The sequence below is a fragment of the Phasianus colchicus genome, unplaced genomic scaffold, assembly GCF_987193195.1.
Source record: "Phasianus colchicus unplaced genomic scaffold, bPhaCol1.hap1.1 HAP1_SCAFFOLD_90, whole genome shotgun sequence".
Taxonomy (NCBI): domain Eukaryota; kingdom Metazoa; phylum Chordata; class Aves; order Galliformes; family Phasianidae; genus Phasianus; species Phasianus colchicus.
In genome coordinates this window covers 2415-70639 of record NW_028325261.1, presented here as the reverse complement: position 1 = coordinate 70639, position 68225 = coordinate 2415, and the positions used below count along the sequence as shown (strand labels likewise).

Below are 68225 nucleotides of genomic sequence, written 5' to 3'. Positions count from 1 at the left end.
GGGTGTGAAGGCAGGCACCAGGATACTCCCCTGCCTCTCTCCCAAGCTTATCTTTGTAGAAAGGAGGACAAGCAGGTATCCACAAAATAACGATCAGATGTGGAATAAGTTAATTAACTACAGATTGATGCTTATGCAGCAAAAATTTGTTTGTCCAGTGTTTCCATGTTTAGAGAAGTGTCGAGAAGATTGTGAACCTGAAGTACTCAGCCGATGAGGAGCCAGGGGGTAAGAGAGAAGCGTCGGGGAATAGGGAATAAAAGAGGTAACTCTGTTTTCTGTGTGCTCTCCTGCTTGCAGGAGGCCCGCCATTGCAATTGCAAATAAAATCTGCTTTATCAGAGTTACCGTCCTAGAAAAGTATTTGGATATTTCCTACAGACTGGAGCAGCAATGTCTGCTATGCTTGTTCTTATTTTTCTTTTCAATTCTTTTCTTAAGGGAGTGAAGGGGTTATCTCCCTTTCTCCGAACTGGTAACGGAGGGGCTGACATACATTCCTTTCTTTTGCTCTTGTCTCATTTCTGGAATGCTTCAGTCAGTCCCAAGGTAATGCTGGTTGGCTGACTGAGCATTGCAACTCTGGAAATGCCTGGAGCTAATGCGCTTTTCCGTAAAGGGATCCTGTGTTCTCCAGGTTTCCTCTGTAACTCTTCTTAAGTTCAGTACCTTCTTGTGAAGTCTCTGTTCCCTCTTTCATGATTCTCATTGCCTAATCTCCAACCTGAGACTCCAAACTTGGTTTGTCTGCTATCACGTTGTCCCAATCCATTTCATGATGCGTTCCCTCTGTGTCCTCGTGTCCCGCCTGTGTCTTTGTGTCCTCCCTGTGTCCTCTGCCCATGTCCCCTCTGTGTCTCCTGTGCCACGTATTAATTCCGCCCATGCTGAGTATTTAAATCATGTTCCTTGTGTCTTTGGATCCATTCCGTTTTGCAGCTCGATGGGGTTTAAGGGTTCCTGGGGCTCCTCTAGTTAGTGGTTTAAGCACTGTGAAATCTGTGGAGCGGATAATGGAACGCCACAAATCCCTTGTTCATGCATCGCTTGTATGCAGGTGGGTTTTGTGATGGCTGTGGGATGCTCACTAAAAGATGGAATGGGTGTCACAAGGGGCTCGCCTTGCTCCCTGGGGTTTATTGTTCTGGCCCAATAAGCTATGTGGCTAGTAATAGGGTGAGGTGCATGTATCGGGCTGGGACCTGAGCTTAAGAAAACCCCCAGCCCCAGTGGCCATTTTCTTCATCCTAGCTTAGTGTAATACAGTCTCCACTACTTGAGCATACTGAACACGAGTATTCTGTTCCTGTCTTGTCTGGTTCTCTCCTAGACCTCCCTTACAAATTTGTCAGTAGTAACAGATGTCAGGGCATAGTTCTCAGAGCATGTTACTTTCCTAGTCTGTACGATAGCCAATCTCCCCACCCCTCTTCCTTCCATCTCCTGACCACCATTAAATAGCTAGTTCTGCAGCTGTGGGACCCACCAGTGTGATGAAGCAGTACCTCTGGTGTGCTGAATACTGGCACTGGCACAGAGAGGCTCTATGGCTGATGTGAATCTTCCTGACTGGACTACTTGGTGAGCTTCCCCAGAGCTGTTGAGCACACAGGCTTCCCCACCTACCCTGATTGCTCACCAGGCCATCGATGTCTTTTGTGGACATGGCTTCAGGTATCATACCAGAGACTCCTTAGATTCGGAAGTGACCATTTATGATGGTCTAGTCCAACTCGCCCACAATGAACAGGGATATTCACAGCTAGATCAGGTTGCCCTGTGTGTCACCTTGGAAGGGACAGGGCATCCACCGCATCTCTGGGCAACCTGGTCCACTGCACAGAATCACAGAATGTCTTGGGTTGGAAGGGACCTCAAGGATCGTGAATCTCCAACCCCCCTGCTACATGCAGGACCATCAACCTCCCCATTTCATACTAGACCAGGCTGCCCAGGGCCCCATCCAACCTGGATTGAACACCTCCAGGGATGGACGGGGCATCCACAGCCTCTCTGGGCAGCTGTTCCAGCACCTCACCGCTCTCTCTGTAAAGAACTTCCCCCTGACGTCCAACCTAAATCTTCCCTCCCTCAACTTAAAACGTTTCCCCTTGTCCCTTGCTGTGAAAGATATTTTCCTTATATCTAACCTAAATTTTCCCTTCTTCTTTCCTTTAGGCTCCCCTTTGGGTATCGAAAGGCTGTTACCAGGTCACCTCGGAGCCTTCACTTCTCCGGGCTGAACAGCCCCAGCTCTCTCAGCCTGTCCTCACAGGTGAGGTGTTTGATCCTTTGGTTCTTTTTTTTTTTTTTTTTGTGGCCGTCCTCTGTATGTGCTCCAACGGGTCCATGTCTCTTCTGCACTGAGGACTCTTCATATGGACACAGTACTCCAGGTGAGGCCTCTTCAGCACAGAGCAGAGGGGCAGGATCGCCCCTTTTCACCTGCTGACCGCACATCTTTTGGTGCAGCCCAGGATGTGGCTGGTTTTCTGGGCTGGGAGGGCACTTTGCTGGCTCACATACAGCTTGCCATCCACCAGGTCTTTTGGGACAGGCCTATGCTCAGCTCTTTCATCCCCCAGCATGTATTGGTAGTGGGAGGTTCTCTTGTCCCAGGTGCAAGACACTGCACCTGGATTTGTTGAAGCTGATGAGGTTTGTCTGTGCCCGCTGCTTGAGCCTGTCTAGATCCCTGTGGTTGGCGTCCTGCCCCTCTGGTGTGTCACTGGTCCTCACAGCTTGGTGTTGTCAGCAAATTTTCTGAGGGTGCACTTGATCCCGCTGGTGATGCCACTGATGAAGATATTGAAGAGTCTCAGCCCCAGCGCGGACCCCTTTGAGATGCCATTCATCACCGATCGCCATCCAGACACGGAGCCGTTGGCTCCTGGACTCGATGCTGCAGCCGGTTCTTTGTCCATTGAACGGTCCGCTCACCGAATCCGTATCCTTCCAATTTGGAAAGAAGGATGTTGTGTCAGAGGCCTTGCTGAAGTCCAGGTGGATGATATCAGTGGTTCTTCACTTGGCTATTGATGCAGTGACACCATCACAGACGGCCGCTAGATCGGTCAGGCAGGATTTACCCTTGGTCCTCTGGGTGCTCCAACAGGTCCCTGTCTTTTCTGCACTAAGGACTCTACACCTGGGCGCGATCCCTAGATATGGGATCACGTAGAATATCGTCTCAGATAAGGGAAACCACTTTACTTCACAGGTCCTACAGGAGCTAATGAGAACTCTAGAAATCAAGCGGGAGTTCCGTACTCACCGGCACCCTCCTTCTTCAGAGAAAGTAGGATGGATCGGTCAGATGCTGACAAAGCGCTTGTCAAAATGGATTTTAGAGACCAAATGACCATGGCCAAAGCGTTTACCTGTAGCCCTTCTCTGAATACGAACCGCTCCCAGAAAAGACTTGGGAGTATCAACGTATGAAGTGTTGTTTGGGTTGATGTACTTGGGAGGGAGAGGTGAGATGCCCTCTCTTGAAGCCAAGGATAAGTTTCCTAAGAACTACATACTCGGGTTGTCTGCTTCTCTGTTATCCCTCAAGGGACATGGACTGCTGTCTCGAGCTCCACCTCTGGAATTTCTAGTGCCCTCATTCCGTGCTGGAGGCTGGGTCCTAACACGCACGTGTAAGGAATCAAAGCTTCAGCCCGAGTGGGATGGACCATTTCAGGTGCTGCTGCAGTGGATGTCGTCTGCCTTCACTTCAGCAATGCTTTCGATACAGTCTCCCACGACATCCTGCAAATGAAGCTGAGGAAGCGTGGGTTAGATGAGTGGACAACGAGGTGGGCTGAGAACTGGCTTACTGGCTGAGCTCAGGGGGCGGTGATCGGCGGTGCAGAGTGCGGGTGGAGAGCTGTGAGTGGCGGCGCTCCTTGGGGGTTGGTTCTGGGTCTGGTTGTGAAAGGTAGGTTGTGTTTTTGCAGTAGAAGCTTTTAGTGTTTTCGGTACGTAGTATTGACCTTCACTGAACTTATAACCCTCTTGTGAAATAGCTGTTTTCCTTCCACTAAGAAAGCTGTTGAACAGAGTAGAAAGTTAAAGATTGGGGGCGTTCTGACTGGGGTAGAAGTGAGCCAGGTGCAAAACAAGGCAAAGATGCGGGCTGGAGAAAGAGAGCCCAGCACAGGACAGAACGCATGTGCTCACTCTTGGAAATATGGCCCTCGTATCTCCATGGAGAAGTACAAAACATATGAAAGAACAACGGGTTGGTAATGGACCTTATATGGAAATGTATCATAGCAACAGCATCGGGGAGAGTGTAAGCCTGAGACGCTCAACCAGTGAATGCCAGGAGAGCGTTACCTGCGTTGGGTTTGGAGTATAGAACGGAATGAATTTCGCTGACTGTTGCACAGTCCCTCCCTCGCTAATAGGGGACATGAGCCTGTTATTGCAATGACGAATAAACTTTGCTGCTATCACTGAGACCCTGGCCTAACCTGAATTTTTTGGCTTTGAGTGTTTCTCACAAACGTGGTGTCAAAACCAAATGTGGTTAATCGTTCCAAGCCATGGCTTGGCTGCACGCATCTGCCCGCTTCGTACGAGGTTTTTCATTACCTCGGACGCTGGCTGCAAAAAATAGAGCAATAAAAATCTTGACAACATCAATTTGCTGGTTATTTGTTTATTGACAAGTACCCCTACGCGCTGAGCGCAGGTTTGGTGGGTTTGTCGAAGATTTCCTTCGTTGTCTTTGTCGTCTTCCCTTCCCCCCTCTCCCTTCTGTGTTTTTCCTCTGCCATCAAAAGAGAGAACGGGCTGGCGATGGCTTGGTGCAGACCCACAGCAGTCCTAGCGGCGAAGTGATTTCCGCGGTCTCTGGTGCCACCGCGTGGCCGATCGGCAAAAGTGCGTCGCGGTTGTTTCCGCGATCTCTCGCGCCCCCTCGTGGCCAATCGGGGGAACTGCATCGAGGTTGTTTCAGCTGTCTCTGGTGCCCCCACGCGGTCAATCGGCAGAATTGCGGCAGCGTCGCTACGTCGCCGCAGGCAGCAGGGCGCGTGCGCGCAGGCACGCGGAAGTGGTGCTCGGTCCCCCGGGAAGTAGTGCGCATGCGCCACAAGCTTTCCAATCGCACGCATTTCTTCGAAGCCCTGAGATGCAGGTGAGCAGTCAATACTTGGACCGCCGGCTCCGCGACACTTTTCTCTCTTCCGATCCAGAATGCTCCTCGTCTGTTTCCTCGGGCGGTTTTATGCCCCGGTCTGCTTCGAGAACGTACTGGAGGCGCTGCAAACGACGGCGCGTGCGTTTTGCGGCCGTGAGGAAAGCGTGCGTATTGCGGCGTCGAGGCTGGCGCGCGCGCAGAGCACGTGGCACACGCGCATTGCGGGGCACAGCCAGGCGCATGCGCCGTGGCGGGCAGAGTCCGGCGCTTGCCCCGTTCGGAACAGAATCCAGTGCGTGCGTAGCGCTTTTTTTTTTCTTCTTCTTCTTTTTTTTTTTTAAACCACTGGCGCATGCGTCGTGCTTTCTCATGAATCGCGCGTCCGTACTCCGTGCTGTTGTCTCGAGAACCGCGCCTGCGTAGTGCGGTGCGGAGACTGCCGCGTGCGCGGTGCCTAGCTTGGCCCGTGTGCGTTGCTCTCGCGAGACTTGCTTTTCCGGGAACGCTGCGGTGCAGGGCTGGGGCTGGAGGCCCAAACGTCTGCTCCTCCACCGCGGCGGCAAGCACGTTGGGTGCCACGAGGCGCTGAGGGGCAGCCGTGAGCCGACCCGGTCCGTTCCCGGGTGGGCTCGGGCATAAATCGGCGGAAATAGACGAGGGGCATCCTGGATTAGAAGGGGAAATTATCGCTGAGCCGGCGGTGCAAGAATCGGCTGCTTGCCCGTCCCCGCAGTGGTCTGTCGAAACAATTGCTATCTTTCAGTTGACGCGCGCGTGTTCGCTATTACCTGGAGGACTGATCACCATAGAGAGCGGCGGATTAGCGGCGCAGAGCGGTTTAAACGCCACTTCCGCGTTTGTACGCGCATGCGTTGTACCGCTTGCCGGCCTGAGCAGCAGGCAGCGGCAGTTCCGCGCATTGGCCACGAGGTGGCAGCAGAGACCGCGGGAAGAACTCCGGCGGCATTGCCGGCGACCCGCGGCGCAGGCCGTGGCGATCCGTTCCGCGTTGTGATGACGGGGGAAGAGCGCGAAGTTACAAGCGGGGGGAAAAGACGAAGAAAACAAAGGGAAACTACTCCAGACCCCGGAAAGCTGTGCTAAGTGCTTATGAATATCTGTTAAAAAAGAAAACAGACTCGTTTTTGCCAGCATCCATGGCACTGTTTCTAAATATTCACATACCGAAATGTAACTGCCCGGCAAATTTAACGATAACGAAATAAAGCACTTTGGCAGAAAGCACTGGGCTATATTAACGTTTGCTCAGCCTCTGTCTTGTTCACATTTTAATGTGTTTTTTTCCAAGGTCTTTCTTCAACTCCAGGTTTCATTTTTGGCTTTTTATTCTTTTTAATGCCATAAAACGGGTAGTTTTAGGCCCTAGCAGGTCTACGCAGGCAGAGACAAAGTTGCAGTTCTGAGATTCTTGGGGACCGTTACATCATTTCCACAAAGATTAACAAAACCTGCAGTTCTCCACTTAAGTTTACAGATGGAAAACATGAATTCAGCTGCATGGAAAGAATCGATGTGTCACAGCTGCCATCGGGAGGATGGCCAGAGAGTTGTGCAGGTCCACTGCTTGCTCAGCTGCACCTTTTTATCTGCCCTTCTCTGGTCCTCCTGCAGCTGGACAGATAGCCCACAAGGGCACGGGGGACGCAGACCCCCCCGGCCAGCTGCAGCAGTCGCTCCTGCCAGTGCTCCCTTTCCTCCCGACCATTCCCATTTTGCAGGCTGGTGCCCTGTGTGGCAGAGGAGGAGAGAGCTGCGGGCAGAAGGAAAACAGGGTGCTGGGATTCCTCCAGCCCGCTGCCAGATGTCTTCTCTGGCGTGTTGGGGGTGGGCAGAGGACTGTGGGAGCAGCTTCGAGGCTCTGGGCAGGAGGGAAGGCAGCAAAGATGCAGCTTCAGGCAGCGGACTCTGAGCTGGAGCAGTGCAGCCAGGCACGGCTGCACAGCTCACAGTCTGGACACACGGAAGAAGTTCGTCCAGCTGAGGGCTGCAGGGCTGTCCTTACCAAGCGCTCCCCCGTGCTGCAGTTCTGCATGGGCACCGATTGCTCAAGCTCTTCCCTCTGCAGGAGCTCAGAAGCAACAACAGCCCCGACCCCAAACCAGGCAGGTAATGACAACATACACACACAGATACACACCCGCTACAGAATCTGGCACTCTGCAGTCCTCCCAGAGCTTGTTGCTGCTTTTTAGGCTGCTCCACCGCTATTCTGTCCTTTTCCCTTCATTCCCCTATGTCTCGCCCCCTTCCTTCGCCCCGTGCCATCCTCATTCCTTTTTCAGGCTTCCTCCTTTCTTTCCTCACTTCCTTCCCCGTCCCTTCCCCCACAGGCAACGGCCTGTGTTCTGCTGCTGTTTCAGCTGACAATCCTGAAACCACACTTTTCAAAGACATTGGATCAGATCGCATACTGTCACTGATTTAAAAAAGAAAACAACAAGTGCAGTATTATGTATGGATAACAAACTCCTACCTGCTTGAAAAACAGTAGCAGCTCCTCATCCTGGAGTGTCACCATCACCCCCACGTTGGGCTGGCACTGCTCATCTGCCCCGCAGTGCTGCTCAAACTCCTGGCACAGCCTGCCACCTCCTTGTGTCACCTCCACGTGCCACCTCCTCTTGCCTCTCTAGTTCTGACCCCACGCGTCAACCCCATGTCCCTCCGTGTCCCCCCATGTCCCTGTGTCCCCATGTGCCCTCTCATGTCCCCTCAAGTCCTCCCACGCCCCCTGCCCCGCTTTGCTCCATGCCGATGTTGTCGGCTTGAGGACAAGGACGGGGATGCCTGTGGGAGTGGAGTCCGGGGAGACGTTGCTGGCCATGCGCAGTGGGGTGATGGTGTCCTCGGGGCATGGCTGTGACAGTGGGGTGAGGGTAGCACCCCACAAGTGGGGATCATTGCCCCCAAAATGGGGCTTGTGCCCCCTGCATGTGGGCAAGTTGTATGGGGAGTGCGTTCTGGAGATGCTTTGTCTGTTCTCCAGATCTGCAGTGACTTCAGCAATCCCACGTCGTGCCGCAGCAGAAATGGGTCCTGCGGTACGTCAGTGATCTCTGACTTGAGGTGCGCAGGGGCTGCACGAAGTACGCACGCTGCAGCCTCCCTACTTCTTTGGGGTTTGGGATTGATGTTGGAGCCCAATGGCTACACGGTGCCTTACAGGCAGGTGCCAGCTTCACCCACTGAGGACACCAAATCGTAAAATATTTTCACGATGGTCTTTAATTGCTGCGTGAGTAGGTAATGCACATTTCTCACTGGGGAGCCATAAGCTGACCCTGGCAGTTTGGCAAACAGCACTCGCTCCACTCACACCGTAATCGCAGCCTTTTCGCTGCACATGCAGCTTCTCAGCATCTTGCTGCATCAGTATGAAAATCTGTGCTCTCCTATCTATTAGAAATTTTATCAGTTGCCTTTGAGGACATCTGACTGGAATCAAAATATGTGGGCCATCCTTGCTCATTTAGTGATAAACTTCCCCTTGCCAGACAGGCAGACCCAATTCACTTTTTTTTTTTTTTATTCATGACGTTATGGGAACTTCGAGATCACCTGAAGCACCTGAAGCCTGAAGCAGTGATGGAGCATCTGGTGAGGGGTGGTGCAGCCCTGCAAGCACAGGTGGAAGCAATGCAGCTGTGGGACCAGGTGGGGCTGAGCCTGGCTCCACCCCTCCCTCACCTCATTTAAGGGCTGGCAGCCCCCAAGGCAGCATCTTTTGCTGGAGACTGCCTGCTGTGGACTGTTGGGTGAGTGCTCTTTCCTGGAAAGAGGCAACTGATTTTTGTTCCCTGCTGTAGGGCTTTGATCTTTGCCCTCTGATCTGAGGGGATCCAAAGCTGGACTGGAGCAGCTATGTCTGCTATGCTTGTTCTTATTTTTCTTTTCAGTTCTTTGCTTAAGGGAGTGAAGGGGTTATCTCCCTTTCTCCGAACTGGTAACGGAGGGGCTGACATACATTCCTTTCTTTTGCTCTTGTCTCATTCCTGGAACGCTTCAGTCAGTCCCAAGGTAATGCTGGTTGGCTGACTGAGCATTGCAACTCTGAAAATGCCTGGAGCTAGTGCGCTTTTCCGTAAAGGGATCCTGTGTTCTCCAGGTTTCCTCTGTAACTCTTCTTAAGTTCAATACCTTCTTGTGAAGTCTCTGTTCCCTCTTTCATGATTCTCATTGCCTAATCTCCAACCTGAGACTCCAAACTCGGTTTGTCTGCTACCACGTTGTCCCAATCCATTTCATGATGCGTACCCTCTGCATCCCCCTCCATGTTCCCTCTGTGACCTCGTGTCCCGCCTGTGTCTGTGTCCTCCCTGTGTCCTCTGCCCACGTCCCCTCTGTGTCTCCTGTGCCACGTATTAATTCCGCCCGTGCTGAGTATTGTTTAAGGGCACGTATTTAAACTATGTTCCGTGTCTCTTTGGATCCCGTTCTGTTTTGCAGCACGATGTTGTTTAAGGGTTCTCGGGGCTCCTCTGGTTAGTGGTTTAAGCACTGTGAAATCTGTGCAGCGGATAATGAAATGCTGCGAATCCCTTGTTCGTGCATTGCTTGTATGCAGGTGGGTTTTGCGATGGCTGTAGGACGCTCACTTAAAGATGGAATGGGGGTCACAAGGGGCTCGCCTTGCTCCCTGGGCCCAATAAGCTTCCGTCCCAATAAGCTTCGTGGCTAGTAGTAGGGTGAGGTGCATGTATCGGGCTGGGACCTGAGCTTAAGAAAACCCCCGGCCCCAGTGGCCGTTTTCTTCATCCGCACGTAGTGTAATACAGTCTCCACTACTTGAGCATACTGAACACGAGTATTCTGTTCCTGTCTTGTCTGGTTCTCTCCTAGACCTCCCTTACAAATTTGTCAGTAGTAACAGATGTCAGGGCACAGTTCTCAGAGCACGCTGTGGCTGTCCACCCCAGGGTCCTAGGGTTCTTTCTGTTTTTATGGCAGACCTGGCTTCGTATTCATAGGAAACAAAGGATTGTCTTCTACTGGACCACTTCATCTGGATCGCCCCAGGTATCTCCATCCCAATTGTCAGGGGATGCTGTTAGTTTCCTAGTCTGTATGATAGCCAATCTCCCCACCCCTCTTCCTTCCATCCCCTGACTGCCATTCAGTAGCTAGTTCTGCAGCTGTGGGACCCACCAGTGTGATGAAGCAGTACCTCTGGTGTGCTGAATACTGGCACTGGCACAGAGAGGCTCTATGGCTGATGTGAATCTTCCTGACTGGACTACTTGGTGAGCTTCCCCAGAGCTGTTGAGCACACAGGCTTCCCCACCTACCCTGATTGCTCACCAGGCCATCGATGTTCTTTGTGGACATGGCTTCAGGTATCATACCAGAGACTCCTTAGATTCGGAAGCGACCATTTATGATGGTCTAGTCCAACTCGCCCACAATGAACAGGGACATTCACAGCTAGATCAGGTTGCCCTGCGTGTCACCTTGGAAGGGACAGGGCGTCCACCACATCTCTGGGCAACCTGGTCCACTGCGCAGAGTCACAGAAGGTCCCGGGTTGGAAGGGACCTCGAGGATCGTGAATCTCCAACCCCCCTGCTACGTGCAGGGCCATCAACCTCCCCATTTCATACTAGACCAGGCTGCCCAGGGCCCCATCCAACCTGGCCTTGAACACCTCCAGGGATGGACGGGGCATCCACAGCCTCTCTGGGCAGCTGTTCCAGCACCTCACCGCTCTCTCTGTAAAGAACTTCCCCCTGGCGTCCAACCTAAATCTTCCCTCCCCCAGCTTAAAATGTTTCCCCTTGTCCCTTGCTGTGAAAGATATTTTCCTGATATCTAACCTAATTTTTCCCTTCTTCTTTCCTTTAGGCTCCCCTTTGGGTATCGAAAGGCTGTTACCAGGTCACCTCGGAGCCTTCACTTCTCCGGGCTGAACAGCCCCAGCTCTCTCAGCCTGTCCTCACAGGTGAGGTGTTTGATCCTTCGGTTCTTTTTTTTTTTTTTTCTTGTGGCCATCCTCTGCATGTGCTCCAACGGGTCCATGTCTCTTCTGCACTGAGGGCCCTTCATATGGACACAGTACTCCAGGTGAGGCCTCTTCAGCACAGAGCAGAGGGGCAGGATCACTTCTTTTCACCTGCTGACCGCACATCTTTTGGTGCAGACCGGGATGTGGCTGGTTTTCTGGGCTGGGAGGGCACTTTGCTGGCTCACGTACAGCTTGCCGTCCACCAGGTCTTTTGGGACAGGCCTAGGCTCAGCCCTTTCATCCCCCAGCATGTATCGGTAGTGGGGGGTTCTCTTGTCCCAGGTGCAAGACACTGCACCTGGATTTGTTGAAGCTGATGAGGTTTGTCTGTGCCCGCTGCTTGAGCCTGTCTAGATCCCTGCGGTTGGCGTCCCGTCCCTCTGGCGTGTCACTGCTCCTCACAGCTTGGTGTCGTCAGCAAATGTTCTGAGGGTGCGCTCGATCCCGCTGGTGATGCCACTGACGAAGATACTGAAGAGTCTCAGCCCCAGCACGGACCCCTTTGAGATGCCATTCATCACCGATGACCATCCAGACATGGAGCCGTTGGCTCCTGGACTCGATGCTGCAGCCGGTTCTTTGTCCATTGAACGGTCCGCTCACCGAATCCGTATCCTTCCAATTTGGAAAGAAGGATGTTGTGTCAGAGGCCTTGCTGAAGTCCAGGTGGATGATATCAGTGGTTCTTCACTTGGCTGTTGATGCAGTGACACCATCACAGACGGCCGCTAGATTGGTCAGGCAGGATTTACCCTTGGTCCTCTGGGTGCTCCAACAGGTCCCTGTCTTTTCTGCACTAAGGACTCTACACCTGGGCGCGATCCCTAGATATGGGATCACGTAGAATATCGTCTCAGATAAGGGAAACCACTTTACTTCACAAGTCCTACAGGAGCTAATGAGAACTCTAGAAATCAAGCGGGAGTTCCGTACTCACCGGCACCCTCCTTCTTCAGAGAAAGTAGGATGGATCGGTCAGATGCTGACAAAGCGCTTGTCAAAATGGATTTTAGAGACCAAATGACCATGGCCAAAGCGTTTACCTGTAGCCCTTCTCAGAATACGAACCGCTCCCAGAAAAGACTTGGGAGTATCAACGTATGAAGTGTTGTTTTGGTTGATGTACTTGGGAGGGAGAGGTGAGATGCCCTCTCTTGAAGCCAAGGATAAGTTTCTTAAGAACTCTTGGAAATCTGGCCCTCATATCTCCATGGAGAAGTACAAAACTTACCGAAAAACAACAGGTTGGTAATGGATCTCATTGGAAATGTATCATAGCAACAGCATCGGGGAGATTGCAAGCCTGAGATGCTCAACCAGTGAGCGAGTGCCAGGAGAGCATTACCTGCGTTCGGTTTAGAGTATAGAACGGAATGAATTTCGCTGACTGGTGCACAGTTTCTCCCTTGCTAATGGGGGATGTGAGCCCAGTATTGCAATAACAAATAAATTTTGCTGCTATCACTAAGTTTCTTGCCTAACCTGAAATTTTTGAGTATTTCTCACATGGTCTTGTTCAATATGTTTGTCACCTCCATTGGTGAGGGGGTTAGTGTCCACCCTTTGTAAGTATACTGATGAGACGAAGCGGGTGAAGTGGTTGGCACACCAAAAGGCTGTGCTGCTAGACCTGGACAGGCTGGAGAGCTGGGTAGTATCAAACCAGGTGAGCTGTAACAAAAGCAAGTGTTGAGTCTTGCACCTGGGAAGGAATATCCACAAGTATCAGTACAGGCTGGGATGTGACATGCTGGAGAGGAGCTCTGCAGAGAAGAATCTGGGTGTCCTGGTGGATGACAGGTTGGCCATGAGTCAGCAGTGTGCCTTGGCAGCCAAGAAGGCCAATGGAATCCTGGGGTGCATTAAAAAGAGCAAGGGAGCTGATCATCCCCTTTTGCTCCTCTCTGGTCAGGCCTCACCTGGAGTACTGCATCCAGTTGTGGGTTCCCTGATACAAAAATGACAGGGTTCTCCTGGAGAGAGTCGAGCAGTAGCCCATGAAGGTGATAAAGGGCCGGGAGCACCTCCTCAGTGTGGAAAGGCTGGGTGACCTGGGTCTGTTCAGCCTTGAGAAAAGAAGACTAAAAGGGGATCTGATTAATACTTATTATATTAAGTGTGGGAGTCAAAAGGACGTGGCCAACCACTTTTTAGAGGTCTCTGGGGACAGAAGTAGGGGATATGGCCATAAAGTGGAACAGAAGAAGTTCCGCACCAACACCAAAGGAACTTCTTCATAGTAAGGATGATGGAGCACTGGAGGAGGCTGCGCAGGGAGGCTGTAGATACCGGGGTATGTCTAGCGAGATCTGAGGCTGTAGGCGGCTGCGAGGGGGTGTGGGGGTTCTGGGGAGCTGGATGATCGTTGTGGTCCTTTTCAGCCCCCCTGCCGTTCCGTGGTTCTGGTAAATGCTGTGGAAAGTGAAAGTGGTGTTTCTGCATTGGATATTGAAAGGGGCAGTTGATCTAAAGAAGTGAGCTGTAGCACGTCCTTAGAAATAGCTGATGTGCAAAGTAAGAATACCGTATACTGTGGAAAGTGAAAGTGTTGTTTCTGCACTGAACGTTGAAAAAGGGCAATTGATCTAAAGAATGAAGCTGTCACATATCCTTAGAAATAGCTGACGTGGACAGGAAGATTACCATATGCATATAGGTAACATATTTTAGAGACATAGTTACCGAATTACGTGACCAATTCTTTCTCCCAAAGCTGCAACAGACTTTAAATGTTCTAAACAATGTGGGTATAGTATTCTGACCTGGGAAACGTACTGTAAGGTTGTTCATTAGGCCAGCAGAAGTGAAGTCCACTGAACAAACTCTCAAGGAGTCGGGGCCTTTACACAAAGCAGAACTGTCCCACTCTGTGGGAACGTTAGGATGCCGTAGGCAGGCTTCAAGATACTGCCCTCTGTCCTCCTTCCAAGCTTATCTCTAAGCAAGGACAGACGGATGACCTGAACAATGACCCAGTGCAAAGGGCACAAATGCTGGGGGGTAATGAAGCAGTTAAGAGGTTATGTCTATGTTGTAAAGCAGACATCCAAAAGTTACGACCAGATGTTTGTTAAGAAAGCAGTTGTTAGAAGGCAGTCGACCAATTAAGATATTTGTGGTTGGGTGGTAAGGATTTGTGTTTACTTGGTATTGGTACGATTAGTGAAGCGTTGCGAAAGAGTGTGAACCTGCAGTACTCAGCCAGTGAGGAGCCGGGGAGAAAGAGATAAGGGTCGGGCAGTAGGGGATAAAAGATGTAACACTGTTTTCTCTGCGCTCTCCTGCTTGCAGGAGGCCCGCCATTGCAATTGGGAATAAAGATAGATACAAAGATCAGAGAACCGTCCTGGAAAACTATTTGGCTATTTCCAACAACGCTTATAAATATCTTAGATGTGGGAGTCAAAAGGACACGGCTGCAATCTTTTCAGCGATCTGTGGTGACAGAAGAAGGGGAAATGGCCATAAACTGGAGCACAGGAAGTTCTGCACCAAAATGCAAAGGAACTTCTTCACGATGATGACGAGGATGACGGAGCGCTGGAACGGGCTGCCCAGGGAGGCTGTGGATTCTCCTTCTCTGGAGATATTCCAGGCCCTCCTGGGCGCCCTTCCTGTGCTGCCTACTCTAGGGAGCCCGTTTTGCAGGGGGCTTGGGCTCAGTGATCTCTGGAGCTCCCTTGCAACCCCAGTTTTGTGATTCTGTGATTTTATTCATTGCTTCTTGCAGCAATGCAGCGTTTCAGATGAGAGAAAAGCACGGCGGGCGTAAACTGGGTTTCTGTGGTTGGTAAAGCTGTGCTGAGAACTGGGCTGACTACTGCACCTGGAAATGTGTGCAAAGTCTGCAGACACAGAAGAATAACTTTTCCTTGCAGGTTGGGCTTGTCTAAGGTAGGTGATTGCTAGGTGAGCTTGTGCTTTAAAGCATCAAGTTGTATAAATAAGGAAACTTTAAAAGCAAGATTGCCAGTTCTTTTTTACCTAGGTGATTTTTTGCAAGGAGAGATTTGAAATGCTGCTTGCTAATGGAAGATGGAGAGAGGAGAATCAAGTCAAAGGCATGCTGTGCATAGCCACCACGTAGCATCTGCGCCGCTCTCCCCCTGCACAAAGGAGGAGCAGCTCAGCAAGCTTGGCCTGGGCCATGGAAGGGAGCATACAAACATCTGGACCAACCCCAACGGAGCGGGTTCTGCAGGTTGGTTGTCTTCTGCTGTTTGTCTCCCATCCTGTTGCTCAGGGGTAGACGTGTTCTTGATCAGTGCTAATAGGAAACTTTCATGACATTTTTGTTTCAGCTGTCCCAATGCTTTGATCCCTTGCTGCTGGGATGGGGCGTTTGCAGAATGACAATGTCCAGTCAGATGTTGGGGATGAGTCTACGCACCGGGGTATGTCTGGCAGGACTGAGGCTTGGGGACCAGGCCAGGTCAAATCCAGTGCACTTTGCTCTCATTCTTAGTGCTTGCTTTTGCTCAGGAGGGTGGGTGGTGAGCCTTATGAACCAGTGCCTGCAGATGGGGTTTGTGGAGAAAGAGGTCCTGCAGGCCTTGTGTGACACCCATGGAGCTATAGTGAGGCTGCATCAGCGTAAAACGCCAGAAATCCCCAGAGGTGTGAAGGTGAGCTGTGGGCACTAGTAACACAGGAGGGAATGTGCATGCTTGGGTTTGGATGCTTCTGTGTGTTTTAAGTGACTGTGATACCACTGCTCAGTCAGTTTGAGTGTGTGGAACAAGTGTGACATCCTTTTTGACTGAGTCCTGTGAAAGGAGTCTGTATGGGAACTGCTGAGTCACGGCCTGAACCTCTGATTTATCACCTGAGGCGAGCAATGAGTCAGCCCTGGGAGCACAGGTGAATGGAATTCACCTGTGCTGCAGGATGGGGTGGAGCATGGCTCCACCTCTCCTAGACCCATTTAAGAGCTGACTACCAGTGGGTAGGATCTCTCTCTCTCTTTGGAAGATTCTCTCCACTGGTCTTTCCTGAGCGAGCCCACGACATGTGTAAGCATCCTATGTATTCTCTTTGTCTTGGTGTGCCTAACTCTCTTGCTTATTTCATTATTATAACATCTTAATATTGTTTGATTATATAAAATTCCTTTATATAATTTTCATTGATTATACACTTGGTGAGCCAGGCAGGCAAGCCGAATATACTAAAACTTACACTATGTCCTTTCTTTGGAATTTCTGTAAATGTTCAAGGGGGAGGACACTACCCCCCTAGATAAAATAATTCCAGGGCAGATGCCAGGATTTGCGGGATCCCCTTATTATGAATTGTCAACTATCATTGAAAAATGGGGTCCTCTACGTGTTGTGGGAAATGTTTCCCCATATCGCCTAGCAGATTACTTTCAGGGACTAGGCAATGATACATTAGTCACAAGAGAAAGACAATTAGCTGCTTCTACAGTGGCATGGCCACTCTTAAATGCTTTAAATAATGCTGAAATAAGGAATAATACTTTAGTGAACGAAAATGAACTTTTAAAAGATCATATTGAAAAGTTAGAACAGGAACTTGGCATATTAACAGGAAAAAACCCAATTCTACATCTTCCAATAGGTCAAGTCTGTAATATTTCAATAAACAATGACCAGGCTCCTGAATCAACGGACTGTGTTGATCAGGAAAATAAACAATCTAAATCTGACCTTGAATCTCCAATTTTGACGGATGCACTAGAAGTCCGTCCTGTTATAACTCAAAAAACAAAAAAGGTACAGGACAGATCGGCGGGGGTGCCGCCTGATCAGTGGCCCCCCGTTCAAACCCACTTGCATGTAACAGCCCGACCGTACACAGCAACAGAACTGATGGACTTAGTCCAACGATTTAAGCAGAAAGCTAGAGAAAGTGTGCCAGCTTGGACTATGGGATTCTGGGGCAGAAAGTGTTCTGATGAATGGCCCGGAAATAGCCAAATTGGCCACAATGACCGTCCATCCTGCTCTTAGACAGAGATTATATGCAGGTAATCAATACAATGATGAAAACCATTCTATAATAGAATGGTTAATGGCGGCCTGCTGTATGGTATGGCCCAATCAATCTGATATTCCTTTACATACAGGGATGTGGTCCTCCATGGAAAACCTTCAAAATTACATCTGTGAATTAGGTGTAAGGGAAGCGATTTATGAAGATGCCTTTGATGGCCCGGATCTGGTCAAATTCTCAGCAGGGATGAGAGACCTAATTTTACTGCAAGCCCAGGCATTGGGTATATTCGATCCTACCCTCCCAGCTGAGTTGGATGTCCACGTTACTCAAGATGGCTTTGGTTGGGGCCTGTGGCAACGCCAGAGTTCTGTTCGGACCCCCATTGGTTTTTGGTTTCAGGTCTGGCATGGAGCAAAAGAAAGATATAATATGATTGAAAAACAGTTATTGGCTGCCTATTCAGCATTACAGGCAGTAGAGCCAATAACCCAGACGGCTGAAGTTATAGTGAAGACCACTCTGCAGATTCAGGGGTGGGTGAAAGATCTGACCCACCTTCCTAAGACAGGGGTGGCCCAAGCACAAACAGTGGCATGATGGGTCACTTACCTCAGCCAAAGGAGCAGTCTGTCTTCATCATCCTTAAAAGAAGAGCTTCAGAAGATCCTAGGCCCAGTGACCTATCATTGTGATGCACCAAAAGAAACACTGGTCGCTCCACCAGAGAAGAGTCCCGTTCAGGAGAGGAAATATCCTATCCCTGAAGATGCCTGGTATACAGATGGGTCCAGCAAGGGCAACCCGAGCAAGTGGAGAGCGATAGCATACCATCCTTCGACTGAGACAATCTGGTTTGATGAGTGTCATGGAATTAACTAGATCAGTTTATGCCCGTGACAGGGTGCAGTAGGCCCCTGCCCTCCCCACCCTCGGCCTGGCCCCACAAAATGGGAAGGAAGGGGGAAAAGGAAAAAAACAGCGGCAACAATCTATGGAGGTAAACTTATTTTACTAACTATGATATCGGAATGCAAAATAATACAATATAATACAATCTACCAGTGGGGAAGGATCTCTCTCTCTTCGGAAGATCCACTCCACTGGTCTTTCCTGAGCGAGCCCACGACACGGGTAAGCATCCTATTTATTCTCTTTGTCTTGCTGTGCCTAACTCTCTTGCTGATTTCATTATTATAACATCTTAATATTATTTGATTATATAAAATTCCTTTATATAATTTTCATTGATTATACAGTAGTCCTATGAATTTGAGGTCTGAATTTAAGCCTGTGGGCATCGCATGGGAGTTGGGGAAGAGCACGAGGCAAGGAAATTTGGGTAAGAGGATGAGGCTTCGGACCAGGAACCTCTTCCATCGGTATTAACTCTTGCCGTTCTCTTTTTGGATTAGGAATCCATGTGGTTTTTTTAATGAAGAACAGACTCATTGTGCAGCTTGTGAGTGAATTCATTCACGCCTGTTAGCTGGTTTTCTTTCCTACATGAAGCTGCAATTGAAATGGACACTTTGTGATCTGATCCCCTCTGGCATGCTCAGATCTGCCAAGTTGGCAAGGCCTGGCTCATGGTTTGTGAGTTGTGCCCAAGGTCAGAGAGTTGACTCTTGTGAGCTTTGAGTCATGTCTTCCAGTTGCACGTTGTGTTCTTTCTGTTGTGTTGACCTCTTGAGCTCCAGCCCTAACTGAGGATGCAAGCGCTACCGCAGAAGGAACGGTTTAGATTGGAAGTGCAATGCAAAGAACTGGAGCCAGCAGGAGCAGGGAAGCGATCATCCTCCTGTGCTCAGCACTGGTGAGTCCTCACCTTGAGTACTTTGTTCAGTTCTGGGTGCCTCACTACAGGAAGGACAGTGAAAGCCTTAAATGTGTCCAGAGAAGAGCAGTGAAGCTGCAGGGCATCTAGAGCACAAGTCTTATGGGGAGCGGCTGAGGGAACTGTGATTATTTAGTCTGGAGAAGAGGAGGCGCAGGGAAGACCTCCTCACTCTCTACAACTAGCTGAAGAGAGGTTATGTTGAGGTGGGCGTTGTCCTCCTCTCCTGTGTAAGTGATAATAGGACTGGAGGGAGTGGCCTGAAGTTGCATGAGGGGAGATTGAGGTTGGATGTTAAGAAAAACTTCTCCACAGGACTGGTCAGACGCTGGAACGGGCTGCCCAGACAGGTGATAGAGTTACCATCCCTGCAGGTGTTCAAGAAACATTAGATGTTGTCGTGAGGGACGTGGCTTAGTGGGAAATGTTGGTGGAAGGTGGATGGTTGGACCGGATGATCTTGGAGATCTTTTCCAAGCTTGCTAATTCTATGTTTCTATGAAAGACATGTGCTGGTGAGTGCTTTGCTGGGTGAGCATCACCCTGCTGAAGAGCAGGCAACTGTTGTCTTTGCAGGCAGCCACATCCACAGGGATTGGATGGACCTTAACCTTGTCTTTCACATCTTATGGGCAGTAAGTCATGTGGATTTAAAGCAGGATCTTAGAGGCAACCTTGATTTCTTCAGCCACCAGAGCTCTCCACCATGCTTCTCTGTGTGATGTGAGACCATGCAGAAGTCTGGGTAGGTGAAGTCAGTTGCTCTTCCTTTTCCCCCCAGGGCTGGAAGTAGCGGGGAAACGGGACTGTGGGACATCCCAGCAGTGGGTTCCTACCTCAGCAGAACCAAATGGCTGTTCTGGTCCACGTGGTCATTTTGAGTGAATCTGACACAAATTAGAGACATGAGGGGCCTGTGAGCAAAAAGCATGTGCTGCATTTTGTGGTGCAAGATGTCCTCTGAGCTGCTGCTAAGAATGCCCAGCATGCTTTCTTTTTGATGGGAAGAGGTTTAGCAAGGATTTTTTAGATGAAAATAGATGAAAATCACGTATTTCCTTTTGACTGACCTTTCTTTCATACTGCTTCTTGAAAAGTTACCTTTGGATTCTAAACTAATATTTATTACTGAAGAGAATACATATGCACCCTGCACTTTTATCTGCACAAAGAATCCTCTGAACATCTGTTTACGTGTTTCTTTTTGGCACTGAGATGAAGCTGTGTGGAACATAGGCTTGGATGAATTTTCAATCAGTAGCAGGGACGTGTAATGCTCATCTTAGATGTCGTGCTGACAGAAAGAGCAGAAAGGTACATTTTATGGAGTTGCATGCTGCTTTTTTTTTTTTTTTTCAGTCATGACCATGGAAGCGTTACCCAGACGAAATGAGCATTTGTCACCTGGACTTTCTACACATGACAGAGGAAGTGGAAGTCAGCAGCTGAAGTGTCTGGGAAGACCCCTGCGTGGGAATGGTGAGAGTTACCCTGGCACCGTTCTTTGGAAATCTCAGGGCTCTGTAAGCTCTGAAGCTGTGTCGTAACTCCTCCCGTGGTGCTCTCCCTTTCTTTTGTGTAGGAGAGCTGGAGTTCAACTCCTTCCTGTTTCCTGCCTATGTGCTGCCTGCCTTGTCCATGGCCCAATGGGCTTTTATTGCTCACACCCAGATTGGTACGTGTGGATATAAGCCTTTGTTTACGTTTATCTTTTGCTTGTGGTGACAGCTCATAGCTGAGCTTGTGGTTAACAAGACGCACAATAGCTGGAGATACAGTACTCTGCATCACTAAAACACGAGCTTTGTGGCAGCCACGAGCCCAAGGAACAGCGAGTTTCTGTGTTTTATTTCTGTGCTTGCTCCCATTGCCCCGCGGCCCCGTTGTGGTTGAAGCCGGTGGGTGGCTCAGCACCACGCAGTCCTTTGCCCACTCCCCTGTTCCCCGTGGGATGGGGGAGAGTGTTGGGTGGAAAAAGAGAAGTAAAACTCATGTTTTTGAGATAAAAGTAGTTCTGAATATATATATGAATGTATTGCAAGTGATGTACAAGCAATGGCTCACCACCCGCCAACCACTGTCCAGTTAGCCGCCAAGCAATAAAAGAGAGTGAGATGTACTCTCATCCCCTTCAAAACTCCTTCCACTTGATGGCATATAGTATGGAATATCCCTTTGGCCAGTTTACGTTAGCTGTCTTAATTCAGTTCCCTCCCAGCTCCTTGTTGAGAGCTTTGCTGAGAATGGCCTTGGCTCTGTGCAAGTTTGCTTGTCAGAAACTATAAAGATCAGGGTGTTCTCAGTGTGATTTTTCTCCTAGAACCCAAACATAGCATCATACCAGATACTCTGAAGAAAAATCCCTCCCACCTGAGACTAAGGCAGCCCCCCAGTGTGTGTGCCGTAAGCCAGATAGGGATGCAGGTGTTGCATTTCCCTGGCAGCGTTGGCCAGGGATGCTGGAGAGGTTTTGGTGCCCAGCTTGGACGTCGCAGCACTGCTGTGCCTGTCAAAGCGGCATGCTGCGTGCTCTCCAAGCAACGAAGCAGCGTTTCATCAACAATGTGCCATGCTATTTCCTGGAACCTGGTGTGTTTGTGTCTCTGAGGCTAGGTTTACCCTACGAGCTCTTCTTGCAATAGCTGTTTTGAATTCCATTGCAGGCGTGTGAGCAGAAGTGCTTTTCCCCTTATGTTCTGTCTCACAGTGTTTGCCCATGGTTGGTAGAAGAAGGAGCTGATGGAGTCAGCAGTAGATTCTGTTGGCTTACCCTCTGTGCTTCATCCCTGGAGCTCACTGCTGCACAGAAGAGTACACGCGTGTTTATCCCAGGGCTGCAGTAAACGGGAGCCTGGTTGGCATAGCACTGAGCAGCACCTAATGGGCTCTGCAGAGGATGGCTTTGCAGAAGGAGCAGGAGTGCCTGCGTCCACCTGTATCCTGGGATACGTTCTGGCAGCGATGCACCAGCTGTGGCCACAGTGACTGAATGCAGGGCTTGGCTTGGGGCTGCCGTGTGGCACTTACTGCCCCGCCGTATGCCTGGCAAAGCACAGCCACCCCTCGCCCACGACAAGCGTTTGTCTTAGTGTCGTGTTTCATGCTGTCTCCTGAACCTCAGGAACTGGAGGCAGCTTCCCCACAAGAAGGGGAGAACAAAATGAGGTCATCCTGGAAGCAAAAAGGCAAAAATCCACTTGGGAAAGAAATGTATATAGCAGTCTCGTAGCAGTTCTGTGTTTCTCCCGTCTCTTCCTTGATTTCCTTACGGTGAAATAGATACGTGCTGTAACGTGCTCTTGAATGAAACAAAGGACTCTAGTGTGGATTTTATGTAGGCCCTGCACTGCAAGGTATGCTGCTGGGAGGAAGTGTCCATCTGCCCGAGGGTAGGAAGGCCCTGCAGAAGGATGGCCTGAGGCCGGTTGTACGAGGCTCAACAAGAGCAAGCGCCGGGTCCTGCGCTTTGGTCATGATGACCCCGTGCCAGCTTCTCCAGGATTTGGCTGAGGTAGAATTCCAACCGCCCTCTGATTCTAGAATGTTGGAGTGTTGGAATCTTCTGGTCTTGTGACGTGGTCTTGCTTCCCCACCTTGTCTGTCATGGTGGAGCAGCCTGGTGGCCCTTAGTGATGTCATAAGCAGCTAGAATGAGGGGAGGAGCAGTGCCTGCTGCGTCCCTTCATTGGAGCGCTTGAGCTCTGACTGAGTAGCTAGCTTGTTGCACTTGTGCATCGACTGAGTACCTTCGTTTTCACACCGTCTTGTGCAGCATCTTGTAGGTAAGCTGAGACAGTGTGAGATAGACAGGTGGACAGTGAGGTGTTGAAAGCTGCTGGCTGGCGGAGCTGGTAGTGTCATGCTGCTTACTCTTGACCATCAGGCATAATTTTCACTCAGTAGCTACATTCCAAAGCATAGAGGTGGCATTTGTCTCAGGGCTTTTTCCTTGTCTTCTTTGTTAAATTGTGCAAGCTCACTGATCAGCTCTTTCTCTCTCCTCTCCCCGCCCTCTGCCTTCTCCTTTGATGCAGCTTTTGCTCGCGGAAGAACAGAGCAAAGTGACAAGAAACGGCTGCGGCTTCAAGGAACTTGTTCTGATCTCTTGCCTGGTATGTGCCACACGTTGTCCCCCCCATGTGGTTTTGCAGCCTGCGTCGCACCGTGTTTAGTAACACAGCCTCATCCAGCCTTGACAGGACACTGGTCACGTGTAGAGTTATTCCACTTTCCCTCCAGCTCAGCCCTCAGAAGGATGCTGTCTGTGATGCTGTGACCAGCTAGTCTTTAGGAAACCAATCCCTTAGGCAAGGAGTCCTAGTCCCGGTTTGTGCAGGGCTGCACAACGTGACCATGAGCATGCGTGCTTCGGCTGCGTGTGCGCACGACAGCTGTGGGGAGCACAGCAGAGATGCAAGCAGAGGAAATCCGTGTGGAAGGCTGCGGCCGGCGCTGGAGGTGAACTGGTGGGAGCCGGGCGCTAGGGAGCAGATCCACCCCCAGCAGTGACTCCTCTCACTGCCCTGCTACTGTGCTGTCGGAGTGCTCTGAGCAAGCGCATCTGCTGCTTTGTGCCGGAGTCCCCATCTGCTAGCAGAGGGATAGCGACTTGGTAAACTGCTGCGTAATAGGCTGTCTCGTTTGAAGTGACTGAACAAAGTGGTTGTTTCTAGAACACCTGCCTATGCCAGTGGGTAACTGAGGGTAGTTCTGAAGAAGTCTCTCCATACCGTGGTGTGTGAACAGAGAAAATAGAAGTGTGTTTCTTTTCAGTTCCAGCTTGTCGTGCCTGCTGTGATGGGCATCGCGTGCAGCGAGATCAGCTGTGGGCCTGACCTGGCACAAATGGAGGTAGAGTATGAAGCTCTGATTGGTCTTTGTTCTGCTGACTTGAGCCGGCAGAGTGAGCTGCAGATGAGCTCTCCTGCTTTTCAAGAGAGGGAGAATCCTTCCAGCTCTATCGGTGTCACTGAAAAGCTGCCTGAAAAGCTTCATGTCCTTGCTACGAGCATCTAGATGGCCGTGGACGTTATAGTACCGACAGAATCAGATCGAGCGTTATAAACATGCAGAAGCTTTTTCCCCATCCTGCTTGGATTTTGTCACCCAAAGACCAAGTTCTCATATTCAGTAAGTTAAGGGAAGCAGGCACTTGTAGTGAGCCAAGGATTGGGTCAGTGGACCAGCTCCTGTGTCCAGTCCATGGCTGAGGTCTCCAAGCAATAGGTTACAGGAAGCAAGCAGACTCTTACGCTCCTCTTTGGCAAGACAGTACTGCAAGCGTGGCAAGTTTATAAAACTCCAGGAGTCCTCTCGGTTGGGGTGTTTGTCCTCTTAGTCTGGGTAGAGAGAGACGCATCTTTACATTGCCTGGCCATACTGCTGCACACCAGGAAGAGAAACAGCTGTTATTAGACTTGCAGTTTCTTGTTAAGCACTCATGATAAGGATCTTTCTCTGCAGATGTGCTCCTTGCTCTGAAATTGTCCTCGTTTGTCCTCAGCTCCTCACCATGGCCTGTGCTCTCTGTTTCAGACTGAGAACAATGGGAAGCCCCTGCTGATCCACGAGGAGTCTCCTGTAAATATTCCAGCTGTTGCTGCTGCCCATGTTCTTAAGAGATACGTTGCCCAGGCACCGGATGAACTCTCCTTTGAGGTAAGCAGTTAAGGGCGTTCCTAGTTGTCATGTACAGGAGAGTATAAGGTGTGAACGCATCAGGAATATTCTCAGATACCTTCAGAATGTTTGGTGAGGTTGCAGTCTTTTGCAGGTGGGAGACATCGTGTGCGTTACTGATATGCCACCAAAGGAGCTGACCCCCTGGTGGAGAGGCAAGCATGGCTTTCAGGTAGGCACAAGCTTCAGACTTGAGAGAGCAACTTCGGTCAGGTCGGGAATCTCGGCTAAGAGCTGCGCTGCCTGCACAGGATGGCTCATGGATGTAAACATTTTCCCTGTGTCGGTGTCAGAGATGGTCTTTGTAGGAAACTGTCTCCTCAATTCACTTAGAAGCAAGAGCCTTCACAATATGCATCAGGTCACGGCCACTGAACCCCACCTTTGGAAATGCAGCAGCTAAGACAGTGTTTCAGTGTCTCAGAGTATTTTGCTTGCACCCATGCAGAACGTGAAGTTAGTGTCTTTTAGGAAGTTACTGCCTGTCAGCTGAGGTAGGGTAACAGACCCTCCGCGTGCTTGTTGCTGCTGCTGGCTGCAGAACGCTGGGTAGCTCGGAGCTGGGGATTATTGCAGCTGCATCTCAGTCAGCAAGAACTTTCTTCTTCTACATCTTCTACAGAAGCAATTATTTGTTTTGTAGGTCTTTTGGCTGCAAATGTTGAATAATTATTACTTTTATGCAGGCCACTTTTTGTTGGATAGTCTTATGGAGCGTCAGGCAAGCACGTTCCGAGGAAAATGTTAGGTGGCTTTTGGTTGAACAGTTCAGGCCTGAGAAATGCTGCCTTCAGTAGTGCACCTCTCTTTTTTTTCTTGTTACAGGTTGGATTTTTCCCAAGTGAGTGCGTGGAGCTCATCAGTGGAAAAATTCCGGAGTCTCTCCTCAGTTCAGTGCCAAAGCCAGGTACAGATGTTACATTTGATGGTGCAGGGAAGCAAAATGGCGTCTCTTTTTGGGTGTGTTCTGTGTTTAATACCTCCTTTATCCATCCCGTGTTATAGTCTGTGCTGATGATCCTTCAGGCATATCATGGGGCATATGGCTGGTGTTTTGTAGGCAATGAGAATGAAGGAGGGCAAAGGCAGTTCTTCTGCGAGTCAGTACGAGGTTGAGAACAGCCAGTGTCCCTGGTGGACAGCTAGAGGCCTGGTTGTGCTAGTGATATGCTTGATCGGAACGTGACTTTTCAAGAGGATCCTTAATCCTCAAGTTGAGCAAGCCAAGCAAGAGGAGTGCATTAAACTCCATCGGAACGCGCAGAGATTTGGCCCGATCCTCCCGTGTTTATGAGTGGACTTGGGGAAATCATAGAATCCTCCTAGTATGGCTTGGGATGGAAGGGAGCTCAAGGATCATCAAGTTCCAACCCCCCTGCCTCAGGCTGGGCTGCCAACCAACCTCCACATCTAATGTGAGACTAGACCCCACTGCCCAGGGCCCCATCCAACCTGGCCTTTGGCTCCTCCTGCAGGGATGGGAGAAAATCCGTTTTTCTATGTACTTGTTAATGTTCTTCCCGTTTTGACGTGCTCTGTAGAATGTGTTATGCTCGGCCTTGTCCAACTGAGCCAAACCTGAAATGAACTGGTTTCTTCCTGTTGTGCAGTGCCAAAGAAACGCGGCAAGCTCGTCACCTTCCTTCGTTCCTTGGTGAAGGCCCGCCCAAAGAAACCGAAAGAGCGGGAGGTGGAGAAGGAAAGGGTGTTTGGCTGTGACCTGGGAGAGCATCTTCTCCACTCTGGTCGCGATGGTAAGGGACAGCCCGTTCCTGAGATCTTCCTCTGTTGGGCATCTAAAGATGAAAGGGAGGTCATATCTAGCAAAGGGGCAGGTTGGTACCGGTGGAGAAACGTGTAATGGAAGTTGATGGCTGAAAGATAAACTGAGGCTAATGCTCTTAAGAGACAAGCACGTTTGTATTTGCTTAAACCAAAGCCTGTAAGCCAATCCCACGCTAGCCTGAAAAGAAGGGAAGCCTTTTGGCCAAGGAGAGTGTCCTGCATATGTTTCCCTGCTCTCCTGGACATGAGATTTCCCACCTCCTTTCATTCCCATGGGAGCTGTGGTGGGACTTGCAGTGTCTCCGGCTTCCCCAGAATTACTTTCTCCAGGCTGATTCCTAGGTCCTTACACTTCTTGAATGCAAGGAACACGTCTGTCCAGTTTCCTCGTCTTGGACAGCTTTCTTCTGTAAGGAAGAACTAAGCAGTAGCCTGGCTGGGCTTAGTGGATGAGATTTGACAGGAGCACAGCCTGAACCAGTACTTGAATGAGGAGCTCAAGTAACCGCTGGCACGTGTTCTTTAGTCCCCCAGGTCCTCCAGAGCTGCGCCGAGTTCATTGAGCAGCACGGCGTAGTGCAAGGGATATACCGGCTGTCCGGCGTCGCGTCCAACATCCAGAGACTGCGGTAAGAGTGCTGCGACTGACACAGCGGTCAGTAGGGGCGCGTGCCCTGTTGTGGGTGCTCAGAGGCCTGCGCCGTGGGGCAGCTCTGTGCAGGCAGCGTGCGCTCAGCAGTGGTGCGCCAGGCTTGTCACTGTTTGATAGGAACACGGGGCGTTCAGCAGACTTGCTGGAGCAGGAAGTTCTCCTTCTGTCCTTCGGAGCACTGGAAGGCTGTGGGGGACTGCGGTGTCACCGCTGCCAGCTCTCATTCCCGTTTCCTCCTGTTTGCAGAGCCCTTTGGAGCAGCCCACACTCCTCCTTGCTGCTCCGGGCTCCTGGCTTAGGATTGTAGACTAGGCAGCCAGTTGTCAGAGTCACGGGAAATGCCTTAGCAAAACGAAAAGGTCTCCTTTTGGAAACATCTCATCCAGCATGGCTCGTGTGGTGCTGGTGACTGAGTGTTCATTTTCTCCTGTTAATCGGGAAGCCCTTCCAATGCTTGATTATATTTGGTGTGGCTTTTGACTTGTTTTCCTCTTTCTCAACCCCCCCGCCCGTTTTTGTGTCCTTCTCTCCAGCCAAGAATTTGAGTCTGAGCAGATTCCTGAGCTAACCATCCGCGACACTCACAGCGTGAGCTCCGTCTGCAAAATGTACTTCAGGGAGCTCCCGAACCCTCTGCTGACCGACCACCTGTATGACAAGTTCTCGGTAAGCACAAGGAAACGTCTTTCCTTTGCCTCTTCCCTGGGCCTCTTGGGAGATGGCTGCAGCAGTGCCCCAGCTCTGAGGCCCTTTTTCTGTTAGCCCCGTGGGGTTTACTCGTATGTCTTTGCCACATCATGCATCATATGGATGCCATTTTCGGTGGTCCCAGGAGGCGGTTATTTCCATATTCACAAAGCTTGAGAGAATTCATGTTTTTTGTTTTTTCTTTTGTTTTGTTTTTCTATTCCCCAAGTATTTATAGAATGGGAGTGGGATTGATAGCAAAGTGCACTTGAAGCTTGAGGAGCTGAGCTGCACAATCAGGCTGTAAACCGGCCCGCTGCTTGGACTCCTTGGCCTTGATGGCACCAGCTGCGTGCCGCTATGTTCCCCAGATGCCTCCTGGAAGGCGTAAAATCTGTCTCGGCGCAGACCAACAGCACGCTGTCCCCATAGTTCCCGACCCTGTGGCAGGTATCTAGCCTGATTTGTGTCTCAGTCCCTTTCTGCACTATTCCAGGAGGCTGTTGGTGCCGCTACAGATGAGGAGCAGCTGGTCAGAATGCAGGACGTCATCCAGCAGCTGCCCGCTCCTCACTACAGGTCAGTGCTGCCCTCACTCTGTTGAGCTCAGCCATGCTGCACTTCAGAGGGCAGTGGTGTGATTCCAGGCTTGTCTCATGCTGGCAACATGATGCCTGCGTATGTTGAAGCAGTTTAAGGCTACACGGGGTTAATTTATTGGGTCGGTTCCTGGGCACGGGGGCACAGTTGGTGCAGCTGGTGGCTGCAGCTGTGCTGTGCTGGGGCTTGGTGCCACAGTGTGGCACTTAGTCAAGTTGGATCTACTTCATCTTCAGTGACAGTAGCAATAACATGCATTGAGGCTTTGCTCTGTGAACCGCAGCACCGCGTGCTCATTGGTGCTGAATATTTGCCTCTCTGATTTTCCAGGACACTGGAATACCTGATAAGACACTTGGCTCGTCTAGCCGGGAACTGTTCCGTGACAAACATGCACGCTAAGAACTTAGCGATTGTGTGGGCTCCAAACCTCTTAAGGTCAACTTCTTTCTCCATTTCAACACACTGCTTGGATCTGTTCTCCGGCAAAAAATGCAATTTACCTTTTTCTCCATCGAATGTGCTCTTCTCCTGTACACTGTAGTAAGTGGCTGACGGCAGAGCAAGAGCCTGGGCTGTTCTCCAACCGCACGGGCACAATTTCTAGATGACAATTTCTGCCCTCTTGTTTAGATGGGACTGGTGTGTCCTTGACCATCCAGGAGAATTTCTTCAGCGGCATCACCGCGGAAGCCTCCGGAGCCCAATTTGACAGCTTTTGGCTGCAACAATCCAGACTTGGGGAAACTTGGATCTTGGATAAATGACTGCTAAAATCTGCCTTTTCTACAGATCACAGCAGAACGAGTCTGCCTGCGCCAGCGGAAGAGCCGCCTGCATGGAACTGCAGACGCAGTCGGCTGTGGTGGAATTCATCATCAACCACGCAGATGTCCTCTTCTGCTCCAAATCCGGATCAGACATGGCAGATGGAGCAGGTGAGTGTCTTCCTCCATGAGCTTTATCTTGATCAGACACCTTGATCAAATCCAGGCCTTCTCCAAGATCTTTGAAATACACTTGTTCTATCGAGGGGACAGCAGACTTCTGGGCTTAGATTAGAATCTGGCATCCTGTTGCTGGATGCTGAGAATGTCCAAGTCCAAACTTTACAATGAGAAAAAAAAACGTCACTGTCGTTACGATGTTTTGCATGCAGGTGAAGCTTGATGAAAGTGTGGCAGTGAAGCTTTCTGAGTTCCCTGCCCCCGCTTTCTAGGGTTTTTCTTTGCCCATTTCGATACAGTGAGCTGCTCTTATTAATTATGACTCTGTCCTCTGCCTTAAACATACCTCTGACCACATGCTTATTCTGACCTCCTCTTCTTCTAGTGGCTCAGATAAGCAGGTCTGAGAAAACTATAGCATCTCCCCCAGAACTGTGATGGCTGTGGTGCTGCTTTGTGATCCTCGCTCTTACCTGTGGCTTTCCCTTACAGGGCACGGTTCTCTCTCAGGGCCCAAGTCTGCGTGGGTGTCTTCTCCTGCCACAAAGCTGCTCACCCTGGAGGAGGCACAGGCTCAGAGGCGAGGCCACAGCAGCTCTTCCGTTGTGACACAGAGCAGGGACATAGAAGTGGAAGAAGGCCCCACAGCTGTACAGGGGAAATTCCACACAATCATCAACTTTCCATCTGAAAGGTAAAGAGGACTTTGTTTTCCAGCAACCATCATCATTGTTTGGGTGGGTTGTGTTGTTGTTTTTTTTTCCCCCATTATTTCTTGCGCCAAAACATGTGGAAGCTAAATTAAAGTAACGGTGCCTGAAGTGAATTGTTGCAGTGAATCTCTGCTCCCTTTGGACTCTGAGATTCAACTAACATATTCGGTTTAGCCACACGAGGCTGCCATTCCTTCCTTGCTGGGCACGCAGTCACGAGATGTATAAAGCCATGCTGACGTCTACCATGGCCTGAGCTGGCTCTACCTTGAAACGTTGGGGTTTTCCAGCTGTCGGGGCCACATGCCTGAAACCAGTTCCGGTTCTCCTCTAAGCAGAGCTGTTGGTCAGACTTGCTGGCACTAGAAACTAAACTTGGCGGTGAGATGGGGCCGACGAGGTGTTGATGTCAGAGTCAGAGGTGCTTTTGAATTTCCTTTATGGCTGCACGGTTCCTCAGAAAGCAGTTACGCCTGCCGGCTCCAGAAGAGCCATCCCTTAGATGCTGTCCTGTACAGCCGCGGAGCCTTTGCTCACGTGCTCTGCATCTTGCTTGACACAGTTTAGGGGAATTTAGCCAGCAAGACTTCAGGGCTGAGCTATAGGAGTGGAACCATCCTCAACTGCTTGAAAGAGAGCGAGTTTCTAAGCTGTGCTTCAGCAGAAACCAGGCGGTGCCAGGAACAAGCAACTGTTGGCAAGAGCTCAGTGCAGCTCTTCCCTCACCCCGCACCACGCACGACTCACACCAGTCACTGTTTTCTCTCTCCAGACAACGTCCACCCAGCAAGACGAAGGAATCACCAGCTGGCAGTTGGCGTTCCTGCTTCAGCCTGCGGAAACCATCCTCTGTGGCCAAACGCCGACTGCAGCGCAGTCCCAGGGAGCCCTCAGACGGAAGTCGTGGTGCTGGCAGGTAAGGGTGCGAATCCAGCTTTCAAAGCCTTGCTTTTCAGCGACATAGAATTCATGCCATACAAGTGGACTTGTATCTCCTCCTAGCGTTCCAACCTATACCTAGCATCTTCAGATCACCCCTGATCAAGAGCCACTTTCATAATTCAGCTTGTGAAAGTTTGACACTAACCCCTGTGTATCCTTCCTAGGTGAATCGAGCCCTTGTCTACCCAGAAGAGCCGGGGCAAGTAGCGATGGTGCGCTGTGTGCTTCCATCGATGGAGGGCTCTTAGGAAGCACGAGTCACTGTGGTTCAGATGACAGCCTTCCACATAGCAACAGCGATGGAGAGAAGGAGCTCATCCAAGTTCACGCCCTCATTTCTCCCGGCTGTGCTGAAGATGCTGACCTGAGCCTGCTGGACACCACAGTCACCAGCCTGGACTGTGACCCAGTGCCTTTGCAGTGCAGCCCAGCCCAAGCACAGTCCGAGTGCCCCGACAGCAGCACCTCCACGCAGGAGCAGGTCAGCGTTGCTGAGGAGAAGCCGAGCCTCTTGGAGGGGGACTTAGAATCAGGCCTCCAGCCCCAGGCACCGGGCAGCAGCACTGAGAGCTCTGAGCCACTCTCTCCGTGACAAGAGAGGATGAGTCCCATCTTTACCCTGGACCTCTCACGCCCTCCTGTCTTTTACATAATAATAAAAGCACGCTGGTGCTCAATCAACGCCTTGACTGCCTTCCGAGTCTTCATTCACAGAGACTGGGACGAATGCAACGAAGAGCAAGGCACGCCAGCTTGCAACGCGATGGCTGTGGGGTGCGTGCAGCAGAGCTCTGGGTTTGTTCCCGTTCTGTCTGGCTTTGGGACGTCTGCAGCGAGAGCTCAGCTACCATCTGGTATGGTAGCAAATGATGTTTAGCATCCTGGATGCTGCTCGTGATAATCCCGAGCTTCCTGGCTGTGGCTTTGTGATGCTTTTCAGGGCTTTTTGATGCATTTCGAAGCCTCGGCTGCTCCCTAACGCCTCTCTCCTCCTGCCGTGTCCATTCCTGGCTCCCGACCTAGGAGCTGGCCGTGCAGACCTGTCGTCATCACGCTGCGGCAGGAGGAGCTCACCTTGAGCAGCATCTCCCTTGCCCCGCCCCCTGCCTCTGATTGGGCAGCGGCGGCGCCGCCCCGCCCCCGGGGTCTCCTTGGTCCGCGGTAGCTCCGCCGGCTGCCGTTGGCCGAGCCGCCGTGCGCGGGAGCGAGCGTTGGGAGCCGGCTGTCGGAGGCGCGGCTCTCCTCGCAGAGCGCCGCTCCTGCCGCCTGGGCCGCCCCGCAGGACAGCGCGGCGGCAGCTGGAGCTGTCCGGGCAGCACCGAGAGATAGTATTCTGACCTGGGAAACGTACTGTAAGGTTGTTCATTAGGCCAGCAGAAGTGAAGTCCATTGAACAAACTCTCAAGTAGTCGGGGCCTTTACACAAAGCAGAACTGTCCCATTCTGTGGGAACGTTAGGATGCCGTAGGCAGGCTCCAAGATACTGCCCTCTGTCCTCCTTCCAAGCTTATCTCTAAGCAAGGACAGACGGATGATCTGAACAATGACCCAGTGCAAAGGGCACAAATGCTGGGGGGTAATGAAGCAGTTAAGAGGTTATGTCTATGTTGTAAAGCAGACATCCAAAAGTTACGACCAGATGTTTGTTAAGAAAGCAGTTGTTAGAAGGCAGTCGACCAATTAAGATATTTGTGGTTGGGTGGTAAGGATTTGTGTTTATTTGGTATTGGTACGATTAGTGAAGCGTTGCGAAAGAGTGTGAACCTGCAGTACTCAGCCAATGAAGAGCCAGAGAAGACAGAGATAAGGGTCGGGCAGTAGGGGATAAAAGATGTAACACTGTTTTCTCTGCGCTCTCCTGCTTGCAGGAGGCCCGCCATTACAAATAAAGATAGATATAAAGATAAGAGATACTGTCCTGGAAAATTATTTGGCTATTTCCAACAATGCTTATAAATATCTTAGAGAAAGCCTATTGCATATTTGTCCAAAGTACTAGACCCCGTATCTCGAGGTTGGCCTGAATGTGTCCAGGTGGTAGCAGCAAGTGTCCTATGGGTAGAAGAGAGTATGTGTGTACACTTTGGGGGTGTAAGGAGTAAATTGTTGAGACTTTGATAGTATGTGTTTGCCCCCCCAAAGAGATTGCTCCTCATTTTGAGTCATGATCATTTAAAAAAAAAAAAAAAAAAAAAAGGAAATTAAGAAAAAAAAGGAATGAGGGCAGGAATCCGCTCCTTGACCTCTTAGAAAAGCATGGTGCCAAATTCTCCCCCATGGAGATGAATTGGGCACAGAATAATTGGCCCAACTTAGAGGGAGTTGTGGATCATATAGATTCCCTCCACAAGCAAACTCGTATGGTGGAGGAAAAGGGAAAATCAATCACTTGTGCAGTTCCAGGAGCTGCTCTTACTGCTGCCGTAGAGATCCACAATGAACAGCACACGGCAGAAACCCAAATTATTCAGTCCTTGCAGGAATTAATTACAAAGACAAATCAGAAAACCTGGTGATCCTTCTCTGCCTTCTGATAGAAACTGGGCATGCATATGAAGAGACTGAAAGTGGGTATTCTGATGTTTGTATCGAGAAGGTCTCCCTATTCTGCTACAGAACTAGCCAAATAAAGGAAGGATTTTGGTTACACACCTAGGAAATCAGTATGTGTGGAAAGTGCCACTAACAGTGGGAGATCAGATCCTGTTGATTGAAAAGGAATCAGAGGGTTACTGGGGACCACCACTGGCAACCACTGTGCCCTGTGGTCCCTTACTCAAAGAGCTGATTATTGGGATGATTACTCCCCAGGACAACTAGTGTTGATTGATTTGCCCCACACTGGTCCTGTCCCTTTAACCCTCAGGGAGACTCTTAACAAATACATCTGAAAGGCTCAAGATGATCAGGAGGAAATGTACATAATTAGCTATCTGGATTTCACCTACCTTCTAACTTTGCTTCACTTGGGACCAGGAAGTTTCATGTTTGTTTTGTTTTCTTTTCCAGTTATGCTTCCTCTAACCTTGGTTCCTTTGGAACCGGGAAGTTCTCTCTTGTTTTCCAAATGCTAATGAATGCTGATCCTATTTCTGTGCCTCACATGTTCCCTTCTCGCTCTGTTCCTTTCTCTGGGATCCCCATGGTATCATTAGTCACTGTTTTGGACAGGAATCTTCTTCAGTTTAATTTTTGTAATTGCTTATGATGACCTTATCACAGTCACTGGCTGCTCATGGGGCCATGCCCATATTTGCTGTACTGGGCATATGGGACTGAATTCTAATTCTAACAGAGGCTTAACCCTTTCAACCATGGTTAAACACAGTGATTAAATGCATTCAGGAAATGAATGGGGCCAGGATAGCACTGGCCGATTGCCCCCAACTCCGGAGAGATGCAGGATAAAGAATAAAACTAGGGTGTCAGATTAACAAGTGATCTATGTGCATTGCTACACCCCTGCAGTTTTCCCTATCAGCACTGGGAACAAATCAGCAGTTATTATCTAGTGTATTATCTCAGTGGGAAAGAACTAATATAAAAAGTCCACCAGTTAATTGTAGATGCACTTGCCATAATTCAAATAATGTCTCCCTAGCTCTAAGTTGTGGAAGGTAAAAGAAATGCTTTACCCACTGAATTTTGAAAGGTGATTTGGGACAATGCAAACAAATTTCAAAGAGAATTTTAATCTTGGTGACATCTAGTTAATTTTACTTGTGATCCTCTCACTAACTATGCCACAGCTTTTGTCCTAACAATATGCAATGTTTTGGTACATACCATATACCTAATAATTGTGCTGGGACTGAATCACAATGGAGTTGGTTTTTTTTTTCCTGCAAAGAAGAATGAATCCCAAATGCTTGTGGAGAAAGAAGATTCAGGGATTTCCTTTTCTTCCTCGCTAGCAGATCTTGATGCTATCCTGTTCCTGCCTGTGGGCTGCTTGTCATGCCAGAGTCCTGCAGTCTCCAGAAGCTACCCTACATGGTACCAAAAGAGATCATGGACCTGGATTCAGCCTTTCCTCATTCTCCCACTGCATGAGCTCTCATGGAGCAGCATGCTCCTCAAAAGTGGTCATGGTCATTTTGTGCAGTTACACAGTGTTTGTGTACTTATGTAGGAATGGAATGTTGTTTCTGCATTAGAACTAATAACGTGAGTATTTTATGTTGTTGTTTCTGCTCCCATCTTGTGTTGTTTGTCAGTACTAATAGCTCTTCTGTCTCTCCCAAATAGCATGGGTTTGTTCTTTTCTTTTTGGGTTCAGTATCATTTCTTGCCATTATGGAGTGTTTCTCTTCCTTTCCTTTGTTTTCCAGGCTGTTAATTGACTCCTCATTGGAGCTACAATGACCCAAACACAGACTACTATGCACTGACCAAGTGAGATGCAAAAAGAAGAGGTAGGCTCCAAAACAGGCTTCGGGTGAGTGCTGTGTATGACTTGTGGTTTCTAGAATGACACCTAAGTCTTACTAACCCGTGTTGTTTAGTATCTCGTGTGGAGGTTTCTTTTCTCCTTCCAGGACTGGAGACTCCAGATGCTATTGCCCTTCCTGATCTCTTTGGGTTGCAGTATTAGACATGCCCACATGCTTCGAAGGGGTGATTCCTTCATCCTTATTAGAAGATCTTGTCTTGTGTTCAACAGGTAGCATTGGAGAACTGTGGCCCTCTGAGCCGTGTGAGGACAGTACTGAGGCTCTTGGTGGTTACAGCAGGAAACCAGAGCCATAGATGGGTGCCAAGATGCACTCCTTATTTTGTCCGACTAGCTATGTTGACCCCTGAGGCCACTCCCATGCTTGTAGAGGTTCTATATTCATGGCATTGGTTGTCCCTCGTGCTCACTTTGTGTTCACCAGATGTTCTTATTTTACACCATCTTCCACACCATATACTTACAAGCAAGTGTTCCACTTGGTCTCCATATCTCTCTCTGGCCAGGCAGATGCGGTGTGCCAACAAAACAAAGCATGCAGACCCTGAGAAGAAAAAAAAAACAGGAGAGAAGCTGTCCTGGGTGAGACAGGAGAAGTGTCCCTTGAAGGGATGCTCCACTGGCACTGCCTCTCACATCCGCCGCCTGGTTCCTTCTCTCTCCTTGTCTTCTAGGGCTCACAAAGTCCAAACGTACCCTGATGGAGTTCAACTCTAGCTTGACCAACACTCATCACGTCCACAGTAGCTGGCTTAGGCTCCCAGTTACCAATGGGATGTCTGCGGCTTCTGCCACTCCTACCAAACATGGGTTTGTTCTTTTCTTTTTGGGTTTAATATCATTTCTTGCCGTTATGCAGTGTTTCTTGTTTCTCTTTTCTAGTGTTTCATGTTGTCAATCTGTGCCTCATTGGAGCTACAGCGACCCAAATGCTGACTGCTCTGCTTTGACCAAGTGAGATGCAAAAAGAAGAGGTAGGCTCCAAAACAGGCTTCCAGTGAGGGCCGTGTATGACTTGGGGTTTCTAGAGTTAACTTCTTCTTTTCCAGTTCTCTTTCGTGTTTTTTTTTTTTATTTCCCCCCCTTTTTCTAATTTATTTTCATTTTCTAATTCGCTTTCTAATTGTAATGCTTTCCTTTTCTCTGATTCCTTTTCCAGTTCCTTGTATTTTTTTCATTGCTGTTTCTGAATAATTTTCTAATTTGTTTTTTCCCTTTCTTTTCCTTTTTACCTTTTTCTTTTTTCTCCTTTTCATTTTCTAATTCTTTTATATCCTTTTCTACTTCCTTTTATTTTTCTTTCTAATTTTTTTTCTCAAGTCTTTTTCCAATTCTTTTTTGTTTTGAATTCTTTTTCTATTCCTCTAATTCTTTCTTTTGCTAATTCTGTTTCCAATTCTGTTTCCGTTTCCAATTTTCTTTCTTTTTCTTCATTATGTTCCTTTTCTTTGTCATATTCCTTTCCATATTTTTTTCTTCATCATATTACAATTCCCATTCCAATTCTCATTCAATTTCTTTTTCCTTTACCAATTATTTTTCCATTCCTTTTATTAAATCTCTCTTTTTCTCTTTCTAAATCTGTTTTTTCTTTCCTGTTTCTAATCTATTTTGTTTTTCTATTTTTTTTTCTAATTCTTTTCCTATTTCTTTTTCCTGTTGCAAGTCTTTTTCCTTTTTCTATTTCCTTTTTTTCTTTTTTGAATCCCAGTTCTTTTTCTAATTGTAGTTCTTGCGTTCTCTTTTTCTGGATAATTTTCCATTTTTTTCCTATTTCTTTGTCTAATTCTAATTATTTGTCTAGTTTTTTTTTCTAAATTTCCTTTTTTTCATTGTTTTTCTTTTTCCAATTCCTTTTCGTTTCCTTTTACCACTTCTCATTCTAACTTTAATTCTTTGTTTTCTTTTTATAATACTTTGTTTTTTTTCTAATACTTTTTTCATTTTCTTTTCTCCTTTTCTAATGACTTCTCTAATTCTTTTTCTAATTCTTATTCTACTCCTTGTTTTTTTCTTTCTCTAATTCTTTTTCCAACTCTTTTTTTTCTTTTTTCTATTTCATTTTTTTTCCAGCTCCAACTCTTTTTCTAATTGTAGTTCTTTTTCTTTTCCCCATTCCAAATCTTTTCCCCAATCCACATCCTTTTCATTTTCTCTATTTCAGTTTTTTTCTTTTACATTTTCTAATTCTTTTCTGATTCTTTTTTAAAATTTGTTTTCGATGTTTTCTGTCCTTTTCCTGAATCAGTTTCTTTTCTTTTTCTGATTCTAAATCTTTTTCTACTTCTCATTGTAATTCTTGATATTTTTCTATTTTTTTCTTTATATTTTTCCTTTTTCTAATTCATTTTATTTTTCTCAATCTTTTTCTAATTATTTTTGTTTCCAGGTTTTTCTTTTTGCATTTTCAGTTTTTGCAGTTCTTTTTCCAATTATCATTCTAATTCTTTTTCTTTATCCATTCGTTTTTCTTTTTCTAATTCCTTTTCATATTCTTTCTCTTGCTCTAGTGCTTTTGTTTCCTTTCTCTTCTTTTTCATTTTCCAATTCTTTTTTCAGTTTTGATTCCATTTCCAGTTCTGTTTCCAATTCTTCATCTATTTTATTTTCCATTTATTTTCTCAGTTCTTTTTTGTCCAATTCCTTTTCTTTTCATTTTCTTATCCATATTCTTGTTTTTCTCTCTAATTCTATTTTTTCTAATTCTTTTCTTTTTTTATTCTTTTATTTTTCATAGTTCTATTTTTATCTTTTTCTAGACTTTTTCTCACTCGTTTTCCCATGTTTTTTTTATTTTTTCACTCTTTTTTCATTTTCTAATTCTAGTTCTTTTTCCAATTCTTTTTCCATTTTTTTTCTTTTTCCAATTCTAATCCTAATTCTTCATTTTTCTTTTTCTAATTATTTTTCTCTTTCATTTTCTAATTCTATTTTCTTTTTCTGTTTCTAATTCTAATAATTTTTACAATTAGAATTCCCTTTTCCTTTTTATTGTTTCTTTTCTATTTCTTACTCTTTCTAATTCTTTTTCATTCTTTTACTTTTTATCTTTTTCTAATTCTTAATTGTTTTCCTTAATTAGTTTTCTTTTCCTTTATCTTTTTGTAATTCTAATTTCAGTTCTTTTTTTCCTAATTCCAGTTTTTTCCACAGCCTTTCCCAATTCTTCTTCTAGTTTATTTCCAATTCGTTTTCTATTTATTTTCCTAATTCCAATTATTTTGTCTTTTTCCTATTCCTGTTCTAATTCTTTTTTTTTTCTAATAATTTTTCTTTTTATAATTCTAATTATTTCCTTTTCTATTTCCTCTTATTATTCTTTTTCTATTTCTTTTTCTACATCTTTTTTTTACTCTTTCCTTTTCCCTTTTTTCTTTTTCTTTTCCCCTTATTTTATTTTCTTTCTTTTTTTCTTAATTTTCATCTTTTGTGAACCTGAAGTACTCAGGCAATGAGAAACCAGGGGAGGAGAAGGTAAGAGTCAGGTAATGGGGCATGAACAATGTCCTACTGATTCAGATTTCATTATTTGTGAAGAAAATACTACCAGTCTACAAGGGACTTATCCAGTTGGGTTGCAATGCCAGAATTCCAAACCCAAATAAACCGAAGGATGCCCAATTTTGTGGGTTTTCACTTGGTTTACTTGTATTGTCTGTGCAAATTCATGTTATCTTTGTACAGGTTTGTGGGTCTTCACTGGGCTTTGCAGAAGTCCGCCCTGGTTCACTGAAGACTTTACAGGATCACTGGTCTTCACTGAGGTTCCATGAAGTTCACATGGTTTTGTAAAATTTTGCACGGCTTCACTTCTGTTCACACTAGTTCACATATCTTCACTTTGGTTCAGTCAAGTCTGCACAATTTTGCTGGTCTTTGCTGCATTAAAATTTTACTTCTTTACTTAGTCCCTGACAGTTTGCAGGTGGAATCTCAATTTCTGAGTCATCTAGTGCTGCTGCCACTTCCCCACCTTTCCAAGGTTTGTGCCTGCAATTAAAATATCTACACGTGGATACAATTTCACATTCTAAGGCAGTGAAACTTTCTGTCAAAGTTCAGTGAGGTGGCTTGAGCAATAGTGGGAGTCTGCTGAAGGTATATTGTATCCCCTCCTGCATGAAAGCAGAGTTTCTTTATCCTCTTCCTGCAAGGAAACTGTAAAGAACATGTTTTTTACATTGAAAACTGCCATCCGAATAGGCTCCAAAGCCCATTTCACCTCATACTCCAGCCCCAAGCCATCAGTATTTCACGCCAAACTCCAGGTTCAAGTCCTTGCTAATTCACCCCAAATTGAGCTCCCAAAACCTCATTATTTCATCCCAAGTATCAGCCCCAAATCGTTACTATTTTCCCCCAAACTCTACTCCCAAACCCTACCTATTTCACCCCAAACATCAGCCCCAACACCCCAATGTCACCCCCCAAGGATGCGCCAGCATCACTCCCCCAGCGTAATTCCTTAATATCACCCCTCTGTCATCCCAACATCACCCACCAGCATCAACCCAACAATGTCACCCTCCAACATCACCACACTATCAACCCTCAGTGTCACTCCAACATTGTCATCCCCCAGTGTCACCCCAACGCTCTCACCCCACCATCAGTCATTCATGTTAAATCCCAGTGGTACTCCAACATCACCCCCAATGATGTCACCCCAGTGCTACTTGCTGATGTCAACCCTATTGATATCCCAACATCACTCCACCACAACCACAGTGTCACTTCCTCCAGTGTCGCTCTCTGAAATGTTAGATAATTCCATTAAGTGGGAAGCAGAATCTCCCTAAGCAGGTGTGCTATTACTATCTGACCCTTGAGAGATGGCAAGTCACCGAAGAGGAGAGAGAAGGAACATGCCAGCGGTAGATTCGATTGGCAGCACCAGCACGGCATCCCCCACTTCAAAGTGCACTTCCGTGCTTTCTCCTGCTTTCATTCTCCCCAGGGTCTGTAGGGTTTGTTCCGCTTGCATGCTGTACCCATGCGGCCAGCGTGTGATACAGAGCCCAAGTGGAACATCAACTTGGGAAACAAGTCTTTGCAAGAACAAGACCAAATACCAAGGATAGCACTCTCCACAAAACATTTGCAGCCACAGCCACAAATATCAACTCCCTTAAAACTGCCAAAATACCTTATTCAATTCCAGGATCATTCTTCAGTCAGGGGCCTTTAGATCCCCAACGTAACACCCCAACAACATCACCACCCAGCATTCACTCCCTGATGTCACTCCCTCCAGAAAAGCCCCAACATCACCCTTGTCACTAGAATGACACACCAGAAACATTCTCCAGTATCCCCAATGTTAGCCCCCAGTAATACTACAACATCACCCCAGTGTCACCCCCCTGTTGAACCCCCCCCCAGCAATAACCCAACCTCATCCCCCCAACATTACTCCCTAATATCACCCCACTGTCACAGCAGTGCCACCCCAGTGTCATTCCTTGTATCACCCCAACAACGTTCCCCCAGTATCACCCCCTGATGTCACCTCCAGTCATACTCATTACCTCTCAATGTCATTCCCCAAAATAAACCCAGTGTCACCCCAACAATTTCACCCCAGTAATGTCTCCCCCAACGTCACTCTTAACATCACCCCAGCGTCACCCCCACATCCCCCCAAAACATCACTCCTTGATGTTAAACCCTAGTAATATCCCAACATCAACCCACAACTTCATTCCCCGACATCAACCCAACATCACTTCCTCCAGTGATACCCCAACATCACCCCCAGTGTCACCCCTTAATATCATCCCTGTATCATCCCAATTTCACTCCAGTGTCACCCCCCCAGCTTCACTTCCTGATGTCAATCCCAGCCACACCCCACCAGCACTCCCCATTATCACTTCCAAACATCACCGCAGCGTCACTCCCTGTTGAAACCCCTCTTAGGGTAGGGATAGCCCAATATCCTTCCTAGTAATGTCACCCCAACAATGTCACTCCTTGATGTTACCCCAAGTGATACCCCAACATCACCACCCAACGTCTCTCCCTTGTCACCCCAACAACATCACCCCAACGTCATTTCCTGATTCCTCCCTCACTTCCCTCCCAGCATCACCTCAATAATGTCACCCCCCCAACAACGTCACTCCTTCATCTCATCCCCCAGAGATACTCTAACATCACCCTACAACATCACTGCACAACCTCAACCCAGTTTCACCCCAGTGTCACACCAGTGTGCCCCCACCAGTGTCACCCCAACAGTGTAACCCCAATATCACTCCCTTATGTCACCCCCCAGTGAAACTCCAACACCATCCTAGTCTTATCGGAATGTAACCTCCCAGCTTCACTCCAACAATACTACTCAAAAAAACCCCAACATCACCCCCACCAATAATTATCTCCTGTAATGCTACAACATGATGGAAAATGCAACAACAATAGCAAAAAAGTAAGTCCTAGGTTGCAATGAGTGAGGACTTGCTTAAACACGGCAGCTATAAACACAAAAACAAAGAACAAAATCTGCTTAACTTTAGAAGATCTCAAGCAAGCAGGGACCTCCAGCAAAAGCTGCTCATTTCTGCTGACAACACTTAAATGAGGCCTGGGAGGGGGTGGAGCCAGGATCCACCCCTTTCATCACTCAGGTGCGTTTCGTGCACCTGAGCTCCTCTGGTTTGTCCCTTCTCAATTATTGTTTCAAGCCACACCTTAGGGTTTCCACTACATTCCCCCCAACAATATCACTCCAACATCACTCCCTGATGTCCCCCCATGATATTCCAACATCACCCCTCAGCATCACCCCCCCACATCATCCTAGCCCAATGTCACCCCAGTGTCACCCCAGTGTCACCAGCAGAGTCACCAATTTTAGAAAGTCAGGCAATTTTACCAATTGCCTTTGAGGACAGAGTTGAATCAAAATATGCGTGCCATTGTTGCTCATCCACTGATAAAACTCCCCTTGCCAGACAGGCAGATCCAATCACCAGCTTGTTACTAGTCTTTTTTTTTTTTTTTTTGCTTCAGGCCTTATGGGAACAGTTAGTTCACAGCCAGAAGCAGTGATTGAGCACCTGGTGAAGGGTGTAGCCAGCCCTGTGAGCACAGGTGGAAGCAATTCACCTATGGGACCAGATAGGGCTGACCTTGGCTCCACCCCCTCCCTGACCACATTTAAGGGCTGGGAACAGTAAGGGCAGCATCTCTACCTGGGGGTTGTCTCCTTGGGAGTGAATGCAGACCTTTGGAAAGTGGTGAGTGATTCATGTGTTACTGAAGTTGCTGCCATGCCTTGTTTTTACTGAAGTTGCTGCCATGCCTTGTTTTTACTGAAGTTGCTGCCATGCCTTGTTTTTACTGAAGTTGCTGCCATGCCTTGTTTTTACTGAAGTTGCTGCCATGCCTTGTTTTTACTGAAGTTGCTGCCATGCCTTGTTTTTACTGAAGTTGCTGCCATGCCTTGTTTTTACTGAAGTTGCTGCCATGCCTTGTTTTTACTGAAGTTGCTGCCATGCCTTGTTTTTACTGAAGTTGCTGCCATGCCTTGTTTTTACTGAAGTTGCTGCCATGCCTTGTTTTTACTGAAGTTGCTGCCATGCCTTGTTTTTACTGAAGTTGCTGCCATGCCTTGTTTTTACTGAAGTTGCTGCCATGCCTTGTTTTTACTGAAGTTGCTGCCATGCCTTGTTTTTACTGAAGTTGCTGCCATGCCTTGTTTTTACTGAAGTTGCTGCCATGCCTTGTTTTTACTGAAGTTGCTGCCATGCCTTGTTTTTACTGAAGTTGCTGCCATGCCTTGTTTTTACTGAAGTTGCTGCCATGCCTTGTTTTTACTGAAGTTGCTGCCATGCCTTGTTTTTACTGAAGTTGCTGCCATGCCTTGTTTTTACTGAAGTTGCTGCCATGCCTTGTTTTTACTGAAGTTGCTGCCATGCCTTGTTTTTACTGAAGTTGCTGCCATGCCTTGTTTTTACTGAAGTTGCTGCCATGCCTTGTTTTTACTGAAGTTGCTGCCATGCCTTGTTTTTACTGAAGTTGCTGCCATGCCTTGTTTTTACTGAAGTTGCTGCCATGCCTTGTTTTTACTGAAGTTGCTGCCATGCCTTGTTTTTACTGAAGTTGCTGCCATGCCTTGTTTTTACTGAAGTTGCTGCCATGCCTTGTTTTTACTGAAGTTGCTGCCATGCCTTGTTTTTACTGAAGTTGCTGCCATGCCTTGTTTTTACTGAAGTTGCTGCCATGCCTTGTTTTTACTGAAGTTGCTGCCATGCCTTGTTTTTACTGAAGTTGCTGCCATGCCTTGTTTTTACTGAAGTTGCTGCCATGCCTTGTTTTTACTGAAGTTGCTGCCATGCCTTGTTTTTACTGAAGTTGCTGCCATGCCTTGTTTTTACTGAAGTTGCTGCCATGCCTTGTTTTTACTGAAGTTGCTGCCATGCCTTGTTTTTACTGAAGTTGCTGCCATGCCTTGTTTTTACTGAAGTTGCTGCCATGCCTTGTTTTTACTGAAGTTGCTGCCATGCCTTGTTTTTACTGAAGTTGCTGCCATGCCTTGTTTTTACTGAAGTTGCTGCCATGCCTTGTTTTTACTGAAGTTGCTGCCATGCCTTGTTTTTACTGAAGTTGCTGCCATGCCTTGTTTTTACTGAAGTTGCTGCCATGCCTTGTTTTTACTGAAGTTGCTGCCATGCCTTGTTTTTACTGAAGTTGCTGCCATGCCTTGTTTTTACTGAAGTTGCTGCCATGCCTTGTTTTTACTGAAGTTGCTGCCATGCCTTGTTTTTACTGAAGTTGCTGCCATGCCTTGTTTTTACTGAAGTTGCTGCCATGCCTTGTTTTTACTGAAGTTGCTGCCATGCCTTGTTTTTACTGAAGTTGCTGCCATGCCTTGTTTTTACTGAAGTTGCTGCCATGCCTTGTTTTTACTGAAGTTGCTGCCATGCCTTGTTTTTACTGAAGTTGCTGCCATGCCTTGTTTTTACTGAAGTTGCTGCCATGCCTTGTTTTTACTGAAGTTGCTGCCATGCCTTGTTTTTACTGAAGTTGCTGCCATGCCTTGTTTTTACTGAAGTTGCTGCCATGCCTTGTTTTTACTGAAGTTGCTGCCATGCCTTGTTTTTACTGAAGTTGCTGCCATGCCTTGTTTTTACTGAAGTTGCTGCCATGCCTTGTTTTTACTGAAGTTGCTGCCATGCCTTGTTTTTACTGAAGTTGCTGCCATGCCTTGTTTTTACTGAAGTTGCTGCCATGCCTTGTTTTTACTGAAGTTGCTGCCATGCCTTGTTTTTACTGAAGTTGCTGCCATGCCTTGTTTTTACTGAAGTTGCTGCCATGCCTTGTTTTTACTGAAGTTGCTGCCATGCCTTGTTTTTACTGAAGTTGCTGCCATGCCTTGTTTTTACTGAAGTTGCTGCCATGCCTTGTTTTTACTGAAGTTGCTGCCATGCCTTGTTTTTACTGAAGTTGCTGCCATGCCTTGTTTTTACTGAAGTTGCTGCCATGCCTTGTTTTTACTGAAGTTGCTGCCATGCCTTGTTTTTACTGAAGTTGCTGCCATGCCTTGTTTTTACTGAAGTTGCTGCCATGCCTTGTTTTTACTGAAGTTGCTGCCATGCCTTGTTTTTACTGAAGTTGCTGCCATGCCTTGTTTTTACTGAAGTTGCTGCCATGCCTTGTTTTTACTGAAGTTGCTGCCATGCCTTGTTTTTACTGAAGTTGCTGCCATGCCTTGTTTTTACTGAAGTTGCTGCCATGCCTTGTTTTTACTGAAGTTGCTGCCATGCCTTGTTTTTACTGAAGTTGCTGCCATGCCTTGTTTTTACTGAAGTTGCTGCCATGCCTTGTTTTTACTGAAGTTGCTGCCATGCCTTGTTTTTACTGAAGTTGCTGCCATGCCTTGTTTTTACTGAAGTTGCTGCCATGCCTTGTTTTTACTGAAGTTGCTGCCATGCCTTGTTTTTACTGAAGTTGCTGCCATGCCTTGTTTTTACTGAAGTTGCTGCCATGCCTTGTTTTTACTGAAGTTGCTGCCATGCCTTGTTTTTACTGAAGTTGCTGCCATGCCTTGTTTTTACTGAAGTTGCTGCCATGCCTTGTTTTTACTGAAGTTGCTGCCATGCCTTGTTTTTACTGAAGTTGCTGCCATGCCTTGTTTTTACTGAAGTTGCTGCCATGCCTTGTTTTTACTGAAGTTGCTGCCATGCCTTGTTTTTACTGAAGTTGCTGCCATGCCTTGTTTTTACTGAAGTTGCTGCCATGCCTTGTTTTTACTGAAGTTGCTGCCATGCCTTGTTTTTACTGAAGTTGCTGCCATGCCTTGTTTTTACTGAAGTTGCTGCCATGCCTTGTTTTTACTGAAGTTGCTGCCATGCCTTGTTTTTACTGAAGTTGCTGCCATGCCTTGTTTTTACTGAAGTTGCTGCCATGCCTTGTTTTTACTGAAGTTGCTGCCATGCCTTGTTTTTACTGAAGTTGCTGCCATGCCTTGTTTTTACTGAAGTTGCTGCCATGCCTTGTTTTTACTGAAGTTGCTGCCATGCCTTGTTTTTACTGAAGTTGCTGCCATGCCTTGTTTTTACTGAAGTTGCTGCCATGCCTTGTTTTTACTGAAGTTGCTGCCATGCCTTGCCTTGCCTTGCCTTGTTTCCCTTTTTTTGGCATCTTGACCGCTTTCAAGGGGTGGAAACCATAAGGGCAGCATCTCTCCATGGAGACTGCTTTCTCTGTGGTGTGGGGTGATTGTTGTTGGAATAGGGTAACTGATTCTTTCTTCATTGTTGGATTGTAATCTCCCCTTCTGGGGGGTTCCTGACCACACTTAAGGTCTGGCAGCAGGATGAGCAGCTATTGTACCTGGTGAATGTTTCCTTTAGAGCATGGAGTGAACCCTTAGAACAGAGTGAGTGTTTCTTTATTTCAGGGTTGCAATCTCTCCTTTTTTTTGTTAGTTCTCGCCCCGACTTAAGGGCTGACAGCCTTAAACGTGTTTTCTGACTTAGGCGACTGTCTCCTTGGGAGTGTGGGGGGAGGTCTGGTCCTTGAGAAAGGGCGAGTGATTCCTTATTTCAGGGCTGTGATTTTTCCATTTTGGGGGCATCCTGACCACATTTAAGTGCTGGCACCTGTAAGGACAGCGTTTATCTCTGTAGACTGTCTCCTGTGGAGCATGGGCAAGTGTTGGTTCTTGAGAAGGGGGTAAGTGGTTTCTTTATTTCAGGGCTGTAATCTCTTTCTGTCTCTCTTTTTTTTTTTTTTTTTTTTTTTCCTCTAGTATCCTGACCACATTTTAAGGGGTGGAAGCCACAAGGGCAGCATCTCTACCTGGAGACTGCTTCCTTGGCAGTGTGGGCTGAGTGTTCATCCTTGGAATGGGGTAACTTATTCTTTTTTTTATTTCAGGGCTGTGATATCCCCTTCTGGGGGTATCCTGACTACATTTAAGGCCTGGCAGCCATAGGTGCAGCATCCTGGCGGCAGCTTCCCTGGGAGAGTGGGGTGAGTATTTGGAACGGGGCATGTAATTTCTTCTTTATTTCAGGGCTGTGAGCTCCACCTTTTTGGGGGGGATACCAAACTGGATTAGAGCAGCTGTATTTGCATGTTTGTCATCACAATGCCCTTTTTTCTTCTCTAAGGGAGATGAAGGTGTTATCTCCCTTTCTCTGATATGGTGATTGAAGGACTGACACATGTTTCTTTCTTTCATTGCTCCCTCATTTCTGGAATGCTTCAGTCAGCCTCAGGATAATGCTGGTTAGCTGACTGAGCATTGCTGTTGTGGGAATGCCCAGAGCTAACATCCTTTTCCATAAAGAGGTTCTTCATTCTCCAGGTCTTTTAAGCAAATCTTTCTGAGCTTGTTATCTTCGACCTCATTGCAGCCTTTCAATATCTGAAGGGAACTTACTCCCAGGAGGGGAGTAAACTCTTCATAAGGGCTGATAATAGCAGGACACGGGGAAATGGTTTTAAGTTAAAAGAGGGAAGATTTAGGTTGGATGTTAGGGGGAAGTTTTTTACTAGGAGGGTGGTTAGGTCCTGGAACAGGCTGCCCAGGGATGTTGTGGATGCCCCGTCCTTGGAGGTGTTCAAGACCAGGTTGGACGAGGCTCTGGGCAACCTGATCTAGTAAAGGTGTATGTTTGGTGGCCCTGCTAGGCAGGGGGGTTGGAACTACATGATCCTTGAGGTCCCCTCCAACCCAGGTCATTCTGTGATTCTGTGATTCTGTGATTCTGTGGTTCCATCTCTGTTCACCATTTCATGGTTCTTACAGCATGATCTCAAACCTGTGGCTCCAAACATGGTTTGTGTACACCTCTATCATCCCATTTCATGACTGTAGTTAAGAGTGTTATGCACTGCTTCCAAGCATACAAAGTTGTTTAAAGGCATTCTGTGCACCCTTACATGTAATAAATCAGCTGATCTCATTTTTTTTTTTTAGCTTGATGGGGTTTAGGGATTGCTGGAGTTTGTCTCATCAGGGGTGTAAGCACTCTGAGATCTACTGAGCAGGTAACAGAGCATTCCAAGCCCCGTGTTTGTGCACTAGCTTGTATGCAGGCAGGTTTCTAATGGCTGTGGGAAGCTCACTTAGTTATCAAATGGGTTGCAGGCGGCTCACCTTTCTCCATGGGGTCTATTCTCCCAGCCTGCTGCACTACACGGCTGATGATAGAGTGAGGTGCTTCGGCCAGGACCTGAAGAACACTCCCAGAACGTAGTGGCCATCTGCTTCATCCTCACTGAGCATAATATGGTCTGCACCACTTGAGCATAGTGATAACAGGTATTCTGTTCCTATTTTGTCTGGTTCTCTCCCATATCTCCCTTACAAATTTGTCAATGGTAATGGATCCCCAGGCATTGTTCTCAGAGCACATTGTGACTGACCACCTTGGGATCCTACAGTCCTTTCTGTTTGAACAGCAGATCTGACTTCATCTTTATAGAAGGCCAAGGATTGTCCTCTTTTGGACCACTGTACTCAGCATCACCCCAGATATCTCCATCCTAATTGTCTGGAGATCCTATTAGTTTCCTAATCTCTATGACACCCAAACCCCCATCCCTCTTCCTTCCATCCCCTGTCCCCCATTCAATAGCTCTACAGCTCTGGTTCCCAACAGTGTGATGAAGTGAGGTCCCTGGTCTGCTGAGTACTGGGACTGGTCCAGAGAGGCTCTGTGATACAGCTAGATCAGGTTGCCCAGAACCTGGCCCAGCCTCACCTTGGAAGGGACAAGGCATCCATCATGTGTCTGAGTAACCTGTTACACTGTGTCACCACCCTCACAAGATTTTCTTTATATCTAACCTAAATTTTTTCTCATTTTTCCCTTTAGGTATTGAAAGGCTGTTACCAGGTCACCTCAGAGCCTTCACTTCTCCAGGCTGAACAGCCCCAATTTTCTCTCTTCATAGGAAAGGCATTCCATCCCTCGGTTCATATTTGTGGCTATTCTCTGGATGTACTCCAACAGCTCTATGTCTGTGTCCTACACTGCAGCCATCCAAATCCAGACACAGCACTCCAGGTGAGGCCTCACCAGCATAGGGCAGAGGGGCAGGATCATCTCCCTTTGCCTACTGACCACGCATCTTTGGGTGGAACCCAGCATACAGTTAGCTTTCTGGGCTGGGAAGGTACATTGCTGAGTGCCCACTACTCAGCCTATTGAGGTCTCTCTGGATGGTGTCCCATCCCTCTGGTGTGTCACTGCACCCCACAGCTCGGTGTCATTAGGGTGCACTTGACCCCCACTGTCAATGTCAGTGATGAAGAGGCAATCCCAGATGTTTATACAAACTCGGCAAAGAACCGCTTGAGAGCAGCCCTGAAGAGAAGGACGTGTGGATCCCAGTGGATAAGAAGCTGGACATGAGCTAGCAGTGTGCACTTGCATCCTGGAAAGACAACTATATCCTGGGCTGCATTAAAAGAAGAACAGCCAGCAGAGAGAGGGAGGTGATTTTTTTTTTTTTTTTTTTTCTTTTCCCCCTCTACTCGGCTCTCATGAGGCACCATCTGCTTAACTGCGTCCAGGCCTGGAGCCCCCAGCACAGGAAGGACTTGGAACTCTCAGAGTGGGTCCAGAGGAGGGCACTAAGATGATCAGAGGCCTGGAGCACCTCTCCTATGAGGAAAGGTTGAGGGAACTGGGCTTGTTTAGACTGGAGAAGAGAAGGCTCTGGAGAGACCTCATTGTGGCCTTCCAGTACTTGAGGGAGTGGATAAACAGGAGGGGAAACAGCTGTTTATGAGGGTGGATCAGGATAGGACAAGTGGGAGTAGTTTTAAACTAAGACAGGAGAGGTTTAGGTTGGATATTAGGAGGAAGTTTTTCACTCAGGGTGGTGATGCACTGGAACATGTGCCTTGGAGTCACTTCCAGGAGGATCTGCTCTGCGATCATTCACAGCACAGAGGTGAGACTGACATGTTGATAGTTCCCAGGGTCATCCTTTTTATCCATAATAACAGATGTGCTGTTGCTTTTTTTCTACTCACCAGGGATTTCACCTGACTGCCACAACTTCTCAAATACCGTTGAGAATGGCTTGTTGACTGCATCAGCGAATACCGTCGTGACTCTGGGATGCATTTCATTGGGACCCATAGACTCCTGGATGTTCAGGTTCCTCAGGTGATCCCAAACCCTATCTTGACTCTCAGTGTGGGGCAGGGAGGTTGTTGGTGGGGGTGGCATTGCTTTGTCAATCCCCACCTGCACAGCCAAAGGTGAGGGCTGTATATAATGAGCAGTTATCAGAGGAGATGGAAGCAAAAGTGTTATTGGGTATTTGAGCCTTTTCTTGTGTGTTGTTCTCAGCTACTGTGCTGCTGGTGAGCAGCATCATGCACAGAGTGCAGCCCCCCAATGTATGCAGGGTAGTGCTTTCGTTACTGTGCAGCATTACTGGGAGCTGTGGTTCTCCCAGGTGCTGTAACGTCTGCATGGAGAGATGTGTGAATCTTCATGAGAACAGCTAGAAATGGAAAGCTGGATTTCCTGGAATGCCCCAGAATCCCACTTTGCTGACTGGTAATTGTCTGCCCAGCAGGTAAGGGCAGCGTATGCACAACAATGTTTACCCATTATGTAGCATGGTACAACGTAGCACTCCCGGAGCTCTTTATTGCATTTTAGGGTACCCCAAAGGCTGCCTGTCCTTTTCTTCCCACATTCTATTTGTCTCTGGCCTTTCACTGCAGTGTTCTCCTTCTCTTTACCCTAGACATTATCTACTGCATTTTCTTGCTGTCCTGTTTTGGTGTTCTGTGCCCCATTGTCGTGGCCATTGTACTTAGCTTTCTTTGCTGCATTCTCTTCAGCATTTAATTTTGGCGTTTCTTGCCATGTTCTCTTGGCCATTGTCCTCAGCATTTCCTGCCATCTCATAGCCATTGCCTGGGCGTTCCCTGTGGCATCCTCCTCGGTGTCCTGTTTTGGCGTTCCCTGTGGCATTCTCCTTGGCCTCCTGTTTTGGCCTACCCAGCCACCTTCTCTTGGCCTTCTGCATGGGCTTTCTTTGCCATGTTCTCTCTGGCCACTTGTTCTGGAGTTCCCTGCCACATCCTCTTGGCTTCCTGTTTTGGCACTTCCTGCCATGTTCTCTTAGCCCTTGCCTAGGCATTTACTGCTGTGTTCTCTTAGCCTTCTGTTTTGGTATTTCTTGCCATGTTCTCTTGGCCGTTGTCCTCGGCACTTCCTGCCATCTCATAGCCATTGCCTGGGCGTTCCCTGTGGCATTCTCCTTGGCCTCCTGTTTTGGCCTACCCAGCCACCTTCTCTTGGCCTTCTGCATTGGCTTCCTTTGCCATGTTCTCTTTGGCCGCTTGTCCTGGCGTTCCCTGCCACGTCCTCTCGGCCTCCTGTTTTGGCATTTCTTGCCATGTTCTCTTAGCTCTTGCCTAGGCATTTCTTGCCATGTTCTCTTGGCCTTCTGTTTTGGTGTTTCTTGCTGTGTTCTGTTGGCCTTTGCTGTTGGCCTTCCCTGCTGTGCTCTCCTTGCCCTCACCATAGCTTATCACTGGGTATTTTCCTTGCTTTTGCCCTTCCCTTAGCCTTAGCTGTTTGCTTTGCCTTTACCTCAGATTTCCCTTTGCTTGTCCTGGCAGTTTGGCACGCCTTTGCCTTTGGCTCTCTGGGATTGGCTGGGAGGCAGTGTTAATTTTGATCTTGACCTGAACCCCTAGCTTAATGGGAACTCTAATGATAATTACATTAACCTGCAATGCATCTGTAAACCTAACCCTTAGCCTGATGTAAAAAAAAATGTCTCTAACCCGAAATGCAGCAATAAAAATAACACCCCTTGTTTTCTGTCAAATTAACCTTCATCCCAATCGTAGTGCAGAAAAGAAGTTGTAGTTAGTTTAACAATTGAAGCCAACAAATAGCATTAATTTTATCCCTAATGCTCCTTTGTGACATCATTAGAGCAGTGTGCACAGGGTGCAGCCCTTGCATATGTGGGATAGTGCCTTCATTACTGTATTGTGTCCAACAGGTGGCAGCGGAGAGCTGTGGCGCTCCTGAGCGCCGTAAAAACTGCACAGAGTGATCTGTGGCTCTTCATGACAACAGCCAGGAACAGAAATCTGCATTTCCTGCGATGCCCCGGAAGCCAACTTTGCTGACGGTAATAATCTGCCCAAGAGGTAAGGGCAATGTTTACCCATTACTTAGTAAGACACAAGGTAGGGTACCCGGAGTTCATTTCTGCATTTCAGCGTGCCTTACAGGCTGTCCGTTCTCTTCTTTGTGCGTTCCCCTTGCCTCTCCTCTGTGCCTGATTATCTCCTGCAGCATTCTCTTTGGTCTCTGTTCTGATGTCTGTGGTGGCATTCTCTTGTGCCTTGCCCAGTGTTTTGGCATTCCTGGCGGTGTTTTCTTGGGCCCTGCCCTCTGTTTTGGCGTTCCTGGCGGTGTTTTCTTGGGCCCTGCCCTCCATTTTGGCGTTCCTGGCGGTGTTTTCTTGGGCCCTGCCCTCCATTTTGGCGTTCCTGGCGGTGTTTTCTTGGGCCCTGCCCTCCATTTTGGCGTTCCTGGCGGTGTTTTCTTGGGCCTTGCCCTCCGTTTTGGCATTTCCTCCATTGTTTTCTTGGGCCCTGCCCTCTGTTTTGGCGTTCCTGGCGGTGTTTTCTTGGGCCCTGCCCTCCATTTTGGCGTTCCTGGCGGTGTTTTCTTGGGCCTTGCCCTCCGTTTTGGCATTTCCTCGATTGTTTTCTTCGGCCCTGCCCTCCGTTTTGGCGTTCCTGGCGGTGTTTTCTTGGGCCCTGCCCTCCGTTTTGGCGTTCCTGGCGGTGTTTTCTTGGGCCCTGCCCTCCGTTTTGGCGTTCCGTGCATTGTTCTCTTGAGCCTTGCCCTCCGTTTTGGCGTTCCCTGCATTGTTCTATTGGGCCCTGCCCTCCGTTTTGGCATTGCCTGTGGCATTATCTTGGTTTTTGCCCTCTGTTTTGGTGTTCTGTGCAATGGTCTCATCAGTCTTGTGCTGTTTTGGTGTTCCTTGCGGCATTCTCTTTGATCTTGTCCTTCATTTTGGCATTCCCGAGGCTGTCGCTTGAGGCTCGGCCTCTGGCGAGGCCTTCCCTTTGTTGTTCTCCATGACTTTGCCTTGTCTTTGATGTTGCCTTCCCTTGGGTGCTGTCTATACCTTTGCCTTCTGTTTTGGCGTTCCCTGTGGCATTCTCCTTGGCCTCCTGTTTTGGCCTACCTAGCCACCTTCTCTTGGCCTCATGCATTGGCTTCCTTTGCCATGTTCTCTTTGGCTGCTTGTTCTGGCGTTCCCTGCCACGTCCTCTCGGCCTCCTGTTTTGGCACGTCCTGCCGTGTGCTCTTAGCCCTCACCTAGGCATTTCTTGCTGTGTTCTGTTGGCCTTTGCCGTTGGCCTTCCCTGCTGTGCTCTCCTTGCCCTTGCCCTCACCATAGCCTTTCATTGGGCATTCTCCTTGCTTTTGCCCTTCCCTTAGCCTTTGCTGTTTGCTTTGCCTTTACCTCAGATTTCCCTTTGCTTGTCCTGGCAGTTTGGCACGCCTTTGCCTTTGGCTCTCTGGGATTGGCTGGGAGGCAGTGTTAATTTTGATCTTGACCTGAACCCCTAGCTTAATGGGAACTCTAATGATAATTACATTAACCTGCAATGCATCTGTAAACCTAACCCTTAGCCTGATGTAAAAAAAAAGTCTCTAACCCAAAATGCAGCAATAAAAATAACACCCCTTGTTTTCTGTCAAATTAACCTTCATCCCAATCGTAGTGCAGAAAGCAATTGTTAAACTAATAAACTAACTGTGACTTCAAACCAACAAATAGCATTAATTTTATCCCTAATGCTCCTTTGTGACATCATTAGAGCAGTGTGCACAGGGTGCAGCCCTTGCATATGTGGGATAGTGCCTTCATTACTGTATTGTGTCCAACAGGTGGCAGCGGAGAGCTGTGGCGCTCCTGAGCGCCGTAAAAACTGCACGGAGAGATCTGTGGCTCCTCATAAGAACAGCTTGGAACAGAAATCCGCTTTTCCTGGGATGCCCTGGAAGCCGACTTTGCTGACTGGTAATTGTCTGCCCAGCAGGTAAGGGCAGCGTACGCACACCAATGTTTACCCATTATGTAGCGTGGTACAATGTAGCACTCCCGGAGCTCTTTATTGCATTTTAGGGTACCCCAAAGGCTGCCTGTCCTTTTCTTCCCACATTCTATTTGTCTCTGGCCTTTCACTGCAGTGTTCTCCTTCTCTTTACCCTAGACATTATCTACTGCATTTTCTTGCTGTCCTGTTTTGGTGTTCTGTGCCCCATTGTCGTGGCCATTGTACTTAGCTTTCTTTGCTGCATTCTCTTCAGCATTTGGTTTTGGTGTTTCTTGCCATGTTCTCTTGGCCTCGTGTTTCGGCATTTCTTGCCTTGTTCTCTTGGCTGTTGTCCTCAGCATTTCCTGCCATCTCATAGCCATTGCCTGGGCGTTCCCTGTGGCATTCTCCTTGGCCTCCTGTTTTGGCCTACCCAGCCACCTTCTCTTGGCCTTCTGCATGGGCTTTCTTTGCCATGTTCTCTCTGGCCACTTGTTCTGGAGTTCCCTGCCACATCCTCTTGGCTTCCTGTTTTGGCACTTCCTGCCATGTTCTCTTAGCCCTTGCCTAGGCATTTACTGCTGTGTTCTCTTAGCCTTCTGTTTTGGTATTTCTTGCCATGTTCTCTTGGCCGTTGTCCTCGGCACTTCCTGCCATCTCATAGCCCTTGCCCGGGCGTTCCCTGTGATGTCCTCCTCGGCGTCCTGTTTGGCGTTCCCTTCCCTGTGGCATTCTCCTTGGCCTCCTGTTTTGGCCTACCCAGCCACCTTCTCTTGGCCTTCTGTATTGGCTTTCTTTGCCATGTTCTCTTCGGCCGCTTGTCCTGGCGTTCCCTGCCACGTCCTCTCGGCCTCCTGTTTTGGCACATCCTGCCGTGTGCTCTTAGCCCTCACCTAGGCATTTCTTGCTGTGTTTTCTCGGCCTTTGCTGTTGGCCTTCCCTGCTGTGCTCTCCTTGCCCTCAGCATAGCTTATCACTGGGCATTCTCCTTGCTTTTGCCCTTCCCTTAGCCTTAGCTGTTTGCTTTGCCTTTACCTCAGATTTCCCTTCGCTTGTCCTGGCAGTTTGGCACGGCTTTGCCTTTGGCTCTCTGGGATTGGCTGGGAGGCAGTGTTAATTTTGATCTTGACCTGAACCCCTAGCTTAATGGGAACTCTAATGATAATTACATTAACCTGCAATGCATCTGTAAACCTAACCCTTAGCCTGATGTAAAAAAAAATGTCTCTAACCCGAAATGCAGCAATAAAAATAACACCCCTTGTTTTCTGTCAAATTAACCTTCATCCCAATCGTAGTGCAGAAAAGAAGTCATAGTTAGTTTAACAGTTGTTGTTGTTAATAAGTTGTGTGCACAGTGTGCAGCCCTTGCATATGTGGGATAGTGCCTTCATTACTGTATTGTGTCCAACAGGTGGCAGCGGGGAGCTGTGGCACTCCTGAGTGCCATAACAACTGCACAGAGCAATCTGTGGCTCTTCATGAGAACAGCCAGGAACAGAAATCTGCATTTCCTGCGATGCCCCGGAAGCCAACTTTGCTGACGGTAATAATCTGCCCAAGAGGTAAGGGCAATGTTTACCCATTACTTAGTAAGACACAAGGTAGGGTACCCGGAGTTCATTTCTGCATTTCAGCGTGCCTTACAGGCTGTCCGTTCTCTTCCTTCTGCGTTCCCCTTTCCTCTCCTCTGTGCCTGATTATCTCCTGCAGCATTCTCTTTGGTCTCTGTTTTGGTGTCTGTGGTGGCGTTTTCTTGGGCCCTGCCCTCCATTTTGGTGTTCCTGGTAGCGTTTTCTTGGGCCCTGCCCTCTGTTTTGGCGTTCCTGGTAGCGTTTTCTTTGGCCCTGCCCTCTGTTTTGGCGTTCCTGGTAGCGTTTTCTTGGGCTTTGCCCTCCGTTTTGGCGTTCCTGGCAGCGTTTTCTTGGGCCCTGCCCTCTGTTTTGGCGTTCCTGGCAGCGTTTTCTTGGGCCCTGCCCTCTGTTTTGGCGTTCCTGGCAGCGTTTTCTTGGGCCCTGCCCTCTGTTTTGGCGTTCCTGGCAGCGTTTTCTTGGGCCCTGCCCTCCGTTTTGGCGTTCCTGGCAGCGTTTTCTTGGGCCCTGCCCTCCGTTTTGGCGTTCCTGGCAGCGTTTTCTTGGGCCCTGCCCTCCGTTTTGGCGTTCCTGGCAGCGTTTTCTTGGGCCCTGCCCTCCGTTTTGGCGTTCCTGGCAGCGTTTTCTTGGGCCCTGCCCTCCGTTTTGGCGTTCCTTGCAGCGTTTTCTTGGGCCCTGCCCTCTGTTTTGGCGTTCTATGTAATGGTCTCTTCAGTCTTGTGCTGGTTTGGCATTCCCTGAGGCCTTCTCTTCAGTCTTGTGCTGGTTTGGCATTCCCTGAGGCCTTCTCTTCAGTCTTGTGCTGGTTTGGCATTCCCTGAGGCCTTCTCTTCAGTCTTGTGCTGGTTTGGCATTCCCTGAGGCCTTCTCTTCAGTCTTGTGCTGGTTTGGCATTCCCTGAGGCCTTCTCTTCAGTCTTGTGCTGGTTTGGCATTCCCTGAGGCCTTCTCTTTGGGCCCGGCCTCTGACGCGGCCTTCTCTTTGGGCCCGGCCTCTGACGCGGCCTTCTCTTTGGGCCCGGCCTCTGACGCGGCCTTCTCTTTGGGCCCGGCCTCTGACGCGGCCTTCTCTTTGGGCCCGGCCTCTGACGCGGCCTTCTCTTTGGGCCCGGCCTCTGACGCGGCCTTCTCTTTGGGCCCGGCCTCTGACGCGGCCTTCTCTTTGGGCCCGGCCTCTGACGCGGCCTTCTCTTTGGGCCCGGCCTCTGACGCGGCCTTCTCTTTGGGCCCGGCCTCTGACGCGGCCTTCTCTTTGGGCCCGGCCTCTGACGCGGCCTTCTCTTTGGGCCCGGCCTCTGACGCGGCCTTCTCTTTGGGCCCGGCCTCTGACGCGGCCGCCTTTGTTGTTTTCCATGACTTAGCCTTGCCTTTGATGTTGCCCTCTCTTGGGTACTGTCTATACCTTTGCACTCTGTTTTGGTGTTTGCTTCAGTGTTCTTGCCTTTGCCTACGCTTTCCCTAACAGTCACTCTGAGCATGATCCTAATAACCCTAACTGTAATATCTTCACCCCAACCTTAATGAGCTCTGAACAACAAATGTAGTGCTAATTGTAAGCATGACTGTATAGATAACTATACTAGCTGTCCAAATTAACCCTGAACCTACCCTCTAATGGTGCACTAAACTTATCTGTAACCTTTTAGTATTTAGTAATACTAAAAATAATCCTACATCTTTCCTGTTAAATACTCCTAACCTTAATCTTAAGCCATTTGTTGGGGTGGTCTTTTGCTTGCACATTTTGTGGGGGGTGGTCTTATGGTGAGCGCTGTTTGTGTCTTGGCGTTCCTCTTTCTAAAGTGTGTCTCTCTGTATTGCAGGCCAAGATGCCTTTGACACTTCCAGTTGATGACTTCCCCCCTGGGATGCCATGCTCTTTCCAGGCCTCCCACAGTCACCACCAGCTTAGTTCAGTTGAGCTGTTACTCATATCTCCTGGTCTCTTCCCTTCCCATAGTCTTCCTTTCACTCTGCCACAAGCCCCTACCAGCGCCCAAGGTCATTGCAGGCAATGTGTGGAATGCAGTACTTGTTCTCATTATAGTTCACCCCATTGGCGTCAGCCTAGCAAATCCAACCCACCCACACCCTTCCTTAGGGCCCTTCTACTTCCATGCCAACCAATCCTTCCTTCTCATGTGATTTTGTGTTCCTTCCCAGCCAGTTTAAGACTCATGCCCCTTTGTGGCCATTTTGAGAGTTGCGCTGATTTCAGTATGTGCATCATTTATGTCAACCAAATTGGCTTTAGCTTTGCAGACTTTTTGCATCAATCAAATTGGCTTTGCAGTCATTTTGCATCAACCAAATTGGCTTTAGCTTTGCCTTGCTTATGGGGTTGGGTTAGCTTTGCTTTGTTTGTTTCTACCGCAGGGCTAACCCAACCCTGTAAGCAACACCCAAGGGCCGTTGGAGGCCATTTGCCTTCCTTCCCGGCCAGTCTGAGACTCGTGCCCCATTGTGGCCATTTTGAGAGTTGCGCTGATTTCAGCATGTACAGTTGATTAATCTCAACCAAATTGGCTTTAGCTTTGCCTTGCTTACGGGGTTGGGTTAGCTTTGCTTTGTTTGTTTCTACCGCAGGGCTAACCCAACCCTGTAAGCAACACCCAAGGGCCGCTGGAGGCTGTGTTCCTTCCCGGCCACTTTGAGACTCGCGCCCCTTTGTGGCTGTGATGAGAGTTGCGCTGATTTCAGCATGTGCAATCAATCTCAACCAAATTGGCTGTAGCTTTGCCTTGCTTACGGGGTTGGGTTAGCTTTGCTTTGTTTGTTTCTACCGCAGGGCTAACCCAACCCCGTAACCAATGCCCAAGGGCTGCTGGAGGCTGTGTTCCTTCCCGGCCACTTTGAGACTCGCGCCCCTTTGTGGCCGTGATGAGAGTTGCGCTGATTTCAGCATGTGCAATCAATCTCAACCAAATTGGCTGTAGCTTTGCCTTGCTTACGGGGTTGGGTTAGCTTTGCTTTGTTTGTTTCTACCGCAGGGCTAACCCAACCCCGTAAGCAACACCCAAGGGCCGCTGGAGGCTGTGTTCCTTCCCGGCCACTTTGAGACTCGCGCCCCTTTGTGGCCGTGATGAGAGTTGCGCTGATTTCAGCATGTGCAATCAATCTCAACCAAATTGGCTGTAGCTTTGCCTTGCTTACGGGGTTGGGTTAGCTTTGCTTTGTTTGTTTCTACCGCAGGGCTAACCCAACCCTGTAAGCAACGCCCAAGGGCCGCTGGAGGCTGTGTTCCTTCCCGGCCACTTTGAGACTCGCGCCCCTTTGTGGCTGTGATGAGAGTTGCGCTGATTTCAGCATGTGCAATCAATCTCAACCAAATTGGCTGTAGCTTTGCCTTGCTTACGGGGTTGGGTTAGCTTTGCTTTGTTTGTTTCTACCGCAGGGCTAACCCAACCTTGTAAGCAACACCCAAGGGACGTTGGAGGCAATTTGCCTTCCTTCCCGGCCAGTCTGAGACTTGCGTTTCCTTTTGGATGGGCTGAGATATGAACTGCTTTTGAGGTGGATTGGAATATATAATGTTTTTGAAAATGTAATGTCATTAATGTGGTATGGAGGCTCTGTGACCTTTCTGTAGTTAATCTGACATATGTAAACCATGTGTGTTAAACTGAATGGAGTAAGTGTATATTGCACCTGTAAACTGAATATGTGGCACAATGCAATCTGTGTAATGCTATGCCTGTACACTGTATTGTGCCTCGTATGGATGCTGCACCTAGAAATAGCATTGTGCCATATACAGAGTTGATAGGCATAGCATTCATAAATGAAGTTCAGAAATTGTAATGAATATGGATAGCCCTGTTCTACTTCCCAAGGTATAATTGCAGGTATAGTTTGTGTACATATGCTTGTGTGGAAGGGTTAGGGTTAGGGTTAGGGTTAGGGTTAGGGTTAGGGTTAGGGTTAGGGTTAGGGTTAGGGTTAGGGTTAGGGTTAGGGTTAGGGTTAGGGTTAGGGTTAGGGTTAGGGTTAGGGTTAGGGTTAGGGTTAGGGTTAGGGTTAGGGTTAGGGTTAGGGTTAGGGTTAGGGTTAGGGTTAGGGTTAGGGTTAGGGTTAGGGTTAGGGTTAGGGTTAGGGTTAGGGTTAGGGTTAGGGTTAGGGTTAGGGTTAGGGTTAGGGTTAGGGTTAGGGTTAGGGTTAGGGTTAGGGTTAGGGTTAGGGTTAGGGTTAGGGTTAGGGTTAGGGTTAGGGTTAGGGTTAGGGTTAGGGTTAGGGTTAGGGTTAGGGTTAGGGTTAGGGTTAGGGTTAGGGTTAGGGTTAGGGTTAGGGTTAGGGTTAGGGTTAGGGTTAGGGTTAGGGTTAGGGTTAGGGTTAGGGTTAGGGTTAGGGTTAGGGTTAGGGTTAGGGTTAGGGTTAGGGTTAGGGTTAGGGTTAGGGTTAGGGTTAGGGTTAGGGTTAGGGTTAGGGTTAGGGTTAGGGTTAGGGTTAGGGTTAGGGTTAGGGTTAGGGTTAGGGTTAGGGTTAGGGTTAGGGTTAGGGTTAGGGTTAGGGTTAGGGTTAGGGTTAGGGTTAGGGTTAGGGTTAGGGTTAGGGTTAGGGTTAGGGTTAGGGTTAGGGTTAGGGTTAGGGTTAGGGTTAGGGTTAGGGTTAGGGTTAGGGTTAGGGTTAGGGTTAGGGTTAGGGTTAGGGTTAGGGTTAGGGTTAGGGTTAGGGTTAGGGTTAGGGTTAGGGTTAGGGTTAGGGTTAGGGTTAGGGTTAGGGTTAGGGTTAGGGTTAGGGTTAGGGTTAGGGTTAGGGTTAGGGTTAGGGTTAGGGTTAGGGTTAGGGTTAGGGTTAGGGTTAGGGTTAGGGTTAGGGTTAGGGTTAGGGTTAGGGTTAGGGTTAGGGTTAGGGTTAGGGTTAGGGTTAGGGTTAGGGTTAGGGTTAGGGTTAGGGTTAGGGTTAGGGTTAGGGTTAGGGTTAGGGTTAGGGTTAGGGTTAGGGTTAGGGTTAGGGTTAGGGTTAGGGTTAGGGTTAGGGTTAGGGTTAGGGTTAGGGTTAGGGTTAGGGTTAGGGTTAGGGTTAGGGTTAGGGTTAGGGTTAGGGTTAGGGTTAGGGTTAGGGTTAGGGTTAGGGTTAGGGTTAGGGTTAGGGTTAGGGTTAGGGTTAGGGTTAGGGTTAGGGTTAGGGTTAGGGTTAGGGTTAGGGTTAGGGTTAGGGTTAGGGTTAGGGTTAGGGTTAGGGTTAGGGTTAGGGTTAGGGTTAGGGTTAGGGTTAGGGTTAGGGTTAGGGTTAGGGTTAGGGTTAGGGTTAGGGTTAGGGTTAGGGTTAGGGTTAGGGTTAGGGTTAGGGTTAGGGTTAGGGTTAGGGTTAGGGTTAGGGTTAGGGTTAGGGTTAGGGTTAGGGTTAGGGTTAGGGTTAGGGTTAGGGTTAGGGTTAGGGTTAGGGTTAGGGTTAGGGTTAGGGTTAGGGTTAGGGTTAGGGTTAGGGTTAGGGTTAGGGTTAGGGTTAGGGTTAGGGTTAGGGTTAGGGTTAGGGTTAGGGTTAGGGTTAGGGTTAGGGTTAGGGTTAGGGTTAGGGTTAGGGTTAGGGTTAGGGTTAGGGTTAGGGTTAGGGTTAGGGTTAGGGTTAGGGTTAGGGTTAGGGTTAGGGTTAGGGTTAGGGTTAGGGTTAGGGTTAGGGTTAGGGTTAGGGTTAGGGTTAGGGTTAGGGTTAGGGTTAGGGTTAGGGTTAGGGTTAGGGTTAGGGTTAGGGTTAGGGTTAGGGTTAGGGTTAGGGTTAGGGTTAGGGTTAGGGTTAGGGTTAGGGTTAGGGTTAGGGTTAGGGTTAGGGTTAGGGTTAGGGTTAGGGTTAGGGTTAGGGTTAGGGTTAGGGTTAGGGTTAGGGTTAGGGTTAGGGTTAGGGTTAGGGTTAGGGTTAGGGTTAGGGTTAGGGTTAGGGTTAGGGTTAGGGTTAGGGTTAGGGTTAGGGTTAGGGTTAGGGTTAGGGTTAGGGTTAGGGTTAGGGTTAGGGTTAGGGTTAGGGTTAGGGTTAGGGTTAGGGTTAGGGTTAGGGTTAGGGTTAGGGTTAGGGTTAGGGTTAGGGTTAGGGTTAGGGTTAGGGTTAGGGTTAGGGTTAGGGTTAGGGTTAGGGTTAGGGTTAGGGTTAGGGTTAGGGTTAGGGTTAGGGTTAGGGTTAGGGTTAGGGTTAGGGTTAGGGTTAGGGTTAGGGTTAGGGTTAGGGTTAGGGTTAGGGTTAGGGTTAGGGTTAGGGTTAGGGTTAGGGTTAGGGTTAGGGTTAGGGTTAGGGTTAGGGTTAGGGTTAGGGTTAGGGTTAGGGTTAGGGTTAGGGTTAGGGTTAGGGTTAGGGTTAGGGTTAGGGTTAGGGTTAGGGTTAGGGTTAGGGTTAGGGTTAGGGTTAGGGTTAGGGTTAGGGTTAGGGTTAGGGTTAGGGTTAGGGTTAGGGTTAGGGTTAGGGTTAGGGTTAGGGTTAGGGTTAGGGTTAGGGTTAGGGTTAGGGTTAGGGTTAGGGTTAGGGTTAGGGTTAGGGTTAGGGTTAGGGTTAGGGTTAGGGTTAGGGTTAGGGTTAGGGTTAGGGTTAGGGTTAGGGTTAGGGTTAGGGTTAGGGTTAGGGTTAGGGTTAGGGTTAGGGTTAGGGTTAGGGTTAGGGTTAGGGTTAGGGTTAGGGTTAGGGTTAGGGTTAGGGTTAGGGTTAGGGTTAGGGTTAGGGTTAGGGTTAGGGTTAGGGTTAGGGTTAGGGTTAGGGTTAGGGTTAGGGTTAGGGTTAGGGTTAGGGTTAGGGTTAGGGTTAGGGTTAGGGTTAGGGTTAGGGTTAGGGTTAGGGTTAGGGTTAGGGTTAGGGTTAGGGTTAGGGTTAGGGTTAGGGTTAGGGTTAGGGTTAGGGTTAGGGTTAGGGTTAGGGTTAGGGTTAGGGTTAGGGTTAGGGTTAGGGTTAGGGTTAGGGTTAGGGTTAGGGTTAGGGTTAGGGTTAGGGTTAGGGTTAGGGTTAGGGTTAGGGTTAGGGTTAGGGTTAGGGTTAGGGTTAGGGTTAGGGTTAGGGTTAGGGTTAGGGTTAGGGTTAGGGTTAGGGTTAGGGTTAGGGTTAGGGTTAGGGTTAGGGTTAGGGTTAGGGTTAGGGTTAGGGTTAGGGTTAGGGTTAGGGTTAGGGTTAGGGTTAGGGTTAGGGTTAGGGTTAGGGTTAGGGTTAGGGTTAGGGTTAGGGTTAGGGTTAGGGTTAGGGTTAGGGTTAGGGTTAGGGTTAGGGTTAGGGTTAGGGTTAGGGTTAGGGTTAGGGTTAGGGTTAGGGTTAGGGTTAGGGTTAGGGTTAGGGTTAGGGTTAGGGTTAGGGTTAGGGTTAGGGTTAGGGTTAGGGTTAGGGTTAGGGTTAGGGTTAGGGTTAGGGTTAGGGTTAGGGTTAGGGTTAGGGTTAGGGTTAGGGTTAGGGTTAGGGTTAGGGTTAGGGTTAGGGTTAGGGTTAGGGTTAGGGTTAGGGTTAGGGTTAGGGTTAGGGTTAGGGTTAGGGTTAGGGTTAGGGTTAGGGTTAGGGTTAGGGTTAGGGTTAGGGTTAGGGTTAGGGTTAGGGTTAGGGTTAGGGTTAGGGTTAGGGTTAGGGTTAGGGTTAGGGTTAGGGTTAGGGTTAGGGTTAGGGTTAGGGTTAGGGTTAGGGTTAGGGTTAGGGTTAGGGTTAGGGTTAGGGTTAGGGTTAGGGTTAGGGTTAGGGTTAGGGTTAGGGTTAGGGTTAGGGTTAGGGTTAGGGTTAGGGTTAGGGTTAGGGTTAGGGTTAGGGTTAGGGTTAGGGTTAGGGTTAGGGTTAGGGTTAGGGTTAGGGTTAGGGTTAGGGTTAGGGTTAGGGTTAGGGTTAGGGTTAGGGTTAGGGTTAGGGTTAGGGTTAGGGTTAGGGTTAGGGTTAGGGTTAGGGTTAGGGTTAGGGTTAGGGTTAGGGTTAGGGTTAGGGTTAGGGTTAGGGTTAGGGTTAGGGTTAGGGTTAGGGTTAGGGTTAGGGTTAGGGTTAGGGTTAGGGTTAGGGTTAGGGTTAGGGTTAGGGTTAGGGTTAGGGTTAGGGTTAGGGTTAGGGTTAGGGTTAGGGTTAGGGTTAGGGTTAGGGTTAGGGTTAGGGTTAGGGTTAGGGTTAGGGTTAGGGTTAGGGTTAGGGTTAGGGTTAGGGTTAGGGTTAGGGTTAGGGTTAGGGTTAGGGTTAGGGTTAGGGTTAGGGTTAGGGTTAGGGTTAGGGTTAGGGTTAGGGTTAGGGTTAGGGTTAGGGTTAGGGTTAGGGTTAGGGTTAGGGTTAGGGTTAGGGTTAGGGTTAGGGTTAGGGTTAGGGTTAGGGTTAGGGTTAGGGTTAGGGTTAGGGTTAGGGTTAGGGTTAGGGTTAGGGTTAGGGTTAGGGTTAGGGTTAGGGTTAGGGTTAGGGTTAGGGTTAGGGTTAGGGTTAGGGTTAGGGTTAGGGTTAGGGTTAGGGTTAGGGTTAGGGTTAGGGTTAGGGTTAGGGTTAGGGTTAGGGTTAGGGTTAGGGTTAGGGTTAGGGTTAGGGTTAGGGTTAGGGTTAGGGTTAGGGTTAGGGTTAGGGTTAGGGTTAGGGTTAGGGTTAGGGTTAGGGTTAGGGTTAGGGTTAGGGTTAGGGTTAGGGTTAGGGTTAGGGTTAGGGTTAGGGTTAGGGTTAGGGTTAGGGTTAGGGTTAGGGTTAGGGTTAGGGTTAGGGTTAGGGTTAGGGTTAGGGTTAGGGTTAGGGTTAGGGTTAGGGTTAGGGTTAGGGTTAGGGTTAGGGTTAGGGTTAGGGTTAGGGTTAGGGTTAGGGTTAGGGTTAGGGTTAGGGTTAGGGTTAGGGTTAGGGTTAGGGTTAGGGTTAGGGTTAGGGTTAGGGTTAGGGTTAGGGTTAGGGTTAGGGTTAGGGTTAGGGTTAGGGTTAGGGTTAGGGTTAGGGTTAGGGTTAGGGTTAGGGTTAGGGTTAGGGTTAGGGTTAGGGTTAGGGTTAGGGTTAGGGTTAGGGTTAGGGTTAGGGTTAGGGTTAGGGTTAGGGTTAGGGTTAGGGTTAGGGTTAGGGTTAGGGTTAGGGTTAGGGTTAGGGTTAGGGTTAGGGTTAGGGTTAGGGTTAGGGTTAGGGTTAGGGTTAGGGTTAGGGTTAGGGTTAGGGTTAGGGTTAGGGTTAGGGTTAGGGTTAGGGTTAGGGTTAGGGTTAGGGTTAGGGTTAGGGTTAGGGTTAGGGTTAGGGTTAGGGTTAGGGTTAGGGTTAGGGTTAGGGTTAGGGTTAGGGTTAGGGTTAGGGTTAGGGTTAGGGTTAGGGTTAGGGTTAGGGTTAGGGTTAGGGTTAGGGTTAGGGTTAGGGTTAGGGTTAGGGTTAGGGTTAGGGTTAGGGTTAGGGTTAGGGTTAGGGTTAGGGTTAGGGTTAGGGTTAGGGTTAGGGTTAGGGTTAGGGTTAGGGTTAGGGTTAGGGTTAGGGTTAGGGTTAGGGTTAGGGTTAGGGTTAGGGTTAGGGTTAGGGTTAGGGTTAGGGTTAGGGTTAGGGTTAGGGTTAGGGTTAGGGTTAGGGTTAGGGTTAGGGTTAGGGTTAGGGTTAGGGTTAGGGTTAGGGTTAGGGTTAGGGTTAGGGTTAGGGTTAGGGTTAGGGTTAGGGTTAGGGTTAGGGTTAGGGTTAGGGTTAGGGTTAGGGTTAGGGTTAGGGTTAGGGTTAGGGTTAGGGTTAGGGTTAGGGTTAGGGTTAGGGTTAGGGTTAGGGTTAGGGTTAGGGTTAGGGTTAGGGTTAGGGTTAGGGTTAGGGTTAGGGTTAGGGTTAGGGTTAGGGTTAGGGTTAGGGTTAGGGTTAGGGTTAGGGTTAGGGTTAGGGTTAGGGTTAGGGTTAGGGTTAGGGTTAGGGTTAGGGTTAGGGTTAGGGTTAGGGTTAGGGTTAGGGTTAGGGTTAGGGTTAGGGTTAGGGTTAGGGTTAGGGTTAGGGTTAGGGTTAGGGTTAGGGTTAGGGTTAGGGTTAGGGTTAGGGTTAGGGTTAGGGTTAGGGTTAGGGTTAGGGTTAGGGTTAGGGTTAGGGTTAGGGTTAGGGTTAGGGTTAGGGTTAGGGTTAGGGTTAGGGTTAGGGTTAGGGTTAGGGTTAGGGTTAGGGTTAGGGTTAGGGTTAGGGTTAGGGTTAGGGTTAGGGTTAGGGTTAGGGTTAGGGTTAGGGTTAGGGTTAGGGTTAGGGTTAGGGTTAGGGTTAGGGTTAGGGTTAGGGTTAGGGTTAGGGTTAGGGTTAGGGTTAGGGTTAGGGTTAGGGTTAGGGTTAGGGTTAGGGTTAGGGTTAGGGTTAGGGTTAGGGTTAGGGTTAGGGTTAGGGTTAGGGTTAGGGTTAGGGTTAGGGTTAGGGTTAGGGTTAGGGTTAGGGTTAGGGTTAGGGTTAGGGTTAGGGTTAGGGTTAGGGTTAGGGTTAGGGTTAGGGTTAGGGTTAGGGTTAGGGTTAGGGTTAGGGTTAGGGTTAGGGTTAGGGTTAGGGTTAGGGTTAGGGTTAGGGTTAGGGTTAGGGTTAGGGTTAGGGTTAGGGTTAGGGTTAGGGTTAGGGTTAGGGTTAGGGTTAGGGTTAGGGTTAGGGTTAGGGTTAGGGTTAGGGTTAGGGTTAGGGTTAGGGTTAGGGTTAGGGTTAGGGTTAGGGTTAGGGTTAGGGTTAGGGTTAGGGTTAGGGTTAGGGTTAGGGTTAGGGTTAGGGTTAGGGTTAGGGTTAGGGTTAGGGTTAGGGTTAGGGTTAGGGTTAGGGTTAGGGTTAGGGTTAGGGTTAGGGTTAGGGTTAGGGTTAGGGTTAGGGTTAGGGTTAGGGTTAGGGTTAGGGTTAGGGTTAGGGTTAGGGTTAGGGTTAGGGTTAGGGTTAGGGTTAGGGTTAGGGTTAGGGTTAGGGTTAGGGTTAGGGTTAGGGTTAGGGTTAGGGTTAGGGTTAGGGTTAGGGTTAGGGTTAGGGTTAGGGTTAGGGTTAGGGTTAGGGTTAGGGTTAGGGTTAGGGTTAGGGTTAGGGTTAGGGTTAGGGTTAGGGTTAGGGTTAGGGTTAGGGTTAGGGTTAGGGTTAGGGTTAGGGTTAGGGTTAGGGTTAGGGTTAGGGTTAGGGTTAGGGTTAGGGTTAGGGTTAGGGTTAGGGTTAGGGTTAGGGTTAGGGTTAGGGTTAGGGTTAGGGTTAGGGTTAGGGTTAGGGTTAGGGTTAGGGTTAGGGTTAGGGTTAGGGTTAGGGTTAGGGTTAGGGTTAGGGTTAGGGTTAGGGTTAGGGTTAGGGTTAGGGTTAGGGTTAGGGTTAGGGTTAGGGTTAGGGTTAGGGTTAGGGTTAGGGTTAGGGTTAGGGTTAGGGTTAGGGTTAGGGTTAGGGTTAGGGTTAGGGTTAGGGTTAGGGTTAGGGTTAGGGTTAGGGTTAGGGTTAGGGTTAGGGTTAGGGTTAGGGTTAGGGTTAGGGTTAGGGTTAGGGTTAGGGTTAGGGTTAGGGTTAGGGTTAGGGTTAGGGTTAGGGTTAGGGTTAGGGTTAGGGTTAGGGTTAGGGTTAGGGTTAGGGTTAGGGTTAGGGTTAGGGTTAGGGTTAGGGTTAGGGTTAGGGTTAGGGTTAGGGTTAGGGTTAGGGTTAGGGTTAGGGTTAGGGTTAGGGTTAGGGTTAGGGTTAGGGTTAGGGTTAGGGTTAGGGTTAGGGTTAGGGTTAGGGTTAGGGTTAGGGTTAGGGTTAGGGTTAGGGTTAGGGTTAGGGTTAGGGTTAGGGTTAGGGTTAGGGTTAGGGTTAGGGTTAGGGTTAGGGTTAGGGTTAGGGTTAGGGTTAGGGTTAGGGTTAGGGTTAGGGTTAGGGTTAGGGTTAGGGTTAGGGTTAGGGTTAGGGTTAGGGTTAGGGTTAGGGTTAGGGTTAGGGTTAGGGTTAGGGTTAGGGTTAGGGTTAGGGTTAGGGTTAGGGTTAGGGTTAGGGTTAGGGTTAGGGTTAGGGTTAGGGTTAGGGTTAGGGTTAGGGTTAGGGTTAGGGTTAGGGTTAGGGTTAGGGTTAGGGTTAGGGTTAGGGTTAGGGTTAGGGTTAGGGTTAGGGTTAGGGTTAGGGTTAGGGTTAGGGTTAGGGTTAGGGTTAGGGTTAGGGTTAGGGTTAGGGTTAGGGTTAGGGTTAGGGTTAGGGTTAGGGTTAGGGTTAGGGTTAGGGTTAGGGTTAGGGTTAGGGTTAGGGTTAGGGTTAGGGTTAGGGTTAGGGTTAGGGTTAGGGTTAGGGTTAGGGTTAGGGTTAGGGTTAGGGTTAGGGTTAGGGTTAGGGTTAGGGTTAGGGTTAGGGTTAGGGTTAGGGTTAGGGTTAGGGTTAGGGTTAGGGTTAGGGTTAGGGTTAGGGTTAGGGTTAGGGTTAGGGTTAGGGTTAGGGTTAGGGTTAGGGTTAGGGTTAGGGTTAGGGTTAGGGTTAGGGTTAGGGTTAGGGTTAGGGTTAGGGTTAGGGTTAGGGTTAGGGTTAGGGTTAGGGTTAGGGTTAGGGTTAGGGTTAGGGTTAGGGTTAGGGTTAGGGTTAGGGTTAGGGTTAGGGTTAGGGTTAGGGTTAGGGTTAGGGTTAGGGTTAGGGTTAGGGTTAGGGTTAGGGTTAGGGTTAGGGTTAGGGTTAGGGTTAGGGTTAGGGTTAGGGTTAGGGTTAGGGTTAGGGTTAGGGTTAGGGTTAGGGTTAGGGTTAGGGTTAGGGTTAGGGTTAGGGTTAGGGTTAGGGTTAGGGTTAGGGTTAGGGTTAGGGTTAGGGTTAGGGTTAGGGTTAGGGTTAGGGTTAGGGTTAGGGTTAGGGTTAGGGTTAGGGTTAGGGTTAGGGTTAGGG

The 68225-nt window shown here is 48.5% G+C and overlaps 1 protein-coding gene and 1 long non-coding RNA gene across 28 annotated transcripts; both read left to right on the top strand.

Annotated features, from left to right (window-relative positions):
* The first annotated feature begins 14878 nt into the window (after positions 1 to 14878).
* LOC149911545 (rho GTPase-activating protein 32-like) lies at positions 14879 to 39306 on the top strand. 27 transcript variants are annotated; one of them, XM_090133639.1, is made up of 26 exons: positions 14879 to 15047; positions 15142 to 15354; positions 15455 to 17142; positions 17242 to 18242; positions 18524 to 18924; positions 19522 to 19690; positions 20305 to 20424; positions 20528 to 20620; positions 22284 to 22456; positions 22980 to 23057; positions 23719 to 23796; positions 24481 to 24603; positions 24719 to 24796; positions 25450 to 25531; positions 26235 to 26378; positions 26936 to 27038; positions 27595 to 27727; positions 28245 to 28327; positions 28679 to 28786; positions 29141 to 29286; positions 29788 to 29989; positions 30781 to 30924; positions 31115 to 32307; positions 35282 to 35613; positions 35910 to 36377; positions 39088 to 39306. In XM_090133639.1, the coding sequence occupies exons 7-23, from the start codon at positions 20307 to 20309 to the stop codon at positions 31116 to 31118; spliced, it is 1890 nt and encodes a 629-aa protein (XP_089989765.1). In that variant the 5' UTR covers positions 14879 to 15047; positions 15142 to 15354; positions 15455 to 17142; positions 17242 to 18242; positions 18524 to 18924; positions 19522 to 19690; positions 20305 to 20306; the 3' UTR covers positions 31119 to 32307; positions 35282 to 35613; positions 35910 to 36377; positions 39088 to 39306. The 27 variants fall into 27 exon arrangements, with proteins under 27 accessions (XP_089989765.1, XP_089989759.1, XP_089989771.1 ...); XM_090133633.1 differs by having other exon boundaries at positions 14879 to 15354; positions 15455 to 15547; positions 15636 to 17142; XM_090133645.1 differs by having other exon boundaries at positions 14879 to 15354; positions 35282 to 35365; positions 35489 to 35613.
* An 8529-nt stretch (positions 39307 to 47835) lies between these two features.
* LOC149911544 (uncharacterized) lies at positions 47836 to 49895 on the top strand. The gene is made up of 3 exons (XR_016463193.1): positions 47836 to 47907; positions 48008 to 48181; positions 48738 to 49895. It is a non-coding gene; the product is annotated as an uncharacterized LOC149911544 (long non-coding RNA).
* Positions 49896 to 68225: the final 18330 nt, after the last annotated feature.

Coding starts and splice junctions, on each gene's coding strand:
- LOC149911545 (XM_090133639.1), top strand. CDS start 20,307: ATGACCATGGAAGCGTTACCCAGACGAAATGAGCATTTGTCACCTGGA. Junction 28,328..28,678: donor CTGCCCGCTCCTCACTACAG/GTCAGTGCTGCC, acceptor CTGATTTTCCAG/GACACTGGAATACCTGATAA. Junction 28,787..29,140: donor TGGGCTCCAAACCTCTTAAG/GTCAACTTCTTT, acceptor CCTTTTCTACAG/ATCACAGCAGAACGAGTCTG.